Below are 72,089 nucleotides of genomic sequence, written 5' to 3'. Positions count from 1 at the left end.
CCGTGTTGCTGGCTGGTGTAAAATGGTCGAGTTGTAATAGTCAGGAACTTTGCGGGGTTGAACACGTGTTCAACCCGGCAAACTGTGCAGTGTAAATGGTAGCCAGGTCGATGCGACCGGCTTCCCGTTTACACTCTATGTGCAGGCGGCGATTGGAGATCATGTGATCTCCAGGCGCCGCCCCCGTCGCATCACCGGCAACGACACCAAACCGGCAATATGCCAGGTTGGTGACTCCGGTCTAAATGGGGGCTGATGTGGGTCGCAGCCGGGTAGCTCCCGTGTCAGGGCTCCCGGCTGCGACCCGCTTTCTTGGTGTAAAAGCAGTATGATTGGCAGTTGATCTCTCTTAACTTTAACACTCTCCTTGACAGTACATCTTCCCCTATGTGAAAGCATATGTATTAGTTGGCACATTTACTTAAAATATCTAAACAATAAAGAAATGCCCAAAAACATAACTTCAGAAACCCTGATATTTTTAACCATTTACTTACAGGTTCAAATCTTCAAGTTATAATTAAGAACTTCCAGATCCAGCCCAGAGGTTCTATCATTAGCTCCTGCCAACTTGTATAGAAAAAGAAACCTAAAATTCCAACAATAGAAAAATGGATGGTTTAATGAATGTCCCCCCCCCCCCCCCCCCCCAATCTTCCTGCACTGGTTCACTAATCATCTTCAAAGCACAAATAGACGCAGACTTCCTGCAGGCTGTGACACACACCAGAGAATTATATTAGAGCAAGACTCCCCAGCGAGTTACTGGAAAAATGTATGCATTTGCAAGACCCAGATTGATAAATATTGAATTTATTTTCCTATGTATTTTAATACCAGGTAAATCCTTTTTTTATTGTGGATTATGTAATTATAGAGGGGGAACAGCTCAAACACATTATACGTTTCACTGGCCTATTGTTCCTTTGCTGCAATAAGGAACTGAATTTAGAAATGTATAAATAAATATATATTACTTTTCAATAGAATGATGATTATTTAGCAAAACATATTATAGAAAAAATAATAATATTCATACAGAGTTAGAGATGAGCTATGCCCTGCAGTTTTGGGTATTTACTATATTGAGGAGGTAATTCAATTGATAGATATTACATTTATTATTGTTTTATATATATATTAAAAAATTACATTGATTAGCAGACCATGTATAGGTTATATGCATTGAAATCACTTGTGCACTTGAAAAAGATATAGAAATACATGTTATTTCCCATATGATGGCGGAAACTGCAATGTTTGCAATTATATGCAATTTTGTTACGTCATACTGTAGATTTCCTGCTATATTGTCTGTGAAGGTGGCAGCTGTTGCTGAATGTTCAGATATAACAGGAAGTCTTGTTGCCCCCATACTTTCCAAGAAAAACTGGGAAGATGGATGATTTGCATAGAATTCCCTATACCCATTACCTAATTTTCTAATCTCCCCAGAAACAAATGTAGATGCAGTGTGTTATGTTTTACTGTTGATAAATGACTTCTGTTTTGCTTCTTGTTGTACGTATCCCATAATAATCCCATATTAGGTTTAACATAGTTAATACCATGTAACTTTCCTTTTAGTTTTTTTGGGATCCTTTAAGTCTGTTTTGCATATCCCTGGAACAAAGGGCTCTATTCACAAAAGGGTGAGTAATGCGCTGATTGAATCATCGTTATTTTCTCACTATTCATCAAACGATGATGAAATTTGGTTCAGTGAGAGATTGATATGCTTGTGAAGCACAGCAGTTTCCCTGTACAGGAAATGTCTTAGTCATCCTACACAGCAGTAGCCTGTCATTGCCATTGGCTCTAGATATCCTGATGTGATTGTTATCTGGCACATTAGCTAATGCTTGTTATCTGAAACTATCTGGTAACTTTGTGATTGTTTAATGTCTGTTGCGAATGTGCAGCAGAATCTATATCTATCTATCTATCTATCTATCTATCTATCTAGTAAGGCTTTTGACACAGTTCCACATCGCAGACTGCTAAATAAACTTGAAAGTTTGGGATTGGATATTAGGATTATTGAATGGATAAGATCTTGGTTGAAGGATAGAAAACAGAGAGTTGTGGTAAATGGAGTGCATTCACAGGAGGGAAATGTTACCAATGGAGTACCCCAGGGATCTGTACTTGGACCAGTGCTTTTTAATATCTTTATTGGTGACATTGCAAATGGCATTAAAGGGAAAGTATGCCTTTTTGCAGATGACACAAAGGTATGCAACAGGGTAGACACACCAGGTGGGGTAAAACAAATGATTGAGGATCTAGGTAGACTAGAGGAATGGTCAAGAGTCTGGCAATTACAGTTTAATGCCAAAAAATGCAAAATCATGCACTTGGGTCTCAAAAATCCTAAAGCTAAATACAGTATTAATGGCACTATACTGGAAACTACTGAGGAGGAAAGGGATCTAGGAGTCACTATTTCAGATGACTTAAAAGCAGGTAAGCAATGTAACAAGGCAATGAGGAAGGCTAGTCAGATGCTTGGCTGCATTGGGAGAGGAATCAGCAGCAGAAAGAAAGAAGTAATAATGCCACTGTATAGGTCATTGGTACGGCCTCATCTAGAATACTGTATTCAGTTCTGGAGGCCATATCTTCTAAAGGATATTAATACATTAGAAACTGTACAAAGGAGGGCAACTAAAATGGTGCATGGCCTACATCACAAAACATACCCAGAAAGACTAAGAAATCTCAATATGTATAGTTTGGAGCAGAGAAGGGAAAGGGGAGACATGATAGAAACTTTCAAATATATGAAGGGTTTTAACAAAGTCCAGGAGGGAAACATTCTCCAAATGAAGAGAAGCAATAGGACACGAGGACATGCACTGAGACTGGAGGGGGGGAGGTTCAGGGGCAATTTGCGGAAAAATTATTTCACAGAAAGGGTAGTGGACAAGTGGAATAGCCTCCCATCAGAGGTGGTAGAGGCTAAGACAGTAGAGCAATTTAAACATGCATGGGATAGACATATGGATATCCTTACAAAGAAATAAGGATCAAATAAGGTTAGTGATAAAAAATAATATAAAAAAAAAAAAAAATAAGGGGCAGACTAGATGGGCCAAGTGGTTCTTATCTGCCGACAAATTCTATGTTTCTATGTTTCTATCTATCTATCTATCTATCTATCTATCTATCTATCTATCTATCTATCTATCTATCTATCTATCGTTCGTTCGTTCGTTCGTTCGTTCGTTCAATTCCAGAACATGGAACCCATTGGATTAGCATAACTAAACTGCTTCTGCACATCATTAAACTTGTTCAGAACTTTAAAAAGTGTATCCTCGCAGGCTTGCCTCACTTGCCACACTTTTGGGCATGGTGGGACTGTGGGTGGCTCCTTTCGCTCGCCACAAGTTACAATTCCCATTACATATCTATGTGGATAGGGAAACTGATAGCCCAGGTGTGGAAAGTTCTGAACTTGAACATATATATATATATATATACAGTGTGTATGTATATATATATATATATATATATATATATACAGTGTGTGTATATATATTAGAGATGAGCGGGTTCGGTTCCTCGGAATCCGAACCCCCCCGAACTTCAGCCTTTTTACACGGGTCCGAGGCAGACTCGGATCTTCCCGCCTTGCTCGGCTAACCCGAGCGCGCCCGAACGTCATCATCCCGCTGTCGGATTCTCGCGAGGCTCGTATTCTATCGCGAGACTCGGATTCTATATAAGGAGCCGCGCGTCGCCGCCATTTTCACACGTGCATTGAGATTGATAGGGAGAGGACGTGGCTGGCGTCCTCTCCGTTAGAATAGATAGAGACACTTGAGTTGATTACTTAGTAATTTTGGGGAGCATTAGGAGTACTCAGAGTGCAGAGTTTTGCTGATAGTTACTAGTGACTGACCACCACCAGTTTTATTTATTATTTAATATAATCCGTTCTCTGCCTGAAAAAAAACGATACACAGTCACATACCATATCTGTGCTCAGCCTCAGTGTGCTGCATGATAATATCATCTATATGTATATCTGACTGTGCTGAGTGCTCACTGCTCACACAGCTGAATTGTGGGGGAGACTGGGGTGCAGTTATAGCAGGAGTACAGTGCACACTTTTGCTGCCAGTGTGACTGACCAGTGACCACCAGTATATTGTCTGCCTGAAAAAGTTAAACACTCCTGTGGTGTTTTTTTTTTTTATTCTATAAACGCATTCTGCTGACAGTGTCCAGCAGGTCCGTCATTCATTATATTATATAAATATTTACCTGCAGTAGTGTTATATTTTTTTTGTTCATCTCTATCATCTTTATCATCTCTATATTAGCAGACGCAGTACGGTAGTCCACGGCTGTGGCTACCTCTGTGTCGTCAGTGCTCGTCCATAATTGTATACCTACCTGTGGTGGGGTTTTTTTTTCTATCTTCTTCATACTAGTAGTTTAGGAGTCTGCTGACAGTGTCCAGCAGGTCCGTCATTATATTATATATACCTGCAGTAGTGATATATATATATTTTTTATATCATTATCATCTCTATACTAGCAGACGCAGTACGGTAGTCCACGGCTGTAGCTACCTCTGTGTCGTCAGTGCTCGTCCATAATTGTATACCTACCTGTGGTGGGGGTTTTTTTTCTATCTTCTTCATACTAGTAGTTTAGGAGTCTGCTGACAGTGTCCAGCAGGTCCGTCATTATATTATATATACCAGCAGTAGTGATATATATATATTTTTTATATCATTATCATCTCTATACTAGCAGACGCAGTACGGTAGTCCACGGCTGTAGCTACCTCTGTGTCGTCAGTCACTCGTCATCCATAAGTATACTAGTATCCATCCATCTCCATTGTTTACCTGAGGTGCCTTTTAGTTGTGCCTATTAAAATATGGAGAACAAAAATGTTGAGGTTCCAAAAATAGGGAAAGATCAAGATCCACTTCCACCTCGTGCTGAAGCTGCTGCCACTAGTCATGGCCGAGACGATGAAATTCCATCAACGTCGTCTGCCAAGGCCGATGCCCAATGTCATAGTACAGAGCATGTAAAATCCAAAACACAAAATATCAGTAAAAAAAGGACTCAAAAATCTAAAATAAAATCGTCGGAGGAGAAGCGTAAACTTGCCAATATGCCATTTACCACACAGAGTGGCAAGGAACGGCAGAGGCCCTGGCCTATGTTCATGGCTAGTGGTTCAGCTTCACATGAGGATGGAAGCACTCATCCTCTCGCTAGAAAAATGAAAAGACTTAAGCTGGCAAAAGCACAGCAAAGAACTGTGCGTTCTTCGAAATCACAAATCCACAAGGAGAGTCCAATTGTGTCGGTTGCGATGCCTGACCTTCCCAACACTGGACGTGAAGAGCATGCGCCTTCCACCATTTGCACGCCCCCTGCAAGTGCTGGAAGGAGCACCCGCAGTCCAGTTCCTGATAGTCAGATTGAAGATGTCAGTGTTGAAGTACACCAGGATGAGGAGGATATGGGTGTTGCTGGCGCTGGGGAGGAAATTGACAAGGAGGATTCTGATGGTGAGGTGGTTTGTTTAAGTCAGGCACCCGGGGAGACACCTGTTGTCCGTGGGAGGAATATGGCCATTGACATGCCTGGTGAAAATACCAAAAAAATCAGCTCTTCGGTGTGGAAGTATTTTAACAGAAATGCGGACAACATTTGTCAAGCCGTGTGTTGCCTTTGTCAAGCTGTAATAAGTAGGGGTAAGGACATTAACCACCTCGGAACATCCTCCCTTATACGTCACCTGCAGCGCATTCATCATAAGTCAGTGACAAGTTCAAAAACTTTGGGCGACAGCGGAAGCAGTCCACTGACCAGTAAATCCCTTCCTCTTGTAACCAAGCTCACGCAAACCACCCCACCAACTCCCTCAGTGTCAATTTCCTCCTTCCCCAGGAATGCCAATAGTCCTGCAGGCCATGTCACTGGCAATTCTGACGAGTCTTCTCCTGCCTGGGATTCCTCCGATGCATCCTTGCGTGTAACGCCTACTGCTGCTGGCGCTGCTGTTGTTGCTGCTGGGAGTCGATGGTCATCCCAGAGGGGAAGTCGTAAGACGACTTTTACTACTTCCACCAAGCAATTGACTGTCCAACAGTCCTTTGCGAGGAAGATGAAATATCACAGCAGTCATCCTGCTGCAAAGCGGATAACTGAGGCCTTGGCATCCTGGGCGGTGAGAAACGTGGTTCCGGTATCCATCATTACTTCAGAGCCAACTATAGACTTGATAGAGGTACTGTGTCCCCGGTACCAAATACCATCTAGGTTCCATTTCTCTAGGCAGGCGATACCGAAAATGTACACAGTCCTCAGAAAAAGACTCACCAGTGTCCTAAAAAATGCAGTTGTACCCAATGTCCACTTAACCACGGACATGTGGACAAGTGGAGCAGGGCAGACTCAGGACTATATGACTGTGACAGACCACTGGGTAGATGTATTGACTCCCGCCGCAAGAACAGCAGCGGCGGCACCAGTAGCAGCATCTCGCAAACGCCAACTCTTTCCTAGGCAGGCTACGCTTTGTATCACCGCTTTCCAGAATACGCACACAGCTGAAAACCTCTTACGGCAACTGAGGAAGATCATCGCAGAATGGCTTACCCCAATTGGACTCTCCTGTGGATTTGTGGCATCGGACAACGCCAGCAATATTGTGTGTGCATTAAATCTGGGCAAATTCCAGCACGTCCCATGTTTTGCACATACCTTGAATTTGGTGGTGCAGAATTATTTAAAAAACGTCAGGGGCGTGCAAGAGATGCTGTCGGTGGCCAGAAGAATTGCGGGACACTTTCGGCGTACAGGCACCACGTACCGAAGACTGGAGCAACACCAAAAACGCCTGAACCTGCCCTGCCATCATCTGAAGCAAGAAGTGGTAACAAGGTGGAATTCAACCCTCTATATGCTTCAGAGGTTGGAGGAGCAGCAAAAGGCCATTCAAGCCTATACAACTGACCACGATATAGGAGGTGGAATGCACCTGTCTCAAGCGCAGTGGAGAATGATTTCAACGTTGTGCAAGGTTCTGCAACCTTTTGAACTTGCCACAGGTGAAGTCAGTTCAGACACTGCCAGCCTGAGTCAGGTCATTCCCCTCATCAGGCTTTTGCAGAAGAAGCTGGAGACATTGAAGGAGGAGCTAACACTGAGCGATTCCGCTAGGCATGTGGGACTTGTGGATGGAGCCCTTAATTCGCTTAACAAGGATTCACGGGTGGTCAATCTGTTGAAATCAGAGCACTACATTTTGGCCACCGTGCTCGATCCTAGATTTAAAACCTACCTTGGATCTCTCTTTCCGGCAGACACAAGTCTGCAGGGGTTCAAAGAACTGCTGGTGAGAAAATTGTCAAGTCAAGCGGAACGCGACCTGTCAACATCTCCTCCTTCACATTCTCCCGCAACTGGGGGTGCGAGGAAAAGGCTCAGAATTCCGAGCCCACCCGCTGGCGGTGATGCAGGGCAGTCTGGAGCGACTGCTGATGCTGACATCTGGTCCGGACTGAAGGACCTGCCAACGATTACGGACATGTCGTCTACTGTCACTGCATATGATTCTCTCACCATTAAAAGAATGGTGGAGGATTATATGAGTGACCGCATCCAAGTAGGCACGTCAGACAGTCCGTACGTATACTGGCAGGAAAAAGAGGCAATTTGGAGGCCCTTGCACAAACTGGCTTTATTCTACCTAAGTTGCCCTCCCACAAGTGTGTACTCCGAAAGAGTGTTTAGTGCCGCCGCTCACCTTGTCAGCAATCGGCGTACGAGGTTACTTCCAGAAAATGTGGAGAAGATGATGTTCATTAAAATGAATTATAATCAATTCCTCCATGGAGACATTCACCAGCAGCAATTGCCTCCACAAAGTACACAGGGAGCTGTGATGGTGGATTCCAGTGGGGACGAGTTGATAATCTGTGAGGAGGGGGATGTACACGGTGATGAATCGGAGGATGATAATGAGGTGGACATCTTGCCTCTGTAGAGCCAGTTTGTGCAAGGAGAGATTAATTGCTTCTTTTTTGGTGGGGCTCCAAACCAACCCGTCATTTCAGTCACAGTCGTGTGGCAGACCCTGTCACTGAAATGATGGGTTGGTTAAAGTGTGCATGTCCTGTTTATACAACATAAGGGTGGGTGGGAGGGCCCAAGGACAATTCCATCTTGCACCTCTTTTTTCTTTCATTTTTCTTTGCGTCATGTGCTGTTTGGGGAGTGTTTTTTGGAAGGGCCATCCTGCGTGACACTGCAGTGCCACTCCTAGATGGGCCAGGTGTTTGTGTCGGCCACTAGGGTCGCTTATCTTAGTCACACAGCTACCTCATTGCGCCTCTTTTTTTTCTTCTTTGCATCATGTGCTGTTTGGGGAGTATTTTTTGGAAGGGCCATCCTGCGTGACACTGCAGTGCCACTCCTAGATGGGCTAGGTGTTTGTGTCGGCCACTAGGGTCACTTATCTTAGTCACACAGCTACCTCATTGCGCCTCTTTTTTTTCTTCTTTGCGTCATGTGCTGTTTGGGGAGTATTTTTTGGAAGGGCCATCCTGCGTGACACTGCAGTGCCACTCCTAGATGGGCCAGGTGTTTGTGTCGGCCACTAGGGTCACTTATCTTAGTCACACAGCTACCTCATTGCGCCTCTTTTTTTTCTTCTTTGCGTCATGTGCTGTTTGGGGAGTATTTTTTGGAAGGGCCATCCGGCCTGACACTGCAGTGCCACTCCTAGATGGGCCAGGTGTTTGTGTCGGCCACTAGGGTCGCTTAGCTTACTCACACAGCTACCTCATTGCGCCTCTTTTTTTCTTTGCGTCATGTGCTGTTTGGGGAGTGTTTTTTGGAAGGGCCATCCTGTGTGACACTGCAGTGCCACTCCTAGATGGGCCAGGTGTTTGTGTCGGCCACTAGGGTCACTTATCTTAGTCACACAGCTACCTCATTGCGCCTCTTTTTTTTCTTCTTTGCGTCATGTGCTGTTTGGGGAGTATATTTTGGAAGGGCCATCCGGCCTGACACTGCAGTGCCACTCCTAGATGGGCCAGGTGTTTGTGTCGGCCACTAGGGTCGCTTAGCTTACTCACACAGCTACCTCATTGCGCCTCTTTTTTTCTTTGCGTCATGTGCTGTTTGGGGAGTGTTTTTTGGAAGGGCCATCCTGCGTGACACTGCAGTGCCACTCCTAGATGGGCCAGGTGTTTGTGTCGGCCACTTTGGTCGCTGAGCTTAGTCATCCAGCGACCTCGGTGCAAATTTTAGGACTAAAAATAATATTGTGAGGTGTGAGGTGTTCAGAATAGACTGAAAATGAGTGGAAATTATGGTTATTGAGGTTAATAATACTTTGGGATCAAAATGACCCCCAAATTCTATGATTTAAGCTGTTTTTTAGGGTTTTTTGAAAAAAACACCCGAATCCAAAACACACCCGAATCCGACAAAAAAAATTCGGTGAGGTTTTGCCAAAACGCGTTCGAACCCAAAACACGGCCACGGAACCGAACCCAAAACCAAAACACAAAACCCGAAAAATTTCCGGTGCACATCTCTAATATATATATATATATATATATATATATATATGTATGTATGTATGTATACTGTATAGAGAAGAGACAGAGACAGAGAGAGAGACCGAGACAGAGAGACAGAGAGCTCCAATGGAGGGCAAATAGATTTAGGTATAATTAAAAAGCAATAACAGAACAATGTACATGAAATTAATGTAATTACATCACAACTGCAATGCGTGCAGAGGACATTCAGGATAATTAATGTGATGACCATTACTGCTGCTACTGCTGTAAAACTAGTGGCAGATACAGGGTTACTGAAAAAAAAGACATCAGTGCTTGGCTCAATACGGCTCGCTGCGTTGTCATGGAGACTGGACGCTAAGAGAAATTTAGAGCTACCGCAAGCTACAGTTCGAGTTGAGAGCGCTAGATTGGAGGGCTCAAGCTGACAGCAGGAGAATGTGGTGTCTCATGCTGATGAGTACATTATATATTGGTCATGTCAACCACTGAGGATTCAGTCTGAGATACTGTAGGTGGCTGAGGGGAATATATCTAACAGAAAAAGTCTGATAGGGGCTGATATACACTTTTCTTTTAGGGGGGCGGCTTAAGAATTTATACAGAAATACATTTTAGTGAGATATTGCATGATGAAATAAAAGAGAAAGATGAGTGAAGCATATAGTCACACCATTCTGTATAGGCTGTAATCAGAGACTACTGCCTTCTGCCATACCCCACATAGGCATACGGTACATACAGTTTACCCTTATCAGTGAGAAAAATTGACACGACTGCTGTATGTAGCAAAGCTGTACAGACTAGGGGGGAGATGTGTTAAACATGAGAGAGAGATTAAGTGGAGGTTACCCATAGCAACCAATCAGCATGTAACTGTCATTTTATAGACTGTGATAGCTAGATGCTGATTTGTTGCTTTGCGGAACCTCTCTATTTCTTTGACGTCCTAGTGGATGCTGGGAACTCCGTAAGGACCATGGGGAATAGACGGGCTCCGCAGGAGACTGGGCACTCTAAAAGAAAGATTAGGTACTATCTGGTGTGCACTGGCTCCTCCCACTATGACCCTCCTCCAGACTTCAGTTAGATTTCTGTGCCCGGCTGAGCTGGATGCACACTAGGGGCTCTCCTGAGCTCCTAGAAAGAAAGTTTATTTTAGGTTTTTTATTTTACAGTGAGACCTGCTGGCAACAGGCTCACTGCATCGAGGGACTAAGGGGAGAAGAAGCGAACCTACCTGCTTGCAGCTAGCTTGGGCTTCTTAGGCTACTGGACACCATTAGCTCCAGAGGGATCGACCGCATGGAACTGGCCTTGGTGTTCGTTCCCGGAGCCGCGCCGCCGTCCCCCTTACAGAGCCAGAAGCAAGAAGAGGTCCGGAAAATCGGCAGCAGAAGACTTCGGTCTTCACCAAGGTAGCGCACAGCACTGCAGCTGTGCGCCATTGCTCCTCATGCACACTTCACACTCCGGTCACTGAGGGTGCAGGGCGCTGGGGGGGGCGCCCTGAGGGCAATATATGACACCTTGGCTGGCAAATCTACATCATATATAGTCCTAGAGGCTATATAGATGTAAAATTACCCCTGCCAGTATTCCAGAAAAAGCGGGAGAAAGTCAGTTGAAAAAGGGGCGGGGCTTCTCCCTCAGCACACTGGCGCCATTTTCTCTTCACAGTGCAGCTGGAAGACAGCTCCCCAGGCTCTCCCCTGTAGTTTTCAGGCTCAAAGGGTTAAAAAGAGAGGGGGGGCACAAAATTTAGGCGCAATATTGTATATACAAGCAGCTATTGGGAAAAATTCACTCAATATAGTGTTAATCCCAAAATTATATAGCGCTCTGGTGTGTGCTGGCATACTCTCTCTCTGTCTCCCCAAAGGGCTGTGTGGGGTCCTGTCCTCAGTCAGAGCATTCCCTGTGTGTGTGTGCGGTGTGTCGGTACGGCTGTGTCGACACGTTTGATGAGGAGGCTTATGTGATGGCAGAGCAGATGCCGATAAATGTGATGTCGCCCCCTGTGGGGCCGACACCAGAGTGGATGTATAGGTGGAAGGTATAAACCGACAGTGTCAACTCCTTACATAAAAGGCTGGATGACGTAACAGCTATGGGACAGCCGGCTTCTCAGCCCGCGCCTGCCCAGGCGTCTCAAAGGCCATCAGGGGCTCAAAAACGCCCGCTCCCTCAGATGGCAGACACAGATGTCGACACGGAGTCTGACTCCAGTGTCGACGAGGTTGAGACATATACACAATCCACTAGGAACATCCGTTACATGATCCCGGCAATAAAAAATGTGTTACACATTTCTGACATTAACCCAAGTACCACTAAAAAAGGGTTTTATGTTTGGGGAGAAAAAGCAGGCAGTGTTTTGTTCCCCCATCAAATGAGTGAATGAAGTGTGAAAAAGCGTGGGTTCCCCCGATAAGAAACTGGTAATTTCTAAAAAGTTACAGATGGCGTACCCTTTCCCGCCAGAGGATAAGTTACGCTGGGAGATATCCCCTAGGGTGGATAAGGCGCTCACACGTTTGTCAAAAAAGGTGGCACTGCCGTCTTAGGATACGGCCACTTTGAAGGTACCTGCTGATAAAAAGCAGGAGGCTATCCTGAAGTCTGTATTTACACACTCAGGTACTAGACTGAGACCTGCAGATAGTGCTGCTGCAGCGTGGTCTGTAACCCTGTCAAACAGGGATACTATTTTGCGAACATAAGATGTCGTCTTATATATGAGGGATGCACAGAGGGATATTTTGCCGGCTGGCATCCAGAATTAATGCAATGTCCATTCTGTCAGGAGGGTATTAGAGACCCGACACTGGACAGGTGATGCTGACTTTAAAAGGCACATAGAGCCTTATAAGGGTGAGGAATTGTTTGGGGATGGTCTCTGGGACCTCGTATCCACAGCAACAGCTGGGAAGAATTTTTTTTACCTCAGGTTTCCTCACAGCCTAAGAAAGCACTGTATTATCAGGTACAGTCCTTTCGGCTTCAGAAAAGCAAGCGGGTCAAAGGCGCTTCCTTTCTGCACAGAGACGAGGGAAGAGGGAAAAAGCTGCACCAGTCAGCCAGTTCCCAGAATCAAAATTCTTCCCCCGCTTCCTCTGAGTCCACCGCATGACGCGGGGGCTCCACAGGCGTAGCCAGGTACGGTGGGGGGCCGCCTCAAAAATTTCAGCGATCAGTGGGCTCGCTCACAGGTGGATCCCTGGATCCTTCAAGTAGTATCTCAGGGGTACAAGCTGGAATTCGAGGCGTCTCCCCCCCGCCGTTTCCTCAAATCTGCCTTGCCGACAACTCCCTCAGGCAGGGAGGCTGTGCTAGAGGCAATTCACAAGCTGTATTCCCAGCAGGTGATAGTCAAGGTGCCCCTACTTCAACAAGGACGGGGTTACTATTCCACACTGTTTGTGGTACCGAAACCGGACGGTTCGGTGAGACCCATTTTAAATTTGAAATCCTTGAACACATACATAAAAAAAATTCAAGTTCAAGATGGAATCGCTCAGGGCGGTTATTGCAAGCCTGGAGGAGGGGGATTACATGGTATCCCTGGACATCAAGGATGCTTACCTACATGTCCCCATTTACCATCCTCACCAGGAGTACCTCAGATTTGTGGTACAGGATTGCCATTACCAATTCCAAACATTGCCGTTTGGACTGTCCACGGCACCGAGGGTCTTTACCAAGGTAATGGCAGAAATGATGATACTCCTTCGAAAAAAGGGAGTTTTAATTATCCCGTACTTGGACGATCTCCTTATAAAGGTGAGGTCCAAGGAGCAGTTGTTGGTCGGAGTAGCACTATCTCGGGAAGTGCTACAACAGCACGGATGGATTCTATACATTTCAAAGTCACAGCTGGTTCCTACCACACGCCTACTGTTCCTGGGGATGGTTCTGGACACAGAACAGAAAAAAGTGTTTCTCCCGCAGGAGAAAGCCAAGGAGCTGTCATCTCTAGTCAGAGACCTCCTGAAACCAAAACAGGTATCGGTGCATCACTGCACACGAGTCCTGGGAAAAATGGTAGCTTCTTACGAAGCAAAATTCCATTCGGCAGGTTCCATGCAAGAACCTTTCAGTGGGACCTCTTGGACAAGTGTTCGGGATCGCATCTTCAGATGCATCGGCTGATAACCCTGTCTCCAAGGACCAGGGTATCTCTACTGTGGTGGCTGCAGAGTGCTCATCTTCAAGAGGGCCGCAGATTCGGCATACAGGGCTGGGTCCTGGTAACCACGGATGCCAGCCTTCGAGACTGGGGGGCAGTCTCACAGGGAAGAAATTTCCAAGGACTTTGGTCAAGTCAGGAGTCGTCCCTACACATAAATATTCTGGAACTGAGGGCCATTTACAATGCCCTAAGTCTGGCAAGGTCTCTGCTTCAAAACCAGACGGTACTGATCCAATCAGACAACATCACGGCAGTCGCCCATGTAAACCGACAGGGCGGCACAAGAAGCAGGATGGCGATGGCAGAAGCCACAAGGATTCTCCGATGGGCGGAAAATCATGTCTTAGCACTGTCAGCAGTGTTCATTCCGGGAGTGGACAACTGGGAAGCAGACTTCCTCAGCAGACACGACCTACACCCGGGAGAGTTGGGACTTCATCCAGAAGTCTTCCAACTGTTGGTAAACCGTTTGGAAAGGCCACAGGTGGACATGATGGCGTCCCGCCTAAACAAAAAACTAGATATTGCGCCAGGTCAAGGGACCCTCAGGCAATAGCTGTGGACGCTCTAGTGACACCGTGGGTGTACCAGTCGGTTTATGTATTCCCTCCTCTGCCTCTCATACCAAAGGTACTGAGAATAATTAGAAAACGAGGAGTAAGAACGATACTCGTGGTTCCGGGGTGGGCCAAGAAGAGCTTGGTACCCAGAACTTCAAGAAATGATATCAGAGGACCCATGGCCTCTACCGCTCAGACAGGATCTGCTACAGCAGGGGCCCTGTCTGTTCCAAGACTTACCGTGGCTGCGTTTGACGGCATGGCGGTTGAATTCCGGATCCTAAAGGAAAAGGGCATTCCGGAAGAAGTCATTCCTACGCTGATAAAAGCCAGGAAAGAAGTAACCGCAAACCATTATCACCGTATTTGGCAAAAATATGTTGCATGGTGTGAGGCCAGGAAGGCCCCAACAGAGGAATTTCAGCTGGGTCGTTTTCTGCACTTCCTACAGTCAGGGGTGACTATGGGCCTAAAATTGGGTTCCATTAAGGTCCAGATTTCGGCTCTGTCGATTTTCTTCCAGAAAGAACTGGCTTCACTGCCTGGAGTTCAGACATTTGTAAAGGGAGTGCTACATATTCAGCCCCCTTTTGTGCCTCCTGTGGCACCTTGGGATCTCAACGTGGTGTGGAGTTTCTTAAAATCACATTGGTTTGAGCCACTTAAAACTGTGGATTTGAAATATCTCACGTGGAAAGTGGTCATGTTATTGGCCTTGGCTTCGGCCAGGCGTGTGTCAGAATTGGCGGCTTTGTCATGTAAAAGCCCTTATCTGATTTTCCATATGGATAGGGCAGAATTGAGGACTCGTCCCCAGTTTCTCCCTAAGGTGGTATCAGCTTTTCACTTGAACCAACCTATTGTAGTGCCTGCGGCTACTAGGGACTTGGAAGATTCCAAGTTACTGGACGTAGTCAGGGCCTTAAAAATTTATATTTCCAGGACGGCTGGAGTCAGGAAAACTGACTCGCTTTTTATCCTGTAGGCACCCAACAAAATAGGTGCTCCTGCTTCTAAGCAGACTATTGCTCGCTGAATTTGTAGCACAATTCAGCTGGAGCATTCTGCGGCTGGATTGCCGCATCCTAAATCAGTAAAAGCCCATTCCACGAGGAAAGTGGGCTCATCTTGGGCGGCTGCCCGAGGGGTCTCGGCTTTACAATTTTGCCGAGCTGCAACTTGGTCAGGGGCAAACACGTTTGCTAAATTCTACAAAATTGATACCCTGGCTGAGGAGGACCTTGAGTTCTCTCATTCGGTGCTGCAGAGTCATCCGCACTCTCCCGCCCGTTTGGGAGCTTTGGTATAATCCCCATGGTCCTTACGGAGTTCCCAGCATCCACTAGGACGTCAGAGAAAATAAGATTTTACTCACCGGTAAATCTATTTCTCGTAGTCCGTAGTGGATGCTGGGCGCCCATCCCAAGTGCGGATTGTCTGCAATACTTGTATGTAGTTATTGCCTAACTAAGGGTTATTGTTGAGCCATCTGTTGAGAGGCTCAGTTATATTTCATACTGTTAACTGGGTATAGTATCACGAGTTATACGGTGTGATTGGTGTGGCTGGTATGAGTCTTACCCGGGATTCAAAATCCTTCCTTATTGTGTCAGCTCTTCCGGGCACAGTATCCTAACTGAAGTCTGGAGGAGGGTCATATTGGGAGGAGCCAGTGCACACCAGATAGTACCTAATCTTTCTTTTAGAGTGCCCAGTCTCCTGCGGAGCCCGTCTATTCCCCATGGTCCTTACGGAGTTCCCAGCATCCACTACGGACTACGAGAAATAGATTTACCGGTGAGTAAAATCTTATTTTTATCTCTCTGTAAGGTTTGGTACATCAAGGCGGTATATTTACTAAAGTTGTATTGGGTCGATGTTAATTGATTTTTGTTGATTTTGTATTTCAGGGTTTAAATCACACATTTACTAACATAATTTTTGACATCCTTTAAAAAAACTAAAAAAAACTCATCTGTTAGTAAATATGGGATTTAGGGGTATATTTACTAAAAATCGATCTGGGTCAATCTTTGGTTGATTTTGTATTTCAGGGTCCAAATCCCACATTTACTAACAGATGAGTTTTGACATGTGTTTTTTTAAACAATAAAACAACTATCCCCCTGCGCTATAATTTGAAATATGCGATATGGCTAGAAATCCAATAATTCCAATTCTAATAGTTCATTTAATATATAATTTAATTGAAAAAATTCTTATTTATATTTGACCGGTCATGAACAATAAAAATCAAATCCAATATTTAATAACACTATGGAGGTGGATCCAAAATTACTATGTGCACGAAAATATATAATAAAAGACAGTCTGTGGACTAAAATTTGCTTGTATATTCCATATACTTATTGTAAAGCTAGCATATCACCATGAATGCAATTGATTCCAGCATGGATACTGATAAAGCTAAGTATTTATCTTATAACATTTACTATATATTGGTAAGAGACTCAGTACGCAATGGGCGTATGGGGTACCATAAAGGTACGCACTTAGCGTAGCAGACGCTAGGCCGTGGTCGAGACGCACGAGCGGCACGTTCGCTCACGGCTTACACTGGGTATCGAGCACGCTATAGGCGGTCCGAGTACCGCAATGCTACGCTACTAGCGTAGCGGACGCTGTGCCCACAAGAGGAACACGAGCGGCACAGACGCTCACAGAATGACACACAGTAAACCTTGTATGCAACACAATGAAAGGCTGAGCCTATACTGTAAACCTTGGTCTTGTAATGTTAACACAATGTAACGCTGATTAACCTCTATTATATAAAAGCCGCTTGAGCGATTGAGATGCTCCGAATACCCTTAGCAATATAATGATAAACACACAATACCTTGTAAGGTTCCAAAACCTTTATCTAGATGATTTTAGTATGTAAAAGGGGAAAACAGTTACAGCTTATACACTACAGCACTAACATAACACACCTAAACAGAATAACTGAACTTATACAATATACAACAGCGTAACAATAACAGAGAGAGAGAGAGAGTATGGCAAATACAAACAGAGAATAAGTTGGTTACAGAGAAAAACTTACACACTGGGGAATGATCGCTGCGCAGTCCTGGTACCAGCTCCCTAGTTAGTCAATGATGAAAACCGTTGTGGAGAGTAGACTGAGCTGGCCCAGACTGGCTGCCTTATATACACTACATACAGTACACTACAAAGGGGCCTACAATCTCATTGTTCATTGGACACAGGAATCTGTCTTCACATTATAACAAAAGGTCATAGGTTGATTCGAACAGGTGGGTTGTGACTATTTCATACTGCTTAGGTGGGAGGGAATCTCAGGATTCCCGCCGCATGGATAATGAACTGCAAATACAGTAAATGTCCATAAACTTCTTATAAACATAACTATTCGCAGGAGCGATTAATCTCTTTCAAACCAACACCGGAATGTTACTAATAATATACTCTACCGTTGCATACTAAACACCACTGCTCAAAACCTGTCTGACCCTTCGTATCATGTAAAGAGGGATCTCTCTGTCCATGAACCAGTTACACTAAACAAACTCACTGATATTATTAAGGGGACCATAACCTATAAAATACATTATTTGGATTAACTATGTAACGATCGAGTCGCCCGCCAGACGCACACAAACTCTACCATAAATACACATACTGAGCGCACGACCGTGGAGGCGCCATCACGCAACTGCGAATATGCGCACGCACGGGAGAGAATGTGCACGTGCAGCGGGCAAGTGCATGGGGTTAGTACAAGGCATGAGAATAACGATATTTTTCGACTTTGACAATACTTTACACCACAGTTCCTTGATGACTTGCCAATATAGATACAATGTTGCAGTATATTGAACTGCTCCACACCGGAGCCTTACGTGCGGCTTCCACAGAGTGATTCAGCGAGGGAGAGTCCTGATGTCATAAGAGGTAGACTCTGGCTGCGGGATCCGGCAATTTGCTAGCGCCTGGAGATAGCGTTGTTCCCGCCCTCAGAGCGCATGCACCAATGTACGGTCTCTCTCCTCTCGGCTCCTGATGGGCTAATGATCAGCAAGGTGGTGTTAATGCAGGGGTCCAATACTTTCTTGTATTGGACCCCTGCATCGACACCACCTTGCTGATCATCAATTACATTCATGGTGATATGCTAGCTTTACAATAAGTATATGGAATATACAAATACAAATTTTAGTCCACAGACTGACTTTTATTATATATTTTCGTGCACATAGTAATTTTGGATCCACCTCCATAATATTATTAAATGTGTTGGATTTGATTTTTATTGTTCATGACCGGTCAAATATAAATAAGATTTTTTATTTATTTTTTATTAAATTATATATTATATGAACTATTGGAATTATTGCATTTCTAGCCATGGGGGTAATTCCAAGTTGATCGCAGCAGGATTTTTTATAGCAATTGGGCAAAACCATGTGCACTGCAGGGGAGGCAGATATAACATGTGCAGAAAGAGTTAGATTTGGGTGGGTTATTTTATTTCTGTGCAGGGTAAATACTGGCTGCTTTATTTTTACACTGCAATTTAGATTGCAGATTGAACTCACCACACCCAAATCTAACTCTCTCTGCACATGTTATATCTGCCTCCCCTGCAGTGCACATGGTTTTGCCCAATTGCTAACAAAAATCCGGCTGCGATCAACTTGGAATTACCCCCCATATCGTATATTTCAAATGATAGCACAGGAGGATAGTTGTTTTAGTGTTTCTATATCATACACCTGGTGATTCAGGTGTTCTATTTGACTTGTAAACCCCAAGTCAATGTTTTCCTGCTGCTATTTAATGATTAAGGGTGTGGTATTAGACCAGTAGGAATATAAGTATATTATACTCTTATTTGATATCCGCGCCAGGTTGTTTTTTTTCTTTTTTTAAACAATGTTAAAAATCATGTTAGTAAATGTGTGATTTAAACCGTGAAACACACACTCGATTAAAAATTGACCAAGCATCGACCAAAAATTGATCAACAGCAACCCAAATCAACTTTTAGTAAATATACCCCTTGGTGTTTAGGAACATCAATTTGAGCCTTTTTTTTCCATTACCAGACAGTCATTGAAATAGGAGAGTCTGTGTATTCAGAAAACATTTGATAGATATCTTCAGAAAGACTTCTAATCAATGATCTGAGTCCAACTAAGTGTTCCACATGTGTACTAACATATCTATGATTCATTGACATTATCTTGCTACAGGGCTGTTTTTAGCCAATTTGGCTCCCAGTGTGAGAAATAAAAATGCGCCCCCTCCCCCCATTGACATAACAAAAAAATGTGCCCCGCCCCCATAGTTATAAAAAGAAAAAGGTATGCGTGCGCAGAAGGCGCGCGCGCTCCTGGCAAAGGGGCGTGGCATCTATAAAATGGGTGTGGTCTATGTAAAATGGGCATGTCCTCATCTGAAAAGACTACATTACACCCCAGTTTTTGACCTTGCACCGACAGATTACGGCAAGCACAGGAAAAAAATAAAAATATATATATTATGCCATACACCACAATGCCCCTGATACATTAAATCCCCATTACGGCAGGCAAGAGTCCCCATTTTTCACAATATGGCAGGCAAGAGTCCCCATTTTCCACAATACGGCAGGCAAGAGTCCCCATTTTCCACATTACGGCAGGCAAGTGTCCCCATTTTCCACAATACGGCAGGCAAGTGTCCCCATTTTCCACAATACGGCAGGCAAGTGTCCCCATTTTACACAATATGGCAGGTGTCCCCATTTTACACATTACGGCAGGCAAGAGTCCCCATTTTACACAATACGGCAGGCAAGTGTCCCCATTTTACACATTACGGCAGGCAAGAGTCCCCATTTTACACATTACGGCTGGAAATAGTCCCCATTTTACACAATATGGCAGGCAAGTGTCCCCATTTTACACATGATGGCAGGCAAGTGTCCCTATTTTACACTTGATGGCAGGCAAGAGTCCCTGTTTTACACATGGTGGCAGGAAGGGGGGAGAGGCTGACTTATATTTGATGCAGTTCTTCTCGCTCTTTGGCAGCCTCTCCCTCGTCTTTGCGGCGCTTGGCTACCCCTGCAGCTTGCCTCCCCCCTCCTCCCGAGTACCCATCTCGGGGGGGGGGCGGAGTTTCGCAGAATGACGCAGGTGCATTGTGACGTCACGACGCACCCGCGTCATTCGGCGAAACTCCACCCCACGAGCTGGGTACTCGGGAGGAGGGGGAAATCACGCAACACAAGAAGTGCTGCAGCGGGCTCCCCGTGCGGCTGCACGGCTCGCCCGCCGCAAGAAATGGCACTGTCTTGCTACGAGAAGCACTCCATACTGAGTTAAGTGCTGTGTGCATGAGGTTGTAGGTGAAGGTTACAAGGATAAGGGAAGTGTTCAATGTACAGTTTTTGAGTCCTGTTTTACTTCTAAGAAATAGGACAGTTAATTCATAAATAAGACAAACTGTGTTTGGATGGTTAAGGTATTGAGGTATAAACGGAGTTATCTTTAGCCCAGAGTTTTGCTTTGAGTGCGTTTGATTATTAGGCACTGTCAACAGATGTTATATGCAGATAACAAAGGAGCAGGGTCGCAACTAGGAGGGGGATTCATGTGGTGGTGGGGTAGGCTTGTGACCGGGGTCTGTGCCTGCACTGCTGGACTAATCAGCAGGGAGCCGGCATAGAGGGAACCAGGATCACTTGGAAAAAAATAAAAAATGTTTCCCTCTATCATGACATCATTTGCGCTGAAGAGCAGTGTGTGAGGTGCATGCTTTTTCCCCTGCCTTAAGTAGGAACAAGGAGAAGATAAAGGTACAGTAAGTGGCGGTGGGGGGGGGGGATAAAACAAACGCAGGTAGAGATATAGGGGGAGAGACACAAGCTGTTGCAGTGATACGGGAAGGGGGCGGGGTATAGACTGTTGTTGAGACACAGTTGGGGGTGGGGCACAGGCTGCTGCAGTGATACGGGAAGTGGGGGTGGGGTACAGACTGCTGCAGAGACACTTTATCAAAGTGACGTAAGTTCTCTGGTGTGTTGAAGAAAGTCCTGGGAGCAGCGTTTGCACTTACGTCTTCTAGTGCATCTTTTATCCAACAATCTGGGTTGGGGACTCAAGCAGGATGCTCTCTGCCCAATCAGCAGCGCTGTCCTTAGATTACAGTCTGATTATCCTAACTTGGGCTATTATGTCAGCAGAGGAAGAGACAGCAACACAGGAGTGTGCTCTCCTGCCCTCACTTCTATGTCACGTCATCCAGTGTGAGCACCTGAAGTAACTGTGATATAGCTGCAGTAACTGTAAGCAGAGGCGAATTTAGACCTCATGGGGCCCTAAGCAAGGCATCGATTTGGGGCCCCCCTTTTCAAACAATCCTCAGTGTACCCCCCCACCAATTGTAGCAGACAGATCCCCACTTATTATGCCGCCCCCCAGTCAATGTATGCTCCCCCATCTGCCCCCAGCCGATTATAGCAGACAGATGGTAGTTGTACTAGTGTATTGATTATTAATTATTACTAGTTATTTATATAGCACTGACTAGGGGGTGCAATAATGGATATTATAGTGGGGGACCTGTTAATAGGGTGTGGGCGACGTGCTACAATCAGTGTGTGTGTGTGGGGGGGGGGGCGGGGGGCATTGATATTTAATGTAGGCACCCATACCTTATAATGCTTATTATTACACCCAATTATATTATTGTTGACTGCGCTATATATATGTGTCCCCCCCACCCACCCTTACTGATTGTAGCAGCCTAGTAGGTCCCCCATCCCTTATAATACTTATTATTACACCACCCAGTCTGTGTGACTATATTGATTATATATCAGTGACCCACTGATTGTAGCAGGCATCTCCCATACACGGTAGTACTTAATATAGAGTATTATAGCATATTGACATATCCCCAGTCACGGATCCTGCACATGAGCAAAATACTGAATATCTGTACTTTGCTCATAAAGTAGTAGCAGTGTCCGGCTCTGAATAACCCCCTATATGCAGAATATTGGGAAGTTTGGGGGCATATGGGGGTTTGATGGGCATATAAAATGTAAACTGTATAAAAAGGTAGTGGGGAAGGCTGAAGACATGAGGTGGAATGAGGGGCATTTATGTGAGCTGCTGGGAGCATATCTACATATCAAAAACCCAATATGATTAATTTCCATCTATTACAGTCCTATAAAAGCATGTGCCGTACATGAACATCATTCTTCTAGTTTGGCACAGCAGAAAAAAGTTTGAGAACCGCTGGTCTAGAAAGATTGTCTTTTGTAAAATACAATTCAAATTATGACAGGATTATGGATTTTTTTTATAAAGTTTCTTTTTTACGCTTTAAATACACCTTTGTAAAAATGAAATTATAAGGATCAGTGAGTAAGAATAAACGATGAGCACTGCAGGCAATGAATAGGATAATAGCTGTACTGTGTGGCTCAGAATTATTGGCAAATGGGATATTTCAAGGAGTAAACGTTTAACACTAAGGGCATTCCTGGAATTTAGGAACAGTTGGAAGCTATGTATTTTATAAAATCCATTCATTCAATTTGTCCTGTTAAATGCTGTTCGTCTATACATTGATTGTTTTCCTTTTGTTGTGCTTGTGTGTTCTGGCTCAAGCACCGCTCATCACCTCTTGCATTGATGTTACCATAGAAACTCTTGCTGTCTGAACTATATTAGCTACAGTAGCTCTATATATATTACAGTTTATTTACACATTTAGCAATAGTGTATGTTATTTGGAGTTTTTATGGATATATACTATAGAACACCTCCATTTTTCTCTGTTTTTTTATTGAAAATTCAGCAAATCCTTATTCAGTATGGATCATGCATACTGGCGATTACAGGGCCCGATCTGCACGTGCGCAGGAGCCGGGGCATTGATGCGAAAGCCTTTGCCAGATTGATAGGCAGAGGCGTTTGCAGGGCAGTCAGGGGGACGTGGTCATCAAGAATGCAGGCGGGTCGGGGTAAGCCGCGTGAAGTCACATGAGGCCACTGCGAGAGGTCACATGTGGCCAGCCGTGTGAGGTCACATGCGGCCACTGCGACAGGTAAGATGGGCGACTCGCATCTGCCTTTGCAGCCAGGCTGCGCAGGCAGGGGGGCATCCCTTATTTTTTGGGAACAGCGATGCGATCGCCACATCGCTGGAGGCTATATCCATGCTGGGTGGCCTTGCCCCCAGCATGCCATCGCAAGCATAATGTTCATTTCACATCACATGTTTATTGTATCCTGATGAAGAGGACTTGATCCCGAAACACAGATTAAAGTTTTTCACTGCTACACGAAGAATTCAGTCTCCGAGTGCCGCCTGTATGGATGCTTTGTATATAAATATATATATATATATATGTAAAAGGGTTCCCTAGGGAGCTGAGAGAGATGTTTATATGTGTATCACCACCAACTTATATCAACTTGTAAACGTTAGCCACAATCATTATGATAATATAAATGTATTCACTTGTGGAACATCATGTTGATAAATATTGACACATAATCTTTGCATCATCAGTATTTGTACATTTCATCCATAATAAAAACATTCAACATTAAAAACAATTGTATTGAAAATGGTTGATTGTGGTGAATATAGTTTCTGATCCAATCTCTTTAGGAAATTTATAGGATCTGTAGATAAAAACCCAACGCGTTTCGTCCATAGGACTTCTTCAAGGGTCTAGTACAGTGATTTTCAACCTTTTTTTTACTCGCGGCACACCGAACAATGTTTTAAAATTACCAAGGCACACCATCCGTTCCCCACAGAAAAACCCCCAAAAACACACACATTGGCCCTCACAGTAATAAAAAATCCACACATACATTGGCCTACACAGAAAAAACAAAGACATTGCTCCCCACATAAATCATGTTGCTCCTTATATAAATCATATTGTTCCCCACATAAATCAATCACATTGCTCCCCACATAAATCATGTTGCTCACACATAAATCAATCACATTTCTCCCCACATAAATCCTATTGCTCCCCACATGAATTATTCACATTGTTCCCCCCATAAATACATAAATCCTATTGCTCCCCACAGGAGAATAACATAACAAATATTAGCCCCTACCGGTCAGCTGTCCTCCTCCCTGTCCCTCAGTGGCGGGGGTTGTTCATAGTGGATTACTGCGAATACTGAGCAGCGGGCGGTCAGGCAGGTGTGGATGTGGGTGGGCAAGGAAAGCTGTGAATGCAGGTGGAAATTGGAAGATGTGTATGCAGGTGGGTGGGCTGGCTGGGTGGTGAGATGCGGCGTCCGTTACCTATGATATCACACCGCCGCCTCATCAAGGCACAGGTCACAGCCAGAGCATGAATGATCCTCTAAGAAGAGCCCGGGCCAACAGTTCACTCTGAAGGTGCAGGAAGCTGCTCTGGCTCTGCGGCACACCTTGCAACTGGTCGCGTCACACTAGTGTGCCACGGCACACTGGTTGAAAAAGCCTGGTCTAGTATCTAAATGGTAAATACAAGTTTTAGTATTATACAGCTGTATGGTGGGTGGTATATATATATATATATATATATATATATATCAGTGACGTGCAGTCAGGGAATGATTAAAATAATAAAAGAAGATATTTATAACACAGAGTCTGTTCTAAATATCTTCTTCTATTATTTTAACCATTCCCCCCTGTTTCTGTGGCTGCATCGTTGGGTTGGAGGCAGCGTGAGAGGTGCCTCCCACTGCTACCTTTATAGTTCGGCCAGCGGGGGGCGGGCAGGGGGCGGGGTGCAGCAATGGTCTGTGAAAGCCCATTGAAAATGCATGGGGAGGCGGCACCTTTACTGGTGCCGCAATGACAGGGGCGTGCATTCAGCCCCGATGAATGCACACCCCTCTCATTCCCCCAGATGTGATTGGCCCAGCGGATCCAGTGCTGGATCCACTGTCCAATCATTAGCGAGTCCCCTTCCCAGCTGCAGCAGGCGCCGTGGGCTGTGTGGGCGCCCGCTGCAGCCAGCGCCGCTGACTGACACTAGAGGTCATAATTGACCCCTGGTGTCTGAGCGGCGCTACTATGGGAGAGACGTCATGAGTCATGACGTCTCTCCCATAGTAGAGAGGAGCCGGCGGACGGAGACGGAGGCAGCGCTGCAGGAGCGGTAAGTATTGTGTGTGTTTTTTTATTTTATTTATGTGTCTGTGTTTGGGCTTTGGGGCACAGCCACAGGGGGCACCACCACAAGGGGTACTGCTACAAGGGGCATAGCAATTGGGGGCAAAGCTACAAGGGGCACAACTACAGGGGGCATTGCTACAAGGGGCACAGCGACTGGGGGCACTGCTACTCGGGGCACAGCGACTGGGGGCACTGCTACTCGGGGCACAGCGACTGGGGGCACAGCGACTGAGGTCACAACTACTGGGGGCACAGCTACTGGGGGCAAAGCTACAAGGGGCACAGCGACTGGGGGCACAACTACTCGGGGCACAGCGACATGGAGCACAACTACTCAGGCACTGCTACTGGGGGCACAGCTAGAGGGATCACAACTACTGGGGGCACAACTACAGGGGGCACTGCTACAAGGGGCACAGCTATTGGGGGCACAGCTACAGGGGGCACAGCGACTAGGGGCACAGCGACTGTGGGCACAATTACAGGAGTCACAGCCACAAGGGGCACAGCTACTGGGGGCAAAGCTACAGGGGTCACAACTACTCGGGGCACAGCAACAGGGGGCACAGCGACAGCGGGCACAACTACTCAGTCACTGCTACTGGGGCACAGCTAGAGGGGTCACAACTACAGGTACCGGCCCTATTGGATTCTACTGGACAAGTGGACATGATCGGCGTGGGATGTAGGTAAGTAATCTCTCTCATTTTTACAGGTACCCCTATTGGATTCTACTGAACAAGTGGACGTGACCGGCGTGGGATATAGGTAAGTATGTGTGAGTGTGTGTGTTTGAATAAATTTTTACTTTCCCGGTGTGTGTGTGTTGTGTTTTTATTTGGGTATTTTTTTGTTGTAGAACTACAGGTACCAGCAGGCCCGTTATTTCCCCACATGCTGGTACTTGAGGTTCTCCAAGTACCAACAAGCGGGGGAGGCTTGCTGGGCCTTGTAGTTCCACAACAAAAACCAATATTCTTTTTTTTACACACTTATGGCTATCAGCCTGGCACCCACCGCCCAGGGAAGCTGGGGACAGTCTCGGGCTTCACCCCTGGCCCTTGGGTGCCTGGAGGGGGGGGACCCCTTGATTTAAGGGGTCCCCACTCCTCCAGGGAACCCCGGCCAGGGGTGACTAGTTGGAGGGCTAATGCCACGGCCGCAGGAACCTACATAAATGTGTCCCCCGGTTGTGGCATTATGTCCCTGGCTAGTGGAGCCCGGTGCTGGTTTTAAAACAATGGGGGACCCCTACATCTTTTGTCCCCCTTATTTTTGGAACCAGGACCGGACTAAGAGCCCGGTGCTGGTTGTCTAAATACGGGGAACCCCTGTCCAATTTTCCCCCAGTATTTAAACAACTAGAACCGGCTCAAAGAGCCCGAGGCTGTTTATACTTAGGAGGGGGGACCTCACACATTTTTTTTTTACATTTTTTAACCCATTCAGACCCTTCTCCATTAAGTTAATGGAATCCTTGGACAACAAAATTGCACTCATGTCCTCGTCCCACTCCCTTCCCAGTCCCAAACACAATTTTTTTTTCTATAAAAATGTTCAATATATCACAAGTATGATGAGCAGGCAGGCAGCAGGCATTGGCGGCATCGGACTGTAGTAGCGGAGGGCTGGGTCAGTTGATGGTGGGCAAGTTTGTAAGCCATTGGCGGTGGCAGCGGGCATCGGCTCAGAGGCTGTAGCGGGCATTGGCTCAGCGGCGGTAGGGGTCATCGGCAGGATCCGGCGGACTTTATGGCTGTAGTGCCTCACCAGCCACTGACCTCACCGCACGCCACTATATATATCTCCACTACAGTATACATACCAATATAGTCAACTAAGTGGACTTATGAAGCATTTATCTGTACGGTTAAAAGTGTCCCACAAATGGAATATCTGAAAAGACCATATGTTTTTTTAGTGAGACTAATCGTACCAATAGGAAGAAGTACAATTACAGAATTAGGTGGTGACTTGACCAAAAAGATCTTTGTTACATATAATTATGCATCTGGTATGCAAAGTAAGGTCTTAAGAGTCTATATATAAATATATATATATATATAGACTCAGATACCCTCTTTACTTGAGTAGATGTGATGCATGGCAATGTAGTGGTTACAGAACAATACCATATAAATAAGCACACACAAATAAATATATATATATATATATATATATAAAGAAACGAAAGCAATAAAAAATGTTATTAGTATCTAGCCAAGTCTGCACCTGACAGTCCACAAGCGTCCAGAAAATGTATGCATTATGTAACTACATAATATTATGTTTTATTTCAGGTATCGGTAAATGTCTATCTAGTTTCTGCCCAGAGGGAAAAGCTGCAAGATTTACCAGGTGACAAAAAAAAATTCCTAGTTCAGAAAAACAAGCCCCTCTAGACATGCCTGTAACACCTGTATATTACATTTGCTAGCTAAACCAGTTTGGTGCCTATAATTAGTGGAAGTTCCAGGGGGTAAACAAGAACTGGGACATCATTATATCCTTCTGTACATTCCTACTGTTATGTGCTGTGGAGTATGTAGGCACTTAAAAATACTAGCAAAACTTAATACAGTATACGTCAAAGGCTATGTAAAACTGAGCTGAAAAATATGCATACAATAACTGAAGGATTTATACTTATTATTTAACTATACAGGTCCACCACACTCTTGCTTTGCAGATTGCAGTTTGGGGATAGGCCGATTCATACATCTGGGCACTGGAGATGAGCGCCTGAAATTTTTCGGGTTTTGTGTTTTGGTTTTGGGTTCGGTTCCGCGGCCGTGTTTTGGGTTCGAACGCGTTTTGGCAAAACCTCACCGAATTTTTTTTGTCGGATTCGGGTGTGTTTTGGATTCGGGTGTTTTTTTCAAAAAACACTAAAAAACAGCTTAAATCATAGAATTTGGGGGTCATTTTGATCCCAAAGTATTATTAACCTCAAAAACCATAATTTCCACTCATTTTCAGTCTATTCTGAATACCTCACACCTCACAATATTATTTTTAGTCCTGAAATTTGCACCGAGGTCGCTGTGTGAGTAAGATAAGCGACCCTAGTGGCCGACACAAACACCGGGCCCATCTAGGAGTGTCACTGCAGTGTCACGCAGGATGTCCCTTCCAAAAAACCCTCCCCAAACAGCACATGACGCAAAGAAAAAAAGAGGCGCAATGAGGTAGCTATGTGAGTAAGATTAGCGACCCTAGTGGCCGACACAAACACCGGGCCCATCTAGGAGTGGCACTGCAGTGTCACGCAGGATGGCCCTTCCAAAAAACCCTCCCCAAACAGCACATGACGCAAAGAAAAAAAGAGGCGCAATGAGGTAGCTGACTGTGTGAGTAAGATTAGCGACCCTAGTGGCCGACACAAACACCGGGCACATCTAGGAGTGGCACTGCAGTGTCACGCAGGATGTCCCTTCCAAAAAACCCTCCCCAAACAGCACATGACGCAAAGAAAAAAAGAGGCGCAATGAGGTAGCTGTGTGAGTAAGATTAGCGACCCTAGTGGCCGACACAAACACCGGGCCCATCTAGGAGTGGCACTGCAGTGTCACGCAGGATGTCCCTTCCAAAAAACCCTCCCCAATCAGCACATGATGCAAAGAAAAAGAAAAGAAAAAAGAGGTGCAAGATGGAATTGTCCTTGGGCCCTCCCACCCACCCTTATGTTGTATAAACAAAACAGGACATGCACACTTTAACCAACCCATCATTTCAGTGACAGGGTCTGCCACACGACTGTGACTGATATGACGGGTTGGTTTGGACCCCCCCCAAAAAAGAAGCAATTAATCTCTCCTTGCACAAACTGGCTTTACAGAGGCAAGATGTCCACCTCATCTTCACCCTCCGATATATCACCGTGTACATCCCCCTCCTCACAGATTATCAATTCGTCCCCACTGGAATCCACCATCTCAGCTCCCTGTGTACTTTGTGGAGGCAATTGCTGCTGGTCAATGTCTCCGCGGAGGAATTGATTATAATTCATTTTAATGAACATCATCTTCTCCACATTTTCTGGATGTAACCTCGTACGCCGATTGCTGACAAGGTGAGCGGCGGCACTAAACACTCTTTCGGAGTACACACTTGTGGGAGGGCAACTTAGGTAGAATAAAGCCAGTTTGTGCAAGGGCCTCCAAATTGCCTCTTTTTCCTGCCAGTATAAGTACGGACTGTGTGACGTGCCTACTTGGATGCGGTCACTCATATAATCCTCCACCATTCTATCAATGTTGAGAGAATCATATGCAGTGACAGTAGACGACATGTCCGTAATCGTTGTCAGGTCCTTCAGTCCGGACCAGATGTCAGCATCAGCAGTCGCTCCAGACTGCCCTGCATCACCGCCAGCGGGTGGGCTCGGAATTCTGAGCCTTTTCCTCGCACCCCCAGTTGCGGGAGAATGTGAAGGAGGAGATGTTGACAGGTCGCGTTCCGCTTGACTTGACAATTTTGTCACCAGCAGGTCTTTCAACCCCAGCAGACCTGTGTCTGCCGGAAAGAGAGATCCAAGGTAGGCTTTAAATCTAGGATCGAGCACGGTGGCCAAAATGTAGTGCTCTGATTTCAACAGATTGACCACCCGTGAATCCTTGTTAAGCGAATTAAGGGCTGCATCCACAAGTCCCACATGCCTAGCGGAATCGCTCCCTTTTAGCTCCTTCTTCAATGCCTCCAGCTTCTTCTGCAAAAGCCTGATGAGGGGAATGACCTGACTCAGGCTGGCAGTGTCTGAACTGACTTCACGTGTGGCAAGTTCAAAGGGCATCAGAACCTTGCACAACGTTGAAATCATTCTCCACTGCACTTGAGACAGGTGCATTCCACCTCCTATATCGTGTTCAATTGTATAGGCTTGAATGGCCTTTTGCTGCTCCTCCAACCTCTGAAGCATATAGAGGGTTGAATTCCACCTCGTTACCACTTCTTGCTTCAGATGATGGCAGGGCAGGTTCAGTAGTTTTTGGTGGTGCTCCAGTCTTCTGTACGTGGTGCCTGTACGCCGAAAGTGTCCCGCAATTTTTCTGGCCACCGACAGCATCTCTTGCACGCCCCTGTCGTTTTTTAAAAAATTCTGCACCACCAAATTCAAGGTATGTGCAAAACATGGGACGTGCTGGAATTTGCCCATATTTAATGCACACACAATATTGCTGGCGTTGTCCGATGCCACAAATCCACAGGAGAGTCCAATTGGGGTAAGCCATTCCGCGATGATCTTCCTCAGTTGCCGTAAGAGGTTTTCAGCTGTGTGCGTATTCTGGAAAGCGGTGATACAAAGCGTAGCCTGCCTAGGAAAGAGTTGGCGTTTGCGAGATGCTGCTACTGGTGCCGCCGCTGCTGTTCTTGCGGCGGGAGTCCATACATCTACCCAGTGGGCTGTCACAGTCATATAGTCCTGACCCTGCCCTGCTCCACTTGTCCACATGTCCGTGGTTAAGTGGACATTGGGTACAACTGCATTTTTTAGGACACTGGTGAGTCTTTTTCTGACGTCCGTGTACATTCTCGGTATCGCCTGCCTAGAGAAGTGGAACCTAGATGGTATTTGGTAACGGGGGCACACTGCCTCAATAAATTGTCTAGTTCCCTGTGAACTAACGGCGGATACCGGACGCACGTCTAACACCAACATAGTTGTCAAGGACTCAGTTATCCGCTTTGCAGTAGGATGACTGCTGTGATATTTCATCTTCCTCGCAAAGGACTGTTGAACAGTCAATTGCTTACTGGAAGTAGTACAAGTGGGCTTACGACTTCCCCTCTGGGATGACCATCGACTCCCAGCGGCAACAACAGCAGCGCCAGCAGCAGTAGGCGTTACACGCAAGGATGCATCGGAGGAATCCCAGGCAGGAGAGGACTCGTCAGAATTGCCAGTGACATGGCCTGCAGGACTATTGGCATTCCTGGGGAAGGAGGAAATTGACACTGAGGGAGTTGGTGGGGTGGTTTGCGTGAGCTTGGTTACAAGAGGAAGGGATTTACTGGTCAGTGGACTGCTTCCGCTGTCACCCAAAGTTTTTGAACTTGTCACTGACTTATTATGAATGCGCTGCAGGTGACGTATAAGGGAGGATGTTCCGAGGTGGTTAACGTCCTTACCCCTACTTATTACAGCTTGACAAAGGGAACACACGGCTTGACACCTGTTGTCCGCATTTCTGGTGAAATACCTCCACACCGAAGAGCTGATTTTTTTGGTATTTTCACCTGGCATGTCAACGGCCATATTCCTCCCACGGACAACAGGTGTCTCCCCGGGTGCCTGACTTAAACAAACCACCTCACCATCAGAATCCTCCTGGTCAATTTCCTCCCCAGCGCCAGCAACACCCATATCCTCCTCATCCTGGTGTACTTCAACACTGACATCTTCAATCTGACTATCAGGAACTGGACTGCGGGTGCTCCTTCCAGCACTTGCAGGGGGCGTGCAAATGGTGGAAGGCGCATGCTCTTCACGTCCAGTGTTGGGAAGGTCAGGCATCGCAACCGACACAATTGGACTCTCCTTGTGGATTTGGGATTTCGAAGAATGCACAGTTCTTTGCTGTGCTGCTTTTGCCAGCTTGAGTCTTTTCATTTTTCTAGCGAGAGGCTGAGTGCTTCCATCCTCATGTGAAGCTGAACCACTAGCCATGAACATAGGCCAGGGCCTCAGCCGTTCCTTGCCACTCCGTGTGGTAAATGGCATATTGGCAAGTTTACGCTTCTCCTCCGACAATTTTATTTTAGGTTTTGGAGTCCTTTTTTTACTGATATTTGGTGTTTTGGATTTGACATGCTCTGTACTATGACATTGGGCATCGGCCTTGGCAGACGACGTTGCTGGCATTTCATCGTCTCGGCCATGACTAGTGGCAGCAGCTTCAGCACGAGGTGGAAGTGGATCTTGATCTTTCCCTAATTTTGGAACCTCAACATTTTTGTTCTCCATATTTTAATAGGCACAACTAAAAGGCACCTCAGGTAAACAATGGAGATGGATGGATTGGATACTAGTATACAATTATGGACGGGCTGCCGAGTGCCGACACAGAGGTAGCCACAGCCGTGAACTACCGCACTGTACTGTGTCTGCTGCTAATATATAGACTGGTTGATAAAGAGATAGTATACTCGTAACTAGTATGTATGTATAAAGAAAGAAAAAAAAACCACGGTTAGGTGGTATATACAATTATGGACGGGCTGCCGAGTGCCGACACAGAGGTAGCCACAGCCGTGAACTACCGCACTGTACTGTGTCTGCTGCTAATATAGACTGGTTGATAAAGAGATAGTATACTCGTAACTAGTATGTATGTATAAAGAAAGAAAAAAAAAACACGGTTAGGTGGTATATACAATTATGGACGGGCTGCCGAGTGCCGACACAGAGGTAGCCACAGCCGTGAACTACCGCACTGTACTGTGTCTGCTGCTAATATATAGACTGGTTGATAAAGAGATAGTATACTCGTAACTAGTATGTATGTATAAAGAAAGAAAAAAAAACCACGGTTAGGTGGTATATACAATTATGGACGGGCTGCCGAGTGCCGACACAGAGGTAGCCACAGCCGTGAACTACCGCACTGTACTGTGTCTGCTGCTAATATATAGACTGGTTGATAAAGAGATAGTATACTCGTAACTAGTATGTATGTATAAAGAAAGAAAAAAAAACCACGGTTAGGTGGTATATACAATTATGGACGGGCTGCCGAGTGCCGACACAGAGGTAGCCACAGCCGTGAACTACCGCACTGTACTGTGTCTGCTGCTAATATATAGACTGGTTGATAAAGAGATAGTATACTCGTAACTAGTATGTATGTATAAAGAAAGAAAAAAAAACCACGGTTAGGTGGTATATACAATTATGGACGGGCTGCCGAGTGCCGACACAGAGGTAGCCACAGCCGTGAACTACCGCACTGTACTGTGCCTGCTGCTAATATATAGACTGGTTGATAAAGAGATAGTATACTCGTAACTAGTATGTATGTATAAAGAAAGAAAAAAAAACCACGGTTAGGTGGTATATACAATTATGGACGGGCTGCCGAGTGCCGACACAGAGGTAGCCACAGCCGTGAACTACCGCACTGTACTGTGTCTGCTGCTAATATAGACTGGTTGATAAAGAGATAGTATACTCGTAACTAGTATGTATGTATAAAGAAAGAAAAAAAAACCACGGTTAGGTGGTATATACAATTATGGACGGGCTGCCGAGTGCCGACACAGAGGTAGCCACAGCCGTGAACTACCGCACTGTACTGTGTCTGCTGCTAATATATAGACTGGTTGATAAAGAGATAGTATACTCGTAACTAGTATGTATGTATAAAGAAAGAAAAAAAAACCACGGTTAGGTGGTATATACAATTATGGACGGGCTGCCGAGTGCCGACACAGAGGTAGCCACAGCCGTGAACTACCGCACTGTACTGTGTCTGCTGCTAATATATAGACTGGTTGATAAAGAGATAGTATACTCGTAACTAGTATGTATGTATAAAGAAAGAAAAAAAAACCACGGTTAGGTGGTATATACAATTATGGACGGGCTGCCGAGTGCCGACACAGAGGTAGCCACAGCCGTGAACTACCGCACTGTACTGTGTCTGCTGCTAATATATAGACTGGTTGATAAAGAGATAGTATACTCGTAACTAGTATGTATGTATAAAGAAAGAAAAAAAAACCACGGTTAGGTGGTATATACAATTATGGACGGGCTGCCGAGTGCCGACACAGAGGTAGCCACAGCCGTGAACTACCGCACTGTACTGTGTCTGCTGCTAATATAGACTGGTTGATAAAGAGATAGTATACTCGTAACTAGTATGTATGTATAAAGAAAGAAAAAAAAACCACGGTTAGGTGGTATATACAATTATGGACGGGCTGCCGAGTGCCGACACAGAGGTAGCCACAGCCGTGAACTACCGCACTGTACTGTGTCTGCTGCTAATATAGACTGGTTGTTGATAAAGAGATAGTATACTACTAATATTATATATACTGGTGGTCAGGTCACTGGTCACTAGTCACACTGGCAGTGGCACTCCTGCAGCAAAAGTGTGCACTGTTTAATTTTAATATAATATTATGTACTCCTGGCTCCTGCTATAACCTATAACTGGCACTGCAGTAGTGCTCCCCAGTCTCCCCCACAATTATAAGCTGTGTGAGCTGAGCAGTCAGACAGATATATAATATATATAGATGATGCAGCACACTGGCCTGAGCCTGAGCAGTGCACACAGATATGGTATGTGACTGACTGAGTCACTGTGTGTATCGCTTTTTTCAGGCAGAGAACGGATATATTAAATAAACTGCACTGTGTGTCTGGTGGTCACTCACTATATAATATATTATGTAATCCTGGCTCCTGCTATAACCTATAACTGGCACTGCAGTAGTGCTCCCCAGTCTCCCCCACAATTATAAGCTGTGTGAGCTGAGCAGTCAGACAGATATATATAATATTATATATAGATAATAGATGATGCAGCACACTGGCCTGAGCCTGAGCAGTGCACACAGATATGGTATGTGACTGAGTCACTGTGTGCTGTGTATCGCTTTTTTCAGGCAGAGAACGGATTATAAAGTAAACTGCACTGTCCTCACTAGTAAACTCTCTCCACTCAGTCTCTACACTTCTACAGTAACAGTACTCCTCCTAGTCAGCTCCAGTAAATCTCTCTCAGTCTCTTATAATCTAAATGGAGAGGACGCCAGCCACGTCCTCTCCCTATCAATCTCAATGCACGTGTGAAAATGGCGGCGACGCGCGGCTCCTTATATAGAATCCGAGTCTCGCGATAGAATCCGAGCCTCGTGAGAATCCGACAGCGTCATGATGACGTTCGGGCGCGCTCGGGTTAACCGAGCAAGGCGGGAAGATCCGAGTCGCTCGGACCCGTGAAAAAAAACATGAAGTTCTGGCGGGTTCGGATTCAGAGAAACCGAACCCGCTCATCTCTACTGGGCAGAGCGACTGATTTTCCAGTAACTGATATGTGAGCATTATTCTGTCATATTTTTACCTGTGTCAAATCGTATTAGGGCACTTTCCAATACCAGAGTTCCGTCAAGGCACACTACCAGTCCAGGCTTTGAGGATATTCCTTATGGTATCCGGTCTCTAGGTCGACCACACTTAGGTAGACAATGTCTAGGTCGACCACTATTGGTCGACAGTAACTAGGTCGACAGGGTCTCTAGGTCGACATGAGTTTTTGCCAATTTTTTTATTTTTTTGAACTTTTTCATACTTAACGATCCACGTGGACTACGATTGGGAATAGTAACCTGTGCCGAGCGCAGCGGACGCGGAGTGATTGGAAATAGTAACCAGTGCCGAGCGCAGCTGTAGTGGAGCGAGCACCACGCCCTAAGCATGGCGAGCGAAGCCATGCGAGGGGACGCGGTGCACTAATTGGGGTTCCCGGTCACTCTATGAAGAAAACGACACAAAACCATCCCAAAACCTCATGTCGACATTTTGACCTGTTGACCTAGAATCCCTGTTGACCCAGTTACTGTCGACCAATAGAGGCTGACCTAGACACTGTCGACCTAAGTGTGGTTGACCTTCCATAACACACCCGTTCCTGCATGTGCACAGGTAGTTACATCAAAATGTCTAAGGTCAGCGCCAGAGCAGGGCTCCCCAATGCTGTATCGACCCTGCCCCATAACACGTTTCCGGGAACAAACCTTTGTTTCATCTATCCGTATACACTGCAGATACAATAAATACGTAGCTAAATTAACTGAGTGTATTTATTTGACTAAAATAAATATTTGTTTTAATGACATAGAATTTCAGATATTTGTTTTAGGTGATATGTCTACTTTATGTTTAATTTTGATGGAAAATCTTAATTGACATTGACTTGTTCATATTGATGGTTGTGCATCTTACGAATTTTATAGAAAATTCTGACCATATCATGAATCATTAGTTATTGATACATTAAATAATATCCATAATGATTTAGGGATGAGCTGTGTGGGCATCAGTGTGGGAAATACAGTGAGCAGCAACCGAATTCTCCATATTCCATATGTATAAAGAGTAAAGACTGAACATGGTATACCTCTGCTATTCTGCATTCTCACTGTACAGAACTGGCACTGGAGGAAGGTGTATATCCAGAGGCGGCACCAGGGTCAGTGACATCCGGTATGGTAAATATTAACCCGGGAGAAAAGGGGCGTGGCCTTATGCGGGGGGGTCATGGCCTCACAGAGAAGCCTGTGTTAACTACTGTACAATACGGGGAGTGATCCCCTCCTCCACACCTTAGTCCATTCATTATTTTGTTACTTTAATGGGGTGTAGTATGTTATGCCGGCACTTGCGATCCCAGCGCCCAGTATACCAGCGCCGGGATCCCGACCGCCGGCATGCATGCAGAAGGGTGGGTGCAAAAGAGCCCCTTGCGGGCTCGCTGCGCTCACCACGCTGTGGGCATGGTGGCACGTGACGCTATTTATTCTCCCTCCAGGGATGTCGTGGACACCCCAATAGAGAGAATAGTTGTTGGTATGCCGGCTGCCGGGATTCCAGCACCGATATGGTGTGCGCCGGGATCCCGACAGCTGACATATCAAATGCCTCCCCTTTAATGTGATGTCATTAATTTGTGTATCAAACAAGTTCTTGGGGCCGATTCAGACCTGATTGCTGCTGTGCACCGCATTGCATGCACCGCAATGCGCAGGCGCGACGGTCCGCAGCACCAGGGAGTGACGGGATGGTGCTAAAAATCCCAATGGAAAGGCAAACGTAAGGAGATTGACAGGAAGAGGGCATTCGTGGGTGGCAACTGACCGTTTCTGAGGAGTGACCGGAAAAATGCAGGAGGGACCAGGCGTTTGGAGGGAGGGTTTCTGGTGTCAGGTCTGGCCCTGATCATCGCACTGGAAGAGTAAGAGCTGGGCTGCACAGAGACTGCACAAAATTAGTTGCAGTCTCTCCAACACATATGAACGCACACACACAGCGATTTCCCCCTCCCCCAGTAGGCGGCGACTACCTGTGATCAGGTCTGACTGACCCCCAAAGTACAATATAGGCAGCTGCAAATGTAGTTATGGGCAGTTAGAGAGTAGTCTGTGTTGCACAAACCTGCGTGCGTGACTCATATGTCATTTGGTAAACATTATGCGAGTACAATGCTGATAAAATAGACAGGTAATTTAGTATATGCTTTGTTGCATGTGTGCTAGACTATAATCAAATGGAATATCTGAATATCCATAATCAAATGGAAGACTAAGCTAAAGGAGTACAATACTTAATACCCATTGGAGATGTAATAAATATACATATTAAAACTGCAAATCCAGATAAACTTCTTTCGTTTTAAATCAGCAAGTTTTCACCTGTAACATGATGAGGGGCAGAACCCAACATCAGTGTGCTCCATAGCAAAGTTTAAATGGTAGGTTTGGTGATGCCACACTGTTCTCACAATGCTTAAGAGGTTGAGCAGAGGAATATATTCTGGTATGACTCATGCCCAGTGAGTCCCCAAGAGGGGTTTGCTCTGAAGGGGCCCCTACTCTACACTACAGAAAGCAGTAGAGATGTGCACCGGAAATTTTTCGGGTTTTGTGTTTTGGTTTTGTATTCGGTTATGCGGCCGTGTTTTGGATTCGGACGCATTTTGGCAAAACCTCCCTGAAATTTTTTTGTCGGATTCGGGTGTGTTTTGGATTCGGGTGTTTTTTTAAAAAAAACCCTCAAAAACAGCTTAAATCATAGAATTTGGGGCTATTTTGATCCTATAGTCTTATTAACCTCAATAATCAAATTTCAACTCATTTCCAGTCTATTCAGAATACCTCACACCTCACAATACTATTTTTAGTCCTAAAATTTGCACCAAGGTCGCTGGATGACTAGGCTAAGCGACCCAAGTGGCCGGCACAAACACCTGGCCTATCTAGGAGTGGCACTGCAGTGTCAGACAGGATGGCACTTCAAAAAATTGGCCCCAAACAGCACATGATGCAAAGAAAAGAGAAAAAGAGGTGCACTGTGGTCGCTGGACGGCTAAGCTAAGCGACGCAAACACCTCAATATCACAGGAATTATTCGTTCTAATCAATGGTATTATTGGTCCAAATCACTGGAAGAAAATGACAAAATCATTGGAATTATTCGTTCTAATCAATGGTATTATTGGTCCAAATCACTGGAAGAAAATGACAAAATCACTGGAATTATTCGTTCTAATCAATGGTATTATTGGTCCAAATCACTGGAAGAAAATGACAAAATCACTGGAATTAAATGGCAGTAATGTCGGGAATTATATCAAATAGCAGTACCATTGGACATATATGAAAGTGTCAGACAGGATGGCACTTCAAAAAATTGGCCCCAAACAGCAAAGAAAAGAGAAACAGAGGTGCACTGTGGTCGCTGGACGGCTAAGCTAAGCGACACAAACACCTCAATATCAAAGGAATTATTTGTTCTAATCAATGGTATTATTGGTCCAAATCACTGGAAGAAAATGACAAAATCACTGGAATTATTCGTAAACATTTGTAGAAAGTCGCTGCTTTCTGATTACAGAAATGCTCAGATATTCCTGCGAATCCACAATCCCTTCCCAGAGGAAAAAGAAATTGAGAAACCGTTGTTTGAGAACGTTTGTTCTCTTTCCCTTACAAAGGAACAAACCACTTTCCAAGAAGACTGACGTTTTTGGGATTATGGAGACAATGTTTTTGAATATAAATCCTAAAGCAGGTGGTGTATTAGAGCAAAAGAGTGCAAGAGACCAGCCATGCAGTTTCTGAAATATTATGACAAAATGTTACTGTTTTTCATAAGCACTCATTCCTAACTCTGCTAAGTACTGTTTGGTATACTGTATCTGGCTTCCACGAGGTAGTTGTTTATTATTTCAGCTTCCATTGACCTTTTTGAAAGCGGTTATCGATTCTTTTTTTTCTTCCCTATTTTTAATTTTCTCCTGCATAGCCGAGTAAAATGTTGCAATGTTAAGTATTGACTTGTGCCTTCTGGGGGTCCACTTCTTCACAAAACCCAGCCAAATCTCATCCTAACCCTCTGTTCCACGTTCTCTATGTACCCCATCTGTGTCACCCATGTCTGTCTACCCCTCCCCTTTAGATTGTAAGCTCTCACGAGCAGGGCCCTCTTCCCTCATGTGCTTATCCTTTGTCTTAATTTAATAATCTTCAACTGTACCACATCCAGCAGTCTTCTGCCACCTGATACTTATTCCAGTGTCATCTGCTGATGTAACTATGTGTATTTACCCTGTACTTGTCCTATACTGTCATCAACTGTAAGTTGCTGTTTTCCTGTTTGATTATTTATGTACTCTGTAATTGGGCGCTGCAGAACCCTTGTGGCGCCATATAAATAAAGGATAATAATAATAATAATAATATAGGGTGTATAATCCCCAGGTGTATCTCACACATCACACAGTACAGTATATAGGGTGTATAATCCCCAGGTGTATCTCACACATCGCTCAGTACAGATTACAGGATGTATAATCACCAGGTGTATAACACACGTCGCACAGTACAGTACACATACTGGTCACAACAATGCAACAGATATTGAGCACTGATCAGGATACTAGAAGTGACACAGAGCTGCAAGATACAGCAATGGCCTACTGTACTGTACTATATATGTATACTGCTGGTCACCAAAATGCTGCACTGTCCTACTATATACTGCTCACAATAATGCAGCACAGATATGGAATGGATACTTGCAGTGACACAGAGCTGCAAGATACAGCAATGGCCTACTGTACAACTATATACTGTTGGTCACCAAAATGCTGCACTGTAATACTATATATACTGCTCACAAAAATGCAGCACAGATATGGAATGGATACTTGCAGTGACACAGAGCTGCAAGATACAGCAATGGCCTACTGTACTGTACTACTATTATACTGGTGGTCCCCAGTCCCCACAAAAAAGCACACTGAGCACAGATATTTGCAGCACACTGAGCACAGGTATGGAGCGTTTCAGGCAGAGAACGTAGATATTTTCAGCACACTGAGCACAGATATTTGCAGCACACTGAGCACAGATATTTGCAGCACACTGAGCACAGATTACGGAGCTTTTCAGGGAGAGAACGCAGCCACGTCCTCTCCGTTCAATCTCCAATGCATGAGTGAAAATGGCGGTGACGCGCAGCTCTTTATATAGAATACGAATCTTGCGAGAATCCGACAGCGGGATGATGACGTTCGGGCGCGTTCGGTTTAACCGAGCAAGGCAGGAAGATCCGAGGCTGCCTCGGAACCGTGTAAAATAGGTGAAGTTCGGGGGGGTTTGTATCTCGGAGAATCGAACCCGCTCATCTCTAGAAAGCAGAGCAGGTACATTGGAAGGGTGATCAGGCTTTTATAAAAAAAGGTGTGTGCATGCCTTAAAAACCCCCACAAAAACAACACAAAAATTGTAATTGTGTCGGCCCAGTGCACTCCACAGGGGGCACAATTCAGATCCAGGTGGAGCAAGGGATTGGGGGCTGGGGGGTGGGGCACAGGGAGGGCAACCACTTCCTACCTTGCTACTCCACTCCTCGGGCCAGTGGCATCTTAAAAATAATATTTGAGAATATGGCGCATGTGCACATCTTCCCGAAGATGTCACTGGAAAGATGGCGTCGTCCATGGTGGAGGGACCCACTTCCAGGATGAAGGTAAGTATAATCGGTGGAGGGGAGTTAGCGGACCCGGGCCCCTCTAGCAAGTGCTAGAGGCGGTAGTGCTTACAGTGGCGCCATTTCAGCATCACTTCCTGCAGCATGATGGCACAGTTGTTACCTGTCTCAAAGAGCTGGGTTTATGGGTTTAACTCTAACCAGAGTCTTATCTATGTGGAATTTGTATGTTTCCCTAAATACATACTTATAGATAAGTTGGCTGCTGACAAAAATGTGTGTGCTTGGTTAGGAATTTAGACTGCAAAGCTCCATGAGCAGGGAATGATTGCAATGATTAAAATATTCTCTCTGCAACACTACATATTGGGCCTGATTCGGAACTGCATGCAGTGCTAGCGTTTACATAGTTGTACAATCTTTTGCTACTACACGGAGATCCCTAAAAACTCCTATGGCGCATGTGTTACAGAGTGTATGTGCAAAGGTGCTATTGCAATCGAGATGCATGGTATAAACAATTAGCATGTTATGGGAGTGCTGCGGACATGCGGTGAAAGTATTTACGTTTAAAGACGTTGAACCATCAAAATTGGAGGCCATACATGGACGGAGAACCTGCATTTGCCACAGAGCTGGTGCTAGTTTCAACAGTGGGGCTGATGGTGCGTCTAAAGACACACCAAACTGTATATCAGCACATACAGACGCTGATAGTGGGCATCCCAGTCCTTGCACATTCAGACGGATGGATGTTCACCAGGGAAGGGGCTTTGTAGTGCATTAGTATAAAGGTGGGTACACACTAGCACGACGGGGTTTCGTTCCGACGTCGGATCAAATCCCCGTCAGCCATAAACTGTGTGTACACACTGGGGCGATGCTAATGAAGGTTGGAACAAACATATTCTGTCCTTCATTAGCATAACACAGATTGCTAGCGACAATGCTTGGTTTTATGTGCAGCACATAGAACCAATCGTCCATCGCTAGCGTCCGCGGAGCACGCAATCCCCCGTACACACTGAGTGATGTAGGTAATATGTCGTTACAAAACAACATATTGTGCCAACATCGCTGTAGTGTGTACCCAGCTTAAGGCTGCAAAGTGCATCCAATTTCAAATTGAGTTTCATATATGTGTATTTTGCATGTGCGCGTGTAAAGAGAAAGCCCTGGCATCCGTATAGTGAAGTACAGAATATACAGTGAGCAGCTGTTAGGAAGTAGTTTGAGATGAAGACTTGGGTTAAACTATAAATTAGGAAGTAACAAAGGCATGGCTAGGCATGGCTAAGATTGCAATTAAACAGATAAACAACAATGTTTAAAAGTTTCCCTGGGCAACAGACATAACAGCATATGATAATTGATGTCACTTGTCTGATACAATGATACAAATACAAGTTTAAAAAACAAACAAACAGGGTTCCCAAACAAAGAAAACTTCACAGCAAACAGAACTCTTAGCAAATTGCACAACGTAGCTTTCACCATAGATCATAAAGACAATTGTACTGTCTTATCATTTAGTAACATGGTGTAATGTGTGCAAAGGTACACTAACTTACAGTGACACAGGTTCAAACCATAATTATCCTAGGTGATATCAAAATGAATCACATTTCTGATGAGTTGTTATGGGTGATAGCACATACATACAGTAGGCGTGATTATAATGGGTGTGGTGCACAAGGACTCCTGGCCTCTGCATACAGAGCATGTTTCCCTTGTTCTGGCACGCGGGTCACTCTTCTTTCACAGCGTCATCTTCCCAGTGGTGCTGCACAGTGAAAGCAAACACAATGGCACAGTGCCAGAGTCTTTGCTCTTGTGTGTCCATGCGCCATCTTCTTGAATATCACTGGGAAGATGGTGCCGCAGAGAAGAAGGGACCAACTTGTTGGAAATGACTCTAACTATGAACAGCCCAGTTATTTAAGCAGTAATGTTAGTTTATTGATAGATAGCAGGTACAGCCATACTCACTGCTAGAACAGGTATAAACCGGGTCTCTCGTAGGTGCTAAGTAGGAGACTTCTGGATTCCACCAAGTAACTCTACACAGTACAGACAAGATGACCCCTGCACATGTTCAGTGAATATCTCAATGGCAATCTTAGGATAGGGCATGAAGCATCCCTTGGGGTCTGTGCAGTATCACACTCCTCTTTCTACATCCCTCTCACTACAAGCATCTCCATGTTACACAAACATTTCATTTCAGGTTTTCTGTAGCGACCTGTAAAACAAATTGGGTTAAGCACATGGAAAGGCATTATCAAGTGACTTTAGCTTGGCCTTCCTAACAGATACTGTACATTAGTAAAAGTTTCTTTACTGACAGCATAGGTTATAACAACAATTTCTACTTGGTGCCTCTCGTACTGGCTTTTCATTCTTGCAAACTCCTATTCCCTATTTGAACTTCTATTCACACCAATCGGATTTTGACATTGGCTTCTTGATGTCCCGAGGGTCACTGATTGCTATATTTGTAAATTCCTCATGACACCTCTTAGTTGGCTTGCCAATATTTTATCATGCAGAAGACTTTTTTATGTGGCTGAAATTCCATGTAGGTAGCCTCTGGTTCAGGTACATCTACAGCTGCTGACATGTCCAGTGGGGTGCGGATTATTAGATCTACACTAAAAAGGTCTACAGTCAATAGGTCTACCATTAATGGTAGACATGCATTGGGTCTACAGGGTCAAAAGGTCGACAGGGTCAAAAGGTCAACCTAGAATAGGTAGACAGTAGGAAAGGGCAACAGGGTTACTGTCTTTTAAAAGGGTTAAAAGACAGTAGCAACTGCAGCTGCCTGAGGACTGGTGAAAATAATTATGATGATAACAGCACAGACTAACTGTTTCTGATTGGTTGATTGAGGATTCATCCCTGAAGCTGGTAGGTGCTGTCTTCAGTGATATTATATGGTCTTGTAACTTTTGTTCTCACGTGAGTAGGATTATTATATCTGCTTTGTTATAGCTCTGCGTTCATCTCTGCACATGCTGGGGGCCACCCAGCACCGGGCAAGGCCATCCAGCATGTGTGAGGCCACCTCCTGATGTGTTCGCAATCTAATTGTAAACACTTTGCTAAGGTTGACCCCTGGCAGCGGCTTTTTTTTTATTGAGCCGCTGCATGTGATGTCACGCAGCTGCCCCGAAAATGGTCCCTATCCCTCCCCTCCCGCAGCCTAACCCTCACCCTCCCCGGTGATGCATAAACCTAACCCTCCCTCCTCGCAGCCTAAACCTAACCCTCCCTTTCTGGGGGTGCCTAACCCTGTCCCTCCCTGGGGGTGCCTAACCCTAACTCCCCTTTCCCTCAGCCTAAACCTAACTCTCCCCCCCTCCCACAGCCTAACCCTAACCTTCCTCCTGCAGCCTATACCTACCCCACCCTGTGGCTTACCAAAGAGGAGTCCCAGTGAAGGTTGTTTGGGATTCCAGTGTTTGGGATGCCGGCGCCAGCATTTCGATCCATGGAGGGATGTTGGCTTTAGCATTCCGAGCATTGATGAGATTATGGCGTAACCTGAACAGATAGAGGGTTTTTAAAAACATATATAAATACATTTCACTATCAAAACAAACTCTTCTTCTGCTTATAACTTGATGGGTGTAGCTATATGTGGGTACATGTATCCTGACATAAACCTAGCACTTGTGTTCCTGGTGCATGGCTAAATGCATCTTTAGATCCCTGTGGCTCAGCATATAAATAAGTCATTTTAACTTACACTTTTTCTTTTAAATTATGGGTCCAACTCAGTATAAAGCTGTCTTGGTAGCTTTCACATAGAGGCTAAAGGTGTGTACACACGGTGAGATCCTTGCTATGTCCGATTTTGTCTATGCGATTTCCCTTGAACTCCCCCCGAGCCCAGATAGCACAGATAGTACAGATTTTGACTATCTGTGCTTGATATTTTGTCTATGTATGACTTTGACTAAGTGCCAATTTTGACTATACTTTGTACTAGATTGTACACTAGATAGTCAAGATTGACTTGCTTGCACAGTCTATCTTGCCTTATAATACCGACCCCATGGGAGCGCGCATCCGGTTCGAATCTGTATCCCAAGTTGCCTAACACATTGAGATATGCACTAACATTTCATAAGATTTTAACTATATAGTCAAAATCTTACAGATTTATCTCACCGTGTGTACACACCTTCAAGCTAGGTACACACTATACAATAATCTACCAGATCCAGCTGGTTGGAATGAAAATCTGGTAATGGATGAGAGCAAATGGCAATCGGCCATTTGCTACCAAACACTGGAAAACTAACAACACCTGTCATTCATACATATTGGTTAAACACAAATGTAACCAACTTGGATGAACGATTGTTTCCATTTTGCAGTTTTTGGGAGCAAATGGTCAATTGCTATTTGCTCTCATCCATTACCAAATTTTCATTCCAACCAGCTAGATCTGGCAGATTATCTGCAAGATGACTGTATAGTGTGTACCTAGGCTAAGAAATCCTGCACAGAGAAGGGCATAAACAGCTGAATATAGTTGGGCATACGCTATACAATTATCTGCCAGATCTGGCTGGTTGGAATGAAAATCTGGTAATGGAAGAAAGCAAATGACAATTGGCCACTTGTCCCAAAAACTGGAAAATTGACAAAACCTGTCAGTCAGACAAATTGGTTAAATCAGGACTTTAAACAATTTGTATGAACAACAGTTATTGTCTGTTTTTCAGTGTTTGGGAGCAAATGGCATATCATTTGCTCTCTTCCATTTCCAGATTTTCATTCTAACCAGCCAGATCTGGCAGATAATCTGCCATATAACTGTATAGTGTATGCCCAGTTTAACTGTAAGTAATTGTTCTGTTCCTATACAAAGGAGTAAGTCGGTGTGGCTTCCGTACACTGTATTTAAAAGTGAAATAATATTAAATACAAAATCAGTCATGTTTTGTATTTAATATTGTTACCCATTTAAATCTAGCGGCCAATTTACCCCTAAAGTTCAGTGCGGGTAACCATGTAAATTGCAATACATGGAACACTATTTGAAGTGGCCTTTAGAAGTAGCTGTTTTGATAAAAATATAAAGTGATAGTTATAATTTTTGGTTAAGTTTCCAAGCTATTTCAGTTGCTGTGGCAACACAGATAGCATGTGGAGATTAAATGTTTACTTCAATAGCAATCATTCTATATACTTAGTCTTTTATACCAATAATTCCCAAAAGCAAGAGATTTCCTCCCATCTCTCCATCCTCCCACCATGGTTTCTGCTGAGTTATTTTCGTTAAACATGCAATAGTACCTGACACTGACAAGCATTACTTGACTGCTGACATCTCAGCTTACTCACTGGCCGATGGCAGAGAGATGTGTGCTGAGCGAACCGCTCAGCACACATCTCTCCCGGCGCTCAGCACAGCGCGATCTGTGCTGAGCGTGCGGGGGGAGACGGGGGGGGGCCGCTCACTTCACCCAGCGGGTGAAGTGAGCGACCCGCTAGATTGGCCTGCATGCAGGCCAATCTAGCAGCAGCGATAGCGATGCGCGGGGCTGCGCATCGCTATCGCTGAGGGGGCTACACACGGAGCGATCGTGCTTAAAATCTAAGCAATCTAGTCAGATTGCTTAGATTTTAAGCAGCGATCGCTCCGTGAGTACCCCCCTTAAGACAGCTAATTATATTGCTGCGCTTTGTGATTGCATAGCTGAATAAACCATTACAAACAAGTCTAAATCATCAGGAAAATTAAGCAGAAGGGTGCTTTATTATTGAAGATACTAGGTCTGAGAACATTAAGGCTTTGTAATGATGTTAATGTGCTTTTCAGCTGCAAATTTATACTGGAAAACCGAATTAAAAACAGAATGGATGGTTGCCTATGGATTCATTCTTGCAAGTGTATTCTGAATTGTTAGCACCGTATTTCAAATATTTGAACAGAACATGACGTATTCCCATGAGTAACCAGCTTATATTGATAAATGTACAACATATGTAGGGGTAAATTTACCAAGGATTGGTTTGGACATCCATTCCAATTCGATGGACATTGCTGTCAGGGGTTTAGTACAATTGACTGCTGGACGGGATGCTGGCAGTCACAATACCGATGCCGTAATCCTGCTATCTGCAATCCCGACAGGGGAAAGGTGAGTACAGTATGTTCCCCCCTCTCCTCTACCACTAATACTCCCTTAACGCAGCCTAACTCTAACCTACCTCCTTAGAATGTAACACTACCTTACCCCTGGAGGTGCCTACTCCTGACCCCCCGTATCCGCATCCTAACCCTAACCCTCCCCCCCTTAGTGCCTAAACATAACCTCTCCCCCCCACGTTGGTGCCTAACCTAAACCTAACCCCCAATCCCTGCAGCCTAAACCTAAGCCCCCCCCCCCGTGTGGTGCCTAAACCTACCCCCTTCCCCCCCTTCCCGTGCCCTGACCCCACAATACTTATGTTTGGAATGCTGGCTGTTGGGATACCGTCGTCGGTCTCCTGACCCTCTCATGATTCCGCCATCGCCATTTTGATGGTTGGTATTCCGGCATCAGTATTCCAAGTGCCGAGATCCCGACAGCCGGATTTCAGAGTCAATATATGTCTGATGGTGATCCCTGTATTCTTTCTGTCTAAAACCCCGTGGTATAGTCCCTTTTTGACAGATTCTGGAATCAAAAAGGTGTGATTCTGACAAAAACAAACAGAAACCGACAAACGCTTCCAATAGCTTTTTCAATTGGTTTAAACAAGCACATGCTATTGTGTCATCAAACCCCTTATTTGAATTCCCCAAACCGTGACAATGCATTTAGGTGGCTGATGGTTGCTTTGGAAGAGAGTTTGGAGGTGCAATCGATTGCTGTAAATTGGTTCTACCAACTGGCATACGTTCAGCTCTATATCACATCACGAGTATAGATTCTTTCAAACATGGCTGCTTTACTATTTCTACAGCATGTTGCCACAGAGGTCCTGTAAATGGAAACATGTGCAAGGGATATTTTTTCTGGTCACATGGTAGCGTCATAACTTTTTTTTTTAATGGACTCACCGGCTACCTCTTCATCTGTGGCTGGATGGAGCTGTCATTAGAGCTGTCGTTAGTTGTCTACATGAGAAACCTCTTGATCGAACCATCACACTGACAATGTTATTTTATGAAGATTGTTATCAATGTATACACTGTGCAGAAAATAACATGTCGAGTACATGGCATATTCCTGTGTCGGCCTGTTTGGATTGATTCATGCACATTTATCATGCTCATTGCTCTATTATTCTTTTGAAAAAAATGAAAACATACTGAAAAAATATGCAGTACAAATATGGATAAGATCATAAGTATACTCCTAGGATTTGTTGCTGTGCTGGAGGCTAATCACTGTTACACATGATGTTTTTTCCACTGGCAGGCTGAGTCACAGGTCTTCTTCATGGGAAGTCATACTGAATCCATCTTCATAAAGCAGGTATTCCACTAGGAAGGGGTCGGGGTGGGGGGTTACCTCTGGCTGCTGTTGTAGCACTTTTGGCCTAAGTTGAGTTGACTCTTCATATAGGCATATAGCTTCTTGTAGTGTGCTGCCACATGTTTAATGGGCCAGCTATATTAACAGAATGACATCACTCACTGCTCAACTCTACACTCCTGTATTTCCTTAATAACTTCCCTACCTTACTTCACACTCTCATTGCCGCACCCCTCACCCTCCTGTCTGTCTCTATAGCCTTCCACTTAACTGGCATGGTCAGATCTCATTCGACTGCGCCGTCCCACCCTGTCCCCCCGTTTTTGATGAGGAGATCCATTCTGCAGATGTGCATAATATAATGTTTAAATATTTTAAAAAATACTTTTTAAACTTTATTAAATAAAATACATTTAAAAAAACCCAATGTTATTAACAGTGTTGAAGGGAAAAATTGTCAGTTAAGTGGTTAAAAATACTCACAGAAAAAAACTACACCTAACTAATTACCCTCCAGCCACAACCAACGTCACACACAAGTAACACAGACACGGCTTATAGTAAAAAACAAAAACAAAATAAAAACACAGTAAACAGTGACAATAATAAATAAATAACAATACAACACCAAAAGAAGCACAAGACAACTTTTGATGAATTGCTAATTATTGAAATTAGCTTTATAACTTTTCTGTAACTATCCCCTCATGTTCCCTCTTACAGCTGGACCCTGTCAAAGATAAAAGGTGAACTGGCTCTGGTCCTGACTCAGAGGTAGGGATGTTTGTGCATTTGAACAATTGTTTTGTTACTGCGCTTAAATGAAGTCTAATAAGCCTTTACTGTGCACGTGTGAACCATAGTGTGCGATGGTGTACGTATTTGTGTGCAGCATAGCTATTACTTAAGACGCATGTTTCAAACACGATTGGGTTTTTGTATGAAAATGTCCATTTGTGAACCGCATGTGGTTTGTGGTATTCTGCACTCAATATGAGACTTTACAAAGAACCACACTTCACATGTAGTTGGCGATGACAGTGCCAAAACACTAAATAGTAAATCTGGCAGTTTGTCTCTGAAGATAGTATGTAAAGTGTGGTGCTTTGCAGAGTAGTAACCAGACGTTTTGGTGCCCTGTGCTAGAGAGAGAATTGGCGCCCCCTCCCCCCCATTTTTTCAATAGGGACTTAAGGTGCATGCCTCATGGGAAAGGAACATGACAAGATTGATCCCAGAGAAAGGCCATTGCAATTGAGCAGATCTATGTAGTGTGCAGCCACACATCTAATCTATTGCAGCCACACACTACATAGATCTGCTCAGCTGCAATGCTGATCATTTTTTCCCAAAGTACAAGGTGAGCTTCAAATAGTTAGAATTCTCTAGCTTATAATTATCCATCTTTCTATGCAAGGGCAGATACCTCAATGAATAGATTGTCTGACTGCAATGCCACAGACAATGGGTTAGAATCTCGGGTATGTCAGCATCTTGAAATGTAATAAAGGACAGTGTGACTGAATAACAAAGAAATCTCAAGTTGAGTTCATGAATTTTGTATAGGTATTAGCTACAGAAGGAGGCAGGTTAGGAGACATGGGCGGTCAGGAGATGCTGAGCTTCAAAAATGGGGGAAGCTGCACGTGAAAGTGATTAAAACAGATAATTGACAAGTGCCACCAACAGCGCCTTCTACTCTGCAGAACTATATGCGGTGCCCCCTCCACATACACCTAGTTACGGCCCTGGTGGTTTGCAAAAAGTATTGAAAAACGCTGCTTCATACATTTCCTCTGATAGCCTCTCCTCTCTGAACTGCTAGCATGCATTTAGCACAACTGAGAAATATAAAAGTAGAACCAGGATGATACTTTATTGCCACCATTCAGGGGCTTTATTTCCAAGGACTTGAATTAAACATAGAAAAGAAAGCTTTCTGTAAGCTAAATCACTGTACTGAAATGTGATATGTAACTACTTTTTTGTTTCCATTTCTTTGCAATGATCATATTGCAGAATAATTATTAATTCAAAGCATTAAAGATTATACATAGCATACTGAAAATTTAGTGTGCATTTTAAGACCAATTTGATTCTGATCATTAAGATATATTGTTAGTACCTTGGATAATACTCCAGAAGTGGATGGAAGATGGAAATACAGTACTAACATCACCAATAATGTGTTTCAAGCTAAGACAAAATGACTTTTTTCCCACCATAATAACAACATGGTCCATTAAATGTACATTACATGCGGCTTGTACTGGAGATTCATGCAAATTAAATTATGTCCTAAGGACTAGATAAGCATTGGTTTAATGATGTAGAAGCAGATTTCTTATTCAACCAGGCGGACAGAGCCATATTTGCTCAAAGCTGATATTCCACAGTGTTACATTTTGGAATCGGAAAACATATTTGGTTGCAACAGACTGTGATTGTAAAGTAAGCACCAGGGAGCATTGCTCCCTCTAGACATGGTCTCTGGATAATAAGAAGTTAAACAATTAATCTAATAAGTATTCCAATTGGAATCTTATTGTAATTGCAACCCTGCACAATGTAATTTTTCTTAGCAAGTTACCATTTCCAGAGCACATAATTTAGATTAAAGAATGCCCTGGAGGTCAGTACAGATCATTTCTTAAGGGGGGTACACACGGAGCGATGTTTAGCTAATTTCTAAGCAATCTGACTAGATTGCTTTGAAATTAGCTGAACATCGCTCCGTGTGTAGGGGTGCCGGTGACAGCGATGTGCGATCCCGCGCGTCGCTATCGCCAGTGCTAGATTGGCCTACTTGCAGGCACAATCTAGCAGGTCGCTCATTTCACCGCTGGGTGAAATGAGCGGCCCCTCGTGTCTGTCGCCCACCTCGCACTGTGCTGAGCCCCCCGCTCAGCACAGTGCGAGGTGGGCGACAGACACGAGGGGCCGCTCATTTCACTAGATCGCTCAGCACACATCTCTGGGGAAATCTCCCCGTCAGTACGGCCCTTTAGAATCAATATGTATGGCCAGGTTAATGTTCATTAGCGTTTTAAGAACACTGCAGAATTACTGGCTAATTAAAGTTGTGGGATTGACTCAAGGCAATGAGATTTGAGGTCTTGGAGCTGAACCTGTATGAATCGGACATATACCAATTCCACAGACTCTCTTACATGTGCCCATCTGCCCAGGTGATCGGTAGGTGATACCGACGCATGGGATGTCGAATGTCAGGATACTGACATTGGCATCCAATACGCCAGTATGCAGTCAGGGGGTGAATGCAGCGAAGCCCCTTGCGGGCTCACTGCGCTCGCCATGCTGTGGGTTCTGTGGTGGGCTTAGCTCGCCACAGGTTCTATTCTCCCTCTATGGGTGTTGTGAATACCCTTAGAGGGGGAATCACTCACCTTGCCGGTATTCCGGCAGCGGTATAGTACCCCAGTCGGGATTCCGGTGTCGGTATCCCGACGGGCGGTATGCCAACTGCATACTCTGCCCAGGACAATATGCTACTTCCCACTTATTTTCCTTTTGCAGATGCTATGGCTGTAAGGGCTTTTCTGCCATCGACTGAGATGAAACACACAGGGAGAAGCAGGCACTAATTGCTTAGTTCACCCTTCTTTCCTCCATATCAGTGTAGTGCTTCTCATACAAAACAGGAAGAAGAGAATGGTAATTGGTTGTAACAGTGAGCTGGGGGATATATCACATAGTCTGACAAGGTACACTAGCATAAAGTCCAGTATAAAGGGGAAGGTGGGGGGGATGGGGGGTGCTCTTTTAAGTATTAAGTATTTACTATTTTCTTTTTCTTTTTTTTATTCAGGCTACTATTAATGATTTATGATTCTGAACTATCGAGGAGACTACAGTTAGATATTATGGTGAGCAAAGAGACTATGGAATGCCTGTATCTCTCCTCCTCCTCTGCCATCACATGACATGCGGAGAGCCCAAAGCCAGCACTGACTTTCCTGTGTCCTGTATCTGCAGTCATCTTTGTTTGCCCTCAAAAGAGTTAGTGATTTATAGGAGGAAAACAAAGAAAAAAATATCAAACGCATGTTTAAACTGTACTTAGAAGATTTTTCTTTCTTTAAATAGAAAGCTATGTGGAATTGTGTCTTTAATTTGTGTATCAGTATTAAAATTCTGGTCTCCATCCATTCCATGCTGCTCCCTTCCCCCATTTCTTATCTAAGTTAATGATTTTTAAAAACACTGGGCCTGATTGACACATGGACGCAGAGCAGTAGTGAGGCACAAGCGCTACTGCGAAGTTATGCTAATGCTGCCGATGATAGGCTGCCTATGAACACACCCACTAATGCAGCTTGAATCTGCCATGGTGCATATGAAGGCACATCATCAAGCAGACATTGGCCACACTCTCAGACTTCTGAGCAACCTTGTGCTTGCTCAGAATGTCCAACGGTATTTAGCTGCAGGAGTAAGCAGAATGACGTCTTCCAACGCAGTCCCTGACACACCCACCAACCCTTGTCACCACCAGAGGCGTCACCAGGTGTGGTGACACCTGGTGCGCACTCTGCACTGCTCCTCCCAAAGGGGCGTGGCCTAACAAAAGGGGAAGTGGCCTCGCAGGGGTGTCCATTTCTTCACTCCGGCTGTGTGTCCAGCATCCCCCTGGAGATACTGGCTGCCCCCGGAGACTGGGCTGAGTGCAGTGCCGGCTCTTCATGTGTGACTGGAGCTGAGTGCTGCAGGTGAATATCACACTGCAGCACCCGGTTCCTGTCACTGCAGAAGAGCTGATATTTTGGTGTCACCCCCTTCTGAGGGTGACACCTGGGTGCGGGCCATACCCCTTGCACCCGGCATGTGATGCCACTGGTCACCACCCAAGAACGCCTATCAGAACTGAATGACTATCCATGTAGTTTTCCAATCTGCGTTGTTAGGCAGTAACCATCGAGATGCATGTGCAGAGGAAAAACTTTGGGTTCCTCTCCATCTGAATCAGGCCCACTGTTCCATCATTTAGTTATTTCAGCACAGCTAAATGGAATTGTAAAATAAACTATTTTGTGGACAGAGGACATTGTAGGATGTAGGTCATAAAATTATTATTATTTATTATTATCCTTTATTTATATGGCGCCACAAAGGTTCCGCAGCGCCCAATTATAGAGTACATATGCACATAATCAAAACAGGAAAACAGTGACTTACAGTTGAAGAAAATTTAGGACAAGTACAGGGTAACTAAGCATAACTACACCAGTAAATGACAGAGATAAGTTCCAGGTGGCCAAAAAAACTGCGTGATTTGGGCAGTTGAGGATTATTAAAGTAGAGAGGTGGAGAGTCTGAGGGGAAGAGGTAAAGAATTCCAGAGGGAGCAGCACGTGAAAAATCTTGGAGATAGGAGTGGGAGGAAGTAATCAGAAGACAGGAGAGTCGGCGCGCATTAGCAGAGCGAAGAGGACGGGTGGGAGAGTAAAGGGAGATAAGGTCAGAGATGTAAATGGGAGAGGAGTGGGTGAGAGCTTTGTAAGTGAGTGTGAGAAGTTTGAATTGGATTCTGAAAGGCAAGGGAAGCCAGTGAAGGGCTTGTAGGAGAGGGGAGGTGGACGTAGTGCGTTTGGTGAGGAAGATAAGACGGGCAGCGGCATTGAGGATAGATTGGAGTGGAGAGAGGTAATTGTCAGAGAGGCCAGTTAGGAGGAGATTACAGTAGTCCAGTCTGGAAATAATCAGTGAGTGAATAATGATCTTAGTGGCATCCTGGGTGAGAAAGGGTCTGATCCTGGAAATGTTTTTGAGATGAAAATGACAGGTTTGTGAGAGGTGCTGAATGTGTGGTTTGAAGGAGAGGGAGGAGTCAAGGATTACACCAAGACAGTGTTTACCATTGTCATTTACTTTTCTTTAAGATAAGAAATATTTCTTGTTATCAAAATCATTAAGTTACTATATGTCATTCCTTGACAGAGATTCCCCTAATCTCTGATGTTTTCCTCTTCTCTTTTTACTATTAAAGGTTATATGAACAGCCCTAGGACATCTACATAAACTATGGAGCCATCAAAAGCTCTTGTTTCTTTCCCTTTAAATAAATGAGACACATGTCTTTGGTTCAATTAATCAACTATTGGGACATATGGGAGAGTTAACAAATAATTACAGCATATCCAGGGTATAATTTACTTCCCACACTAGAATATGCAGGGATTTGTCTGGCAGTTCAACAGCTCAAATAGGGTTGACAAAAAAAAAAAAAAACCCTTTAAAGCAGATAAACTGATACAACTGAAAAACAAAGATAAATAACTGGTAAATAAATAGAACAATTGATAAGGGTTCCTAACGAGAAATCCATGTGCTCCGTTTATTTTCCTGTTTATGTGAATGGTTAATTTATTTTACCCACTAGTGTCAAATCCTGCTATGATTTTAGTATTTTAACTTTATTACTGGACTACTCTCATGGCTCTCTAGATAGACACTTCTTCATCTTGGTGTGTGGATGTGGATGTGGATGGGATGTGCCGCCAACCCCAAACACAGAAGGGGGAGATGTATCAAGGCTTGGCGATAGAAAAAAGAGAAGTTCCCCAAAGCAACCAGCCAGCTTCTGCAATTTGTCTAGGAGAGATACCCCTGCCCAAGAAATGCACTATGGGGGTAATTCAGAGTTGATCGCAGCAGCAAATTTGTTAGTAGTTAGTTAGGCAAAACCATGTGCACTGCAGGTGGGGCAGATATAACATTTGCAGAGAGAGTTATAGGCCCTACACACATGCCGATATTCTGAAAGATATGAACGATCTCGTTCATAAATGAACGAGAACTCGTTCATATCTTTCAGTGTGGAGACTCCAGCGATGAACGATGCGCGGCCCCGCACTCGTTCATCGCTGATCTCCCGTCGGCTGTGCATGCAGGCCAATATGGACGATCTCGTCCATATTTGCCTGCACTTCAATGCAGCCGGGTGACGGGGGTAGTGAAGAAACTTCACTCCCCCCGTCACTGCCCCCCCGCCGCCGGGTTGCTCGTCGGCCGTCGGGCACCTCGGCGGCGCATCGCCGAGTGTGTAGCAGGGACGTGCGGTGAGCTAAATGGCTCAGGAGGCACTAGCTAGCACCAGAGACATATTTAAACGCAATATATTTGCCAGAGGGTACATCTGGGCATTATACACAGGTGCAGCAGTATATACTCCTGGAAATTTTGTGAGTTTTGATCTGAGAGGTGCGGAAAAGATAGACAGGGGAGGCACTGCCTCACCTGCCATAGACTTTTTACTGCAGAGATTTGGCTTTAAAAATGATTGGAATAATACAAAAAAGATATTTCAAACATATTCTTTGTATTTTTCACATACTTTATACAGTAAAAACTCTGGTACAAACGTAAGTATGACAGGAAAGGCTCTGCCTCACCTGCCTCACCTCACCGCACGTCACTGGTGTGTAGGGCCCCTTAGATTTGGGTGGGTTATTTTGTTTCTGTGCAGGGTAAATACTGGCTGCTTTATTTTTACACTGCAATTTAGATTTCAGTTTGAATACACCCCACCCAAATCTAACTCTCTCTGCACATGTTATATCTGCCCCTCCTGCAGTGCACATGGGGGGTCATTCCGACCCGTTCGCTCGCTGCATTTTAATGCAGCAGAGCGAACGGGTCCCTGCTGCGCATGCGCCGGTGCCATAGTGCGCTTGCGCATGCGGGACGGCCGAAGGCCGTAGCAGGATAGCGATCGCCTCTGCCTGAATGACAGGCCGAGGCGACCGATGGCCGGGAGGGGGCGAAACGGCGGTGTTTGGCCACCGTTTCGTAGGCGTGGTCCGGGCCAACGCTGGCATGGCCGGACTGAACGGGGGAGGGCCGCAGCGGCTGTGTGACGCCATACGCAGCCGCTGCGGGCCAGGGAGCGAGGAGTAGCTGTGCGATGCCTTTGCACTTCTGCGAGGGGGGCCGGACTGACATGCGGGGCGGACTAGCCCCGTGCTGGGCGTCTCCCCGCATGTCAGGAAAGATGATCGTAGCTGTGCAAAATTTTGCACAGCTACGATCAACTCGGAATGACCCCCATGGTTTTGCCAAACTGCTAACAAATTTGCTGCTGCGATCAACTCAGAATTAGGCCCTATGGTGGTCATTCCGAGTTGTTCGCTCGTTGCCGATATTCGCTATGCTGCGATTTGTTGCTAAATGCATATGCGCATGGTACGCAGAGCGCATGCGCTAAGGTATTTTACACAAAACTTAGTAGATTTGCTGGTGTTCGTGCGGCGCTTTTCAGTCGCACTGCCGATCGGTGAATGATTGACAGGAAAGGGGCGTTTCTGGGTGGTAACTGAGCATTTTCCGGGAGTGTGCTAAAAAACGCAGGCGTGTCAGGGAAAAACGCGGGAGTGTCTGGAGAAACGGGGGAGTGGCTGGCCGAACGCAGGGTGTGTTTGTGACGTCAAACCAGGAACTAAACGGACCGAGCTGATCGCAATCTAGGAGTAGGTCTGGAGCTACTCAGAAACTGCAAGAAAATATTTAGTAGCAGTTCTGCTACTCTTTCATTCGCTATTCTGCTAAGCTAAGATACACTCCCAGAGGGCGGCGGACTAGCGTTTGCAATGCTGCTAAAAGCAGCTAGCGAGCGAACAACTCGGAATGAGGGCCTATGGGGGTAATTCCAAGTTGATCGCAGCAGGAAATTTTTTAGCAATTGGGCAAAACCATGTGCAGTGCAGGGGGGGGGGGGGGGGGGGGGGGAGATATAACATTTGCAGAGAGAGTTATATTTGGGTGGGTTATTGTGTTTCTGTGCAGGGTAAATACTGGCTGCTTTATTTTTACACTGCAATTTAGATTGCAGATTGAACACACCCCACCCAAATCTAACTCTCTCTGCACATGTTAAATCTGCCCCCCCTGCACTGCACATGGGGGGTCATTCCGAGTTGTTCGCTCGCAAGCTGCTTTTAGCAGCTTTGCACACGCTAAGCCGCCGCCTACTGGGAGTGAATCTTAGCTTATCAAAATTGCGAACGAAAGATTCGCAATATTGCGAAAAGACTTCTCTGTGCAGTTTCTGAGTAGCTCGAGACTTACTCTGCCAGTGCGATCAGTTCAGTGCTTGTCGTTCCTGGTTTGACGTCACAAACACACCCAGCGTTCGCCCAGACACTCCTCCGTTTCTCCAGCCACTCCCGCGTTTTTCCCAGAAACGGTAGCGTTTTTTCACACACTCCCATAAAACGGCCAGTTTCCGCCCAGAAACACCCACTTCCTGTCAATCACTTTTCGATCACCAGAACGAAGAAAAAACCTTGTAATGCCGTGAGTAAAATTCCTAACTGCATAGCAAATTTACTTGGCGCAGTCGCACTGCGGACATTGCGCATGCGCATTAGCGACTAATCGCTCCGTTGCGAGAAAAAAATAACGAGCGAACAACTCGGAATGACCCCCCTGGTTTTGCCCAACTGCTAAAAAATTTCCTGCAGCGATCAACTTGGAATTACCCCCTATATACCCAGTATAGGGAAAGTTTTTAATTAGAAATTGTAAGTAATAGTGAGGAGGAGGGGGGGGGGGGTTAAGGGACGGTCAATTAGGCTAATTAGGGATGGGATTGACATTAGCAACAGAAACTATACAAAGGCTAATTAACATAACAGTACTGACACTTGAACAGTTACAGTTTGTTAATCTTAGACAGCCCTTTGATCATTATTAATATTTACAGTTTTTCTTTATCACTGTCTCTGTCACTTAATGTCTTTTAATGTTTTCTTATAACTATAGTTATAACTTTGGCGTGGTCTGTGCAAAGTTTTATTGGCCCAAGGCAAATAACAAACCTGTATGATGGAGTGCTGCAGTTCCTAAGGCAGTGGGCATATGGGCCTCAGTAGTCCCAGTGGAAAGTGTTCTATTGCAAGTGTCAGTAGTTATGCAGCCAGCTGACTGCAGCCTGACTGCCACGTTCACCTGGTGGGGAATATGTTACACTGGTCTTTCCTGGTTCAGTAGCTGGCATTACTCCCAGGTGTCCTGAAGAATGAAGGTTATGTAGCCCATACACTTGTGAGATATCAGGTACTAACCTTTGATTTCGACCGCATCTGTGAGATAAATCGAAGGATTGTATGCACATTTTAGGTACCTTGTGACGCGATGCGCGGGCACGCCGGTCGAATCCCGCGTCTCAAGATAGTATGTGCTGCGCTTAATATTTATCGAATCGCGGTGCGATCGCATGGTTTTTTACCACTTTCGATTTATCACACTGCGATGTGCGATCTGTGAAGACAGGAGCCGACTTCCTGGCCACTTCTCTTCCTCCCACTGTGCACATGACTGGAGAGGAGGCCGCAAGTACGCTGCTGAGCTCCCAAACAGCGGACAAGGTAGGCAGGCTACACCACTGGCCACCAATGATTATTATGATGTTTTACCACCACTGCCCACCATTATGCTGCTGCACCCACCATTTATACTGTTCCACTGCCCAAAATGCTGCCCCACTGCAAGCCACTGGCCGCGCCCTAAACGCCATTATACTGCGCCACTGCCAGCCACCATTATGCTGCTGCACCCACCATTTACTGGCCCACAGCCCAAAATGCTGCACCACTGCAAGCCCCTGGCCGCGCCCTAAACGCCATCATACTGCACCACTTCAAGCCACCATTATGCTGCTGCACCCACCATTTACTGTCCCATTGCCCAAAATGCTGTCCCACTGCAAGCCCCTGACTGCACCCTAAACGCCATTATACTGTGCCACTGCAAGCCACCATTATGCTCCTGTACTCACCATTAACTGGCCCACTGCCCAAAATGCTGCACCACTGCAAGCCACTGGCTGCGCCCTAAACGCCATTATGCTGTCCCAATGCAAGCCACAGCCCACCATTATGCTGCTGCACCCTGCACACCAATGTATTATCACAACATATTTCAGATAACTCACAGCAGTAACTAGAAAACAAAATTTATTTAACCAGAATAATACTAGAAAACAAACGTTATTTAACCAGAATAATAGAACTTTTTACATCTTTATTCATTTTCCTTTTTTTACATTCTGCAGATGTCCTATGAGAGCCGTGATTTCCTATTGGGCTTTATCAGCCTGGACCATGAGGAGGAGTGTCTGTGGCTGACGTCCTCACCGGACTAGAGCAACAAACAGAAGAGGGAGGCTGCTTATAACCGCCTGGTGGAGTACTCGAAGCCCACCTTCTTTGCTGCCTCGGTGGCCTGGGTCCAGAATAAAATTGCCAATATACGGACAGTCTTTGTAAAAGAGAACCGCAAGGTGGAGGAGTCCAAGAGGTCAGGGGCCGGTGCAGACAAGGTGTATGTGTCGCAGCTGTGGTACTACAAAGAACTAAACTTCCTCCTGGGGAAACGGTCAGCTAAGGAGTCCCTAGTGGTGATGGCAGAGGCCAAGGAGGGGAGCCTGGATGTGGAGGAGGCCGAAGGGGTAAGCTGCTTTTTAATTGTTATTACCTAATATATTCCATGCCACAGCTCCTTCCCATTGAAAAAGGAATTATATTTTTCCCTGACCTCTGTTGCCCTTGCAGTGCCGCGTAAAGTTACTGCAGATGGTCCCACCGAGGACATCGGCACTGTCACCACTGGCTGGTTGGGGTCTTCCAGTCCTGATGGGAGCAAAGGCATTTGTCTCGTGGCCTTGCGTCGGAGCATGTTGTGCAGTATACAGCATGCTGTTACTACACAGTCAATTTTGTCCAGCCTCATGTTGATGGGTTTGTGGAAGATCCTGAACCGGTTGCTGAGAATGCCAAATGCAATCTCAACAACCCTACGGGCCCTAGAAAGGCGGTAGTTGAAAATGTGCCTGTCGTGGTTCAGGACTCTTTGCGGGTAGGGCTTCATTATGTGTTCGTGCAGTGCGAAGGCCTCCTCTGCCACGAACACAAATCCCAGGCCATTCTTTATTTGCTCCACAGGCGGCAGATGAATGGAGTTGGTGGTGAGCCTATCATAGACGCGTGTATTTTTCACGGAACCACCATCCGAGCAAAGACCATTTTTCCCAACATCCAGGAAAATCAATTAATAGTTTGCATTGACTACCACCATGAGAACAATGCTAAAGTAGCCTTTATAATTGAAGTAGTCCGACCCGCTGTTGGTGGGTTTGGTGATGTTTGCCGTCTATCGCACCACCACAGTTTGGGAAATTCCACCGCCTGTCAAAGTCCCCTGCAATAGCTTTCCATTATTTCACGCTTGTAGAAAACTGTAAAAGAAAAAAAAATGATTGAATATTTACTAAATATGTTTTTTTTACCCTACAGACACCTGAAGACCTCAGCCGTATCCCTGACCTCAACAACACATCACCAGAGGACCCGAAATCTCCACAGCTGCAGGGTTCCAGGAGGAAGCCACGGAAAACAAAATTTGTGGAAGACCCGCTACTATTGGAGGCTCGTTCACAGCTGCTCTGGAAATCTGATGAATTTGATGACTTTGCATCATATGTTAGCAAAACCATGCGTAAGGTTTCCAAGCAGCAGCAAGTAGAGTGCCAGGGCCTGGTGTCACAGGTTTTGTACAAAACACTCACAGGACAACTGACACCAGAGTGGAACGTTCATGGGCCAGGACCTCAAGCACCTGCTCCTCATCTCCCATTGACCTTCAGTTCACCACCCACCTACTCTTCCTCCAGTACCCATCCTCCTCCGCATCCCAGCTACCATTCCGGTTATCCACAACCGCAGACCCCATCCACCTACCCCTTCTCCACTTTTTCCATCCTCCTCAACCCCTCCTCATCAAACCAGCCACCCTTCCCGTTATTGTCAACCCCCAGCCCCATCCACCCACCCTTCCACCACTATCCAATCTCCTCAACCCAGCTACCCTTCCCAAGCCAGCCACACATCCTCCATCCTCTCCACAATTTTGACCTCCTTGATGTCACAGGGGGGACAAGAGGTGGTGGGGGAGACAAGTCTCTTTCAAATGTAATAATAATAATAATAATAATAATAATAATTTCTCTATCGTCCTTGTGGATGCTGGGGTTCCTGAAAGGACCATGGGGAATAGCGGCTCCGCAGGAGACAGGGCACAAAAAGTAAAGCTTTCCGATCAGGTGGTGTGCACTGGCTCCTCCCCCCATGACCCTCCTCCAGACTCCAGTTAGATTTTTGTGCCCGGCCGAGAAGGGTGCAATCTAGGTGGCTCTCCTAAAGAGCTGCTTAGAGAAAGTTTAGCTTAGGTTTTTTATTTTACAGTGAGTCCTGCTGGCAACAGGATCACTGCAACGAGGGACTTAGGGGAGAAGGAGTGAACTCACCTGCGTGCAGGATGGATTGGCTTCTTGGCTACTGGACATCAGCTCCAGAGGGACGATCACAGGTACAGCCTGGATGGTCACCGGAGCCGCGCCGCCGGCCCCCTTGCAGATGCTGAAGTAAGAAGAGGTCCAGAATCGGCGGCTGAAGACTCCTGCAGTCTTCTAAAGGTAGCGCACAGCACTGCAGCTGTGCGCCATTTTCCTCTCAGCACACTTCACACGGCAGTCACTGAGGGTGCAGGGCGCTGGGAGGGGGGCGCCCTGGGAGGCAAATGAAAACCTTTTTTGGCGAAAAATACCTCACATATAGCCCCCAGAGGCTATATGGAGATATTTAACCCCTGCCAAGATTCACTAAATAGCGGGAGACGAGCCCGCCGAAAAAGGGGCGGGGCCTATCTCCTCAGCACACAGCGCCATTTTCTCTCACAGAAAGCCTGGAGAGAAGGCTCCCAGGCTCTCCCCTGCACTGCACTACAGAAACAGGGTTAAAACAGAGAGGGGGGGCACTGATTTTGGCGATATTGAAACACTTATATAAGGTTGTCCCTATATAATTATAGCGTTTTGGTGTGTGCTGGCAAACTCTCCCTCTGTCTCCCCAAAGGGCTAGTGTGGGTCCTGTCCTCTGTCAGAGCATTCCCGGTGTGTGTGCTGTGTGTCGGTACGTGTGTGTCGACATGTATGAGGACGATGTTGGTGAGGAGGCGGAGAAATTGCCTGTAATGGTGATGTCACTCTCTAGGGAGTCGACACCGGAATGGATGGCTTATTTAGGGAATTACGTGAGAATGTCAACACGCTGCAAGGTCGGTTGACGACGTGAGACGGCCGACAAACTATTAGTACCGGTCCAGGCGTCTCAGAAACACCGTCAGGGGCGTTAAAAACGCCCATTTACCTCAGTCGGTCGACACAGACACAGACACGGACACTGAATCCAGTGTCGACGGTGAATAAACAAATGTATTTCTCATTAGGGCCACACGTTAAGGGCAATGAAGGAGGTGTTGCATATTTCTGATACTACAAGTACCACAAAAAAGGGTATTATGTGGGAGTGAAAAAACTACCTGTAGTTTTTCCTGAATCAGATAAAATAAAATGAAGTGTGTGATGATGCATGGGGTTACCCCGATAGCAAATATTGGCGTTATACCCTTTCCCGCCAGAAATTAGGGCGCGTTGGGAAACACCCCTTAGGGTGATAAGGCGCTCACACGCTTATCAAGTGGCGTTACCGTCTCCAGATACGGCCGCCCTCAAGGAGCCAGCTGATAGGAAGCTGGAAAGATATCCTAAAAAGTATATACACACATACGGTGGTTATACTGCGACCAGCGATCGCCATCAGCCTGGAAATGCAGTGCTGGGTTGGCTTGGTCGGATTCCCTGACTGAAAATATTTTATTCATATAGAGCATTTAATAGGATGCATTCTATATATATGTACGTGAGATGCACAGAGGGATATTTGCTCTCTGGCATCAAGATAAGTACGTTGTCCATATCACCCAGAAGATGTCATGGACACGACAGTGGTCAGGTGATACAGATCCCATACGGCACATGGAAGTATTGCCGTATAAAGGGAAGGAGTTAGTTGGGGTCGGTCCATCGGACCTGGGGACCACGGCAACAGCTGGGAAATCCAACCTTTTTACCCCAAGTTACATCTCAGCTGAAAAAGACACCGTCTTTTCAGCCTCAATCCTTCCTTTCCCATGAGGGCATGCAGGCAAAAGGCCAGTCATATCTGCCCAGACATAGAGGTAAGGGAAGTAGACTGCAGCAGGCAGCCCCTTCCCAGGAAAAGAAGCCCTCCACCGCGTCTGCCAAGTCCTCAGCATGACGCTGGGGCCATGCAAGCGGACTCAAGGTGGGGGGGTAGTCTCAAGAGTCTCAGCGCGCAGTGGGATCACTCGCAGGTTGACCCCTAGATAGTACAAGTATTATCCCAGGGGTACAGATTGGAGAGTCGAGACATCTTCTCCTCGCAGGTTTCTGAAGTCTGCTTTACCAACGGCTCCCTCCGACAGGGAGGCAGCATTGGAAACAATTCACAAGCTGTATATCCAGCAGGTGATAATCAAAGTACCCCTCCTACAACAAGGAAAAGGGTATTATTTTTCCACACTATATTGTGGTACTGACGCCAGACGGCTTGGTGAGACATAGTCTAAACTGAAATCTTTGAACACTTACATAAAAGGTTCAAATCGAGATGGAGTCACTCAGAGCAGTGATAGCGAACCGGAAAAAAGGGGACTATATGGTGTCCCTGGACATCAAGGATTACCTCCATGTCCAAATTTGCCCTTCTCAACAAGGGTACCTCTGGTTCGTGGTACAGAACTGTCAATATCAGTTTCAGACGATGCCGTTTGAATTATCCACGGCACCCCGGGCCTTTTACCAAGGTAATGGCCGAAAAGATGTTTCTTCAAAGAAAAAAGGCATCTAAATTATCCCTTACTTGGACGATATCCTGAAAAGGGCAAGTTCCAGAGAACAGTTGGAGGTCGGAAGAGCACTATCTAAAGTAGTTCTACGACAGCACGACTGGATTCTAAATATTCCAAGAATCGCAGCTGTTTTCCGACGATACGTCTGCTGTTCCTAGGAATGATTCTGGGCATAGTCCAGAAAAAGGTGTTCCTCCGGGAGGAAAAAGCCAAGGAGTTATTCGACCTAGTCAGAAACCTCCTAAAACCAGGCCAAGTATCAGTGCATCAATGCACAGGAGTCCTGGGAAAAATGGTGGCTTCTTACGAAGCGATTCCATTCGGCAGATCTCAGGGGATTTGCTGGACGAATGGTCCGGATCGCATTTTCAGATGCATCAGCGGATAATCCTGTCTCCAAGGACAAGGGTGTCTCTTCTGTGGGGGCTGCAGAGTGCTCATCTTTTAGAGGGCAGCACACTCAGCATTCAGGACTGTGTTCTGGGGACCACGGATACCAGCCTGAGAGGCTGGGGAGTAGTCACACAGGGAAAAAATTTCCAAGGAAGTGTGGTCAAGTCTGGAGACTTCTCTCCACATGAATATACTGGAGCTAAGGGCAATTTACAATGCTCTGAGCCTAGGAAGACTCCTGCTTCAAAGTCAACCGGTGCTGATCCAGTAGGACATCATCATGGCGGTCGCCCACGTTATCAGACGGGGCGACACAAGAAGCAGGAGGGCAATGACAGCAAGGATTCTTCGCTGGGCGGAAAATCATGTGATAACACTGTCAGCAGTGTTCATTCCGGGAGTGGGCAACTGGGAAGATTTTCTCAGCATAAATGAATTCCACCCGGAAAAGTGGAAACTTAATCTGGAAGTTTCCACATGATTGTAAACCGTTGGGAAAGACCAAAGGTGGTTATGATGGCGTCCCACCTGAAGCGCAGGTCAAGAGACACTCAGGCAATAGCTGGGACGCTCTGGTAACACCGTCGGTGTACCAGTCGGTGTATGTGTTCCATCCTCTGCTTTTCATACCCAATGTATTGAAAATGATAGGAAGGAGAGGAGTAAGAACTATACTCGTGGCTCCGGTTTGGCCAAGAAGGACTTGGTTCCCGGAACTTCAAGAGATACTAAGAAGGGTCTTGATTCGGCAAGAACCGTGTCTGTTCCGGGACTTACCGCAGCTGCGTTGACGCCAAGGCGGGTGAACGCCGGATCCTAAGGGAAAGAGGCATTCCGGAAGAGGTCATCCCTACCCTGGTCAGAGCCAGGAAGGAGGTGACCGCACAACATTATCACCACTTAGGTGAAAATATGTGCCAGGGTGTGAGTCCAGGAAGGCTCCACGGAAGAATTTCAACTAGGTTAATTTCTACATTTCCTGCAAACAGGAGTGTCTATGGGTCTCAAATTGGGTCCATTAAGGTTCAAATTTCGGCCTGTTGATTTTCTTCCAGAAAGAAATTGGCTTCAGTTCCTGAAGTCCAGAAGTTGTTAAGGGAGTACTGCATATACAGCCCCTTTGATGTCTCCAGTGGCACTGGGCGATCTCAACGTAGTTTTGGGATTCCTAAAAAATCACATTGGTTTAAACAACTCAAATCTGTGGATTTGATATATCTCACATGGAAAATGACCATGCTGTTGGTCCTGGCCTCGGCCAGGCGAGTGTCAGAATTGGCGGCTTTATCTCACAAAGCCATATCTGATTGTCCATTCGGACAGAGCAAAGCTGCGGACTCGTCCCCAGTTTCTCCTTAAGGTGGTGTCAGCGTTTCACCTGAACCAGCTTATTGTGGTACCTGCGGCTACTAGGGACTTGGAGGACTCCAAGTTGCTGGATGTTATCAGGGCCCTGAAAATATAGTTTCCAGGTTGGCTGGAGTCAGGAAATCTGACTTGCTGTTTATCCTGTATGCACCCAACAATGCTGGGTGCTTCTGCTTCTAAGCAGTCGATTGCTCGTGGGATTGGTAGCACAATTCAACTTGCACATTCTGTGGCAGGCCTGCCACAGTCTAAATCTGTTAAGGCCCATTCCACAAGGAAGGTGGGCTCATCTTGGGCGGCTGCCCGAGGGGTCTCGGCATTACAACTTTGCCGAGCAGCTACGTGGTCGGGGGAGAACACGTTTGTAAAATTCTACAAATTTGATACCCTGGCAAAAGAGGACCTGGAGTTCTCTCATTCGGTGCTGCAGAGTCATCCGCACTCTCCCGCCCGTTTGGGAGCTTTGGTATAATCCCCATGGTCCTTTCAGGAACCCCAGCATCCACAAGGACGATAGAGAAAATAAGAATTTACTTACCGATAATTCTATTTCTCGGAGTCCGTAGTGGATGCTGGGCGCCCATCCCAAGTGCGGATTATCTGCAATACTTGTACATAGTTATTGCTAACTAAATCGGGTTATTGTTGTTGTGAGCCATCTTTTCAGAGGCTCCGCTGTTATCATACTGTTAACTGGGTTCAGATCACAGGTTGTACAGTGTGATTGGTGTGGCTGGTATGAGTCTTACCCGGGATTCAAAATTCCTCCCTTATTGTGTACGCTCGTCCGGGCACAGTACCTAACTGGAGTCTGGAGGAGGGTCATGGGGGGAGGAGCCAGTGCACACCACCTGATCGGAAAGCTTTACTTTTTGTGCCCTGTCTCCTGCGGAGCCGCTATTCCCCATGGTCCTTTCAGGAACCCCAGCATCCACTACGGACTCCGAGAAATAGAATTATCGGTATGTAAATTCTTATTTTAATTTATATAGGTCTCTTTCTCTAATAGGACTCAAGGCGCTTAACAGATACATAGCATAATATAGTACAGAAGATAATGAAGTACAGAAAAGCTTTTCATAAAATACAGAAGCATGTAGATACTAAAGGGACATTATGGAAATGCTTGAGTAAACAGGAAAGTCTTGAGTCTACTTTTGAAGGATTCTATAGTTGGGGCCTCTCGCACTGTGTGGGAAATTGAGTTCCATAGATTCAGAGCCACATGGCTAAAAGCTCGACCCCCAAAAGGCCTTGGTCATGTAGTGCTTTGAAGCTCAGTAAGCCAATCTTGAAGAAGATTCGCCATCTTACAGGCAGCCAGTGAAGGGAGTACAGAATGTGTGTTATGTGGCTAGAACAGGGCTGGTCGGTTAACAGCCTGGCAGCTGTGTTTTGCACCAGCTGTAAGCGGTGCAATTCTTTTGCTGGGAGACCAAGGTAGAGAGCATTACAGTAGTCTAATTGAGATGATACAAATGCATGGATGACTTTTGGCAGATCATCTGAGGGAATTAAGTGCTTGATTCTGGCTATGTTCCTCAGGTGAAAGAATGAGGATTTGATTGTGGCTGATATCAGATGTTTAAGTGTCAAGCCACCATCCAGGACAATGCCAAGATTACGCACACGATCAGTGGTTTGTAATTCTGAATCCCCGAGTGTAAGTCCAGTTGGTTGGCTATGCTGCAGTTATGTCCTTTAATGTTGCGGCCCTATCATAAGGACCTCTGTTTTATCCAGGTTCAGTCGCATCCAACTGGCACTCATCCACTCCTGGAGCTAAGTAAATGTAGGGTGATTCTCATTTACTCCTGCCCTTGTTATACATACCAACAGATGTGGTGCATTCTGATACTACGGTGAGTGTCAACGCTTTCAGACGGACAATGCACACATGCTGCTAGGGACAGGTTGATGGTACCGGGGACCCATCTTCCTGCCCCTAGTTGCATGTGTGCATTGCGCCCCTGGCACTGGTGACACTCAACACCATAGTATCAGAATGCACCACATCTGTTGGTATATATAAAATTCCTGCTGCCCTTGTATATACTGCAAAAGATCTGGGCCCTCATTCCGAGTTGATCGGTCGCATTGCGAATTTAGCAGAGTTACACACGCTAAGCCGCCGCCTACTGGGAGTGAATCTTAGCTTCTTAAAATTGCGACCGATGTATTCGCAATATTGCGATTACTAACTACTTAGCAGTTTCTGAGTAGCTCCAGACTTACTCTGCCTGTGCGATCATTTCAGTGCTTGTCGTTCCTGGTTGACGTCACAAACACACCCAGCGTTCGCCCAGGCACTCCCACCGTTTCCCCGGCCACTCCTGCGTTTTTTCCGGAAACGGTAGCGTTTTCAGCCACACGCCCCTGAAACGCCGTGTTTCCGCCCAGTAACACCCATTTCCTGTCAATCACATTACGATCGCCGGAGCGAAGAAAAAGCCGTGAGTAAAATTACTTTCTTCATAGTAAAGTTACTTGGCGCAGTCGCAGTGCGAACATTGCGCATGCGTACTAAGCGGATTTTCACTGCGATGCGATGAAAAATACCGAGCGAACAACTCGGAATGAGGGCCCTGGTGCACTATGATATACAGCGTTTTAGTGGCTCCGCTTTCAGGTGGACAATGCACACATGCAGCTTGGGTCAGGTTGATGGTGCCGGGGAGCCTGAAGCTGGACCTACCTACATGTGTGCATTGTGCTACTGAAAGCGCTGCCACTCAAAAAATACCGTATATCATACTGCACCATATTTACATTCAAAATTAAAATTTGAAGAAACATTAATATAAAGTTCTAGTGTTTGAAAAAGTTCAGTCATGTTGGTTGCATATTACTAAAATACATATGTTTATATATAAATATATATATACAATAATTTTTTTGGTTCACAAGTGTATTCATGCACTTATATATTGCAGCAGATGTGGTGCATTCTGATACTACGGCTTTGAGTGACACCGCAGGCAGGGGCACAATGCTCACATGCAACTTGGTGCAGGTTGATGGAACCGGGGACCCATCTTCCTACCCCAAGCTGCATGTGTGCAATGTGCCCCTGGCTGCGGTGCCACTCAACGCTGTAGTATTAGAATTCACTACAACTGCTGCTATATATATATAGCAATTTTTTTTCATTTCATAATGTAATGTGCACGTGTCCTGCATCATGAAAACCATGGTTAAGAGTGGCACCACTTCCAGGCACACAATACACACATGCTGCTAGGGGCAGGTTGTTGGCTCCGGGGAACCTCAATCTGCACCTACCTTCATGTGTGTATTGACAGTCCGTAAATTTGCAATATTTTTCCAGACCCAGGCCACAGTGTCCGCTTAGAAGGTGGGCTTTGACTACTCCACCAAGAGGTTATAGGCAGTCTCTCTCTTCTGTTTGTTCAGTCACCCACAGGCACTCTTCCTCACGGTATAGTCTGAAATCATGTGCCACTACCACCGTATCTCATACTGCACCAGATGCTACTATAGAGATAGCTTTTAAAAAAGTTCAGCCATGTTGGCTGCATATTTATAAAAATAGTTATATTTTGATATATATATATATATATATATATATATGGCATTTTTCTTACGTTTCAGAAATGTAATGCTGCCCTTGCTATATATAGGAACAGATGTGGTGCATTGTGATACTCAGGCGTTGAGTGCCACCGCTACCAGGGGCACAATGCACACATGCAACTTGGTGCAGGTTGATGGTACCGGGGACCCATCTTCCTACCCCAAGTTGCATGTGTGCATTGTGCTCCTGGCTGCAGTGCCACTCAATGGCGTAGAATCATAATGCACCACATTTGTCGCTATATATAGCTTTTTTTTTTCATAAATGTAATGATGCAGATGTGCTACTTTATAAAAATGTATACTGTTTGCTAAAGTTTAGCCATGTTGGCCACGTATTTAATAAAATTATGTCTTGAAATAAAAAGCAAATTTTTTCTACCAAATTCAGGGGCCAATTCAGTAAGGTTAGCAAATTCTGCTAACCAGCGGAATTTGCTAACCATTAGCACGCATGCTGGGGGCTGCCCAGCGCTGGGCAAGGCTGCCCAGCATGCTGACCGGCGCCTCCCCTCCTTCTTCAAGCAGAAATTGGTAGCAGAAATGAAGGATGAATCCTGCCGGCGCAGCCTAGCTGCGGCCGCAGGAGTCCCGGCGCCATGTTTGTTGTCGCAGTGGCTGCGTGTGACGTCATGCAGCCGCTGTGGCCACACCCCCAACACGCGCCCGTTCGCGCGTACCAGCCCACCGTTTGGGCTGGCCCGCCCCCGCAATGCTCCGTTTCCACCCAGAAAACGGAGCGTTGCCGCCCCCCTCCCGCCCCGCGACCGCCTCTGCCTGATTGACAGGCAGAGGCGATCATAATTTATGTGCCCCCCGCAGAAATTGTGGGCGCATATGCAGTAGGGTCTGCTGCGCATGCGCCCGCGGCCCCTCAGCAAAAATTCCGTACGAATCTCTACTTGCGATTCATACTGAATTTGTGCCTCAGTTTGCAAAATAAAACATTTTGTTACACGACAAGCAATGTGTGGTGTCATTTTCTTATCTTGCAGTACTTGTACTGAAGCACTTTGATAACACCCTTGCAGGTTTCAGGTATGATGTGTCCCAAAGCCTGCGCAGAGATACGGGTCCCAAACTTCAGGTACTCAAACGACTGTCCAGTAGCAAGGAACCGCAGGGTCGCCACGAGCCTCTCCTCAGCAGGGATAGGAACCCACCATTTGGTATCCTGCTTCTGTATGAGGGGGGTTACCAGACGCAGCAACTCCTGGAAGGTGTCATCATCCATGCGCAGGAAGTTGCATAGTCATCCGGGTTGTTGTCCCTGATCTCAAGCAGGAGGGGAATGTAGGAATGAGTAGGCCGCTTAAGCAGCCACTCCTTGGTCCAGCAAGATCTCTCCCTCCGCCTGTGCTGGGCCCTCTCCCTGTCTCCCCTCATCTTCAGCACAGAGCAGCACATGAGAGCCTGATAGCGAATAGAATCCATCTCTACACACACACAGCAGCATAGAAACACTTTGTAATGCAAGCAGAACAAAGCAGTGCACGGTAGCTAGCAGTGTGGGACGAGCAGCAGGTATAAACCAAACTTCTCTAGTTACAGAGCAAACAGAAGTGCGCAGAGTAAAATGGTTGCTTGTTTATATATCCCCCGGATAGGCCAGCCCTCTATTTAAACTTTTAGAGATCTTGCAGATAAATATGGTGTGCTTTGGTCAGCATGTGATGCGCTCGCATTCGATCATCCGATGCCAAATGATTTCTGGTCGCAAGGGGCATGCGGTAAATCGCAGAAATGTATGTGCATCGAATGCACAAAAAATGCACTTTTGATGAGATTTATCTCAAGGTGAGCTTCAAGGGAAATCAGGCGTCGAATGCACTCGCACAAGTGTATGGGTACCATAAGATGTCTGTGAACTCTGCCTCTGCTCTACCTCTATTGCTGTCTCCTCAGAATCTGCCAGTACTACCTGATGTCTCATCCTTTATTCTCCTTGCTTCATAAAAACAGGATTTTTTAATTACCTACCGGTAAATCCTTTTCTTGTAATCCGTAGAGGATACTGGGGTCCACATTAGTACCATGGGGTTATAGACGGGTCCACTAGGAGCCTTGGGCACTTTAAGAAATCAATAGTGTGCACTGGCTCCTCCCTCTATGTCCCTCCTACCAGACTCAGTCTAGAAACTATGCCCGAGGAGACGGACATATTCTGAGGAAGGATGTAACAGAACAGTGGTGAGATTCGAACCAGCATACACAAACAAGAGGAAAGCCATGCTA

The 72,089-nt window shown here is 45.6% G+C and overlaps 1 long non-coding RNA gene across 1 annotated transcript; it reads left to right on the top strand.

The window, feature by feature from the left end:
• The first annotated feature begins 27,809 nt into the window (after positions 1 to 27,809).
• LOC134928949 (uncharacterized) lies at positions 27,810 to 52,827 on the top strand. The gene is made up of 4 exons (XR_010178150.1): positions 27,810 to 27,869; positions 48,657 to 48,713; positions 49,437 to 49,487; positions 52,543 to 52,827. It is a non-coding gene; the product is annotated as an uncharacterized LOC134928949 (long non-coding RNA).
• The last annotated feature ends 19,262 nt before the right edge of the window (positions 52,828 to 72,089 follow it).

The sequence above is a fragment of the Pseudophryne corroboree genome, chromosome 5, assembly GCF_028390025.1.
Source record: "Pseudophryne corroboree isolate aPseCor3 chromosome 5, aPseCor3.hap2, whole genome shotgun sequence".
NCBI lineage: Eukaryota > Metazoa > Chordata > Amphibia > Anura > Myobatrachidae > Pseudophryne > Pseudophryne corroboree.
This window is presented reverse-complemented; position numbering and strand designations above follow the sequence as displayed.